Here is a 72,089-nt window from a genome sequence, read left to right as displayed (position 1 = left end):
ACCTTGGAGTACTCGACCCGCTCACCGGCGAACCTGTTCGCAACACCGTTTATACCCTTTTTGCCAGAATTTTTCGTCTTGAGACTACCATTAACGGAACTAGAGAAGATATCCAATCTCTACCCCACACTGATAACCAACCAGGGTTAGTAGAAGAAGTTAAAGAACTCCGAGCTCGAGTGTTAACTTTAGAGAGCACGGTACACAGTTTGCAAGCACCAGCAGTATCACCAACACTCGTCACATCACCAACCTCAGCACCAATGGCACCAGTACCACCGAAAACCCATGTTTCAACAATCCATGCCTCAACATCTCATTCTGTACCTCGAGTATAATTATCGTTACACGAATCATTCTACATCATTTATCTTCGTTCGACATGAGGATTATGTAAACTCTAATGTTTTAGAGATTATGTATCATAGTTCTAATCGTAAATCTGATGAGTTTAATATCACATTGACTCATTAAATCCATAACTACATCTGAAGAAAATATATATATATAAATATATTTTCATAAAGATTGTAATTAAAAATTCTCTTGTACAAACTGTTAATGGTGAAAAAAAAAAAAAAATTTACGGGTAGGTAATACCCGAGGACTATTTAAATTTCACATTAATAAGTTACATTGTACGTTCTTCGAATCTGTTTCAACAGTCATATACTATCCTACTTACATCCACCGATATACAAATCCGTTCACCACCGAATAACCATATTCATCCAAATACATATTTGGATTTTGACCTATCAGAATCCAACAAGTGGCATAATGAAGAAATAATGGACACAATAAAAATTAATTAGAAACAGATTAATTAACAATATAAAATTCTATTAAGAATCCACGCTGACAAAATCCTAGCTAACTGTTCCTAGCTAACTGTTAATTCCGTATTACCATTTAATTATCGCAGTTTATTTATCGCAATTTACATTCTCGCAATTTTATTTATCGTCATTTAATTTCTGTTATTTATTTTAGGCTCTTTAAATATCGGGACATGTATACAAGGTTTTGACATATCATATCAACGCATCTATATATATTACTTGGAATCACCATAGACACTCTATATGCAGTAATGATCGAGTTCTCTATACCGGGTTGAGGTTGATTCTCAAATAATATATATACTTTGAGTTGTGATCGAGTCTGAGACATGTACACGGGTCACGATATTTATTAATCAATTCGAATATTATATATTAAATTATATATGAATTACTGGACTGTTACTGTGGAATAACAACCGTGGACTACCAACACTGGACAATTAAAATGAATTAAAATATTGATTATAACATATGAAACTAAATAATTCTTCAAGTTTGCCACTTGATTTCAACTTAAACATCATTTGTATCTTCACGATTACATTCTGCGTTCAAACCTTTCATGATTCTTGAAAACACCTCAATCGATAGGATGAATCAACCGCACTTCATCTACGGGAGAAAAGATTGATGCATTTAGTTATGCATCTGAAAAACTCTCGGAAACTGAGTAAACGTTTAACACATAGTTGTGTTAAGTCCTTTAGTGTTATTATTACACAAAATAACTTGGTAATTCCTTTCAAAGTAGCAAATTTTGTCACAGCTCCAGCAAATCAACTTCGACTTTTCGTTCGAAACAACCTTATTATCACCTTGATTTATATGTATACTTTTTTATTGTTACCAGGGAACCTTTTATATTCCACCATATTACCGTCAGCGTTTAATCATCTAAAAACACAATTCTCTTGAAATCACCTCAGATCGATAACCAATGATTAAGGTATGGTAGCAGTAAATGTAGAAGAATCGGCAAACAGTACTTTGAAAACTCACAGCATATCTACATCAACAATTATATATATAATAATTATCTCCTAGAATTACGACCTTCAATTCAAAAATTTTGAAAAGGTACCCAGTTTACGGATAGATACTCTGTATGTGAAAAAGCTGAATGAAGCAGCAGAAACTGTAGGCAATCGTAAACGATCTTAGTCGTCAGAAATTTGATGATAAAGAATAGTATGTTGGAAAAGCTCAGAAACATTGGAACTGGAAAACGGATTGAGCTAACCATAAAGGAAACCAAGGAGAAATACGAGTAACATACCCTAAATTCATAGAACCCAGATAAATCCAGATCCGTTGAAATCTTTAGAGAATATCTTGCTCCAAAGTCATGTTAAAATCTTGCGAAAAATCTTTCTTCATCAACCATCAAACTTAGAAATTCCAAAACATCATCATCAATATCTTCGATATTTCTGAGGATATTTTCAAAAATATTCTCGTCCGAAATTATATACCTCTTCGTGATTCCTGTGTATTATTATGTTGGAAACATTCAATAGAATATTTAGTACTGAAAAGCAGATTATGCGAAACTATGAAGAAAGCCGTGGACAAATCACAAAGAATAAGTTTGACTTCAAAGAATCCAAATGATTCAATGTCTGCTAAAGTCTTTAGTGAATATCTTGCTCCTTACTCTAAACCCTTGTAGACAATAGTTTCTATCATCCTCTGATCTTAGATATTCCGAGATATTATCGTATCTTTCATTATAAATATCCTCCATATTTTTGGAGATATTTTTATAACTATTTTTATCTGAAATCATTAATCTTTTCGTGCTATCAGTATTACATCATATAGAAACTGTTAGTTTCTAAATTCTGTAAATTTTCAAGCTTAAAATATGAATGTTATTGAAGTAATGATGGGAACTGATGCATGAGTTAGTATAATATAATGACACTTGATCAACGTGATTATATTACAGTAAGTCATGCTAAGTTTCTAAATGAAACGTGATGATTCACAGATCATAACGTCATCATGTGCCATGTTACATAACTCTTTCATCCTACTTAACTCTGTAACAAATCAAGAAAATGTATTCTTGATGGTTCTATCTTCCGTGATGTTGATAAATTTGAAAATCAAATCGTGCTATCACGTTCCTTCATGCTTAGAACATTATAATCATTCGAAACTCTATATCTATAAATTCTGGACCATTATTCGCTTGACTTGAAGTCGGGAGGAGAAAACAAAAGCATAGAGCTTTGAAATATAAGGGAGAATATAAAGTCCGATAACAACACATAAATTACAAACCGTGTATATCAATGTTTATCGCAACATAAAGACACGGGAGAATTAAAAACATTAGAATCCCGAGGGCGAAGTAGAAGAAAGCAGATTCCTCTGGTGGAAGTTGGAAAAGGAGAATGATTGTTGCGATAGTAAGGATGAGGACAAGGATCAGAACTGGATTAATCATTTTCAGAATCTTTTGGATGTATGAACTAAGAAAGAAAGTATAAGAATGGTGAGAATAATGGAAAGGAAGAGCTTAATTTATACTGGAAATATCAGACGTAGTAATCGAGGCAGATCACCGTATTTAATTAAAGAGATCTTAATTTCCATAAATCCCGAAGAATCAGATTTTATAGATCTTCAAGATTTTCTTTAAATCCCTTAAATTCCGGAATTCAACCAAGGCAATGTCAAAAGTTAAGACGCGCCTTATTTTCTAAATTCAAACCTGACTACGTCAAAAGTTAAAAACAAATCTTTGTTTCTCATTTCATCCTTTTGTGAATAGCTTCATTCGCACTCTTCGAATAATCGAATTATTTTTATCCATATTACTCAATGATGATAAAACTCAAGTTATCAACTCATATTCGTCAGGAAAACATATTTATTGTTAGCTATGACGACCTCACTCAAATTTCGGGACGAAATTTCTTTAACGGGTATGTAACATCCCGCGTTTTTACGTTAAATTTATTTTAACACCGTCTTTTTTTTTTTTTTAAATAATATCTTTCGTCATTTAATTTGGCATCTTTCGTTAACTAACGTTCATAATATTCTCGTTATTTAATTATAACATCACTCGTTTACTCTAACGTTTTAAAATATTTCGTTTGGTTAATTCCCGCACCCGACAACAAACTCGAGGGACTAGTTTCGCCAAGGGAGCAAAGATGTGACTAGCTTTTGACTAGTCAACACCCACCTCCCCATTCCCTTCCATTTTCATTTTCATTTTCTTTTAACACTTTCAAGAATTCTCTCAAATCTTCAAACAAGAAATCATCATCCATTTTAAATCGATCAAGCTTCAATCCAAACAAATTACATATTTGGAATCCTTGCATCTTCCTCTTCGATTTCATACCAACCTCATCTCGTTTGGGTAACTTTCTAAAATCACTAGATTTTTGTGTTCTTGATGTTTTTAACTTATAAAGTTGTTAATTAGTGTCTATGGCTCAAGTCTAACATGAATATATGATTTATATGTTCGATTTCGTTATTTTCGATAACTAGCATGAACTTGAAAGTTTGGTGTGTTTGATTTATGATTTGGATGCTTAAATGTTGTTAATATGTTAAAGTGCAAGTATTAGATGTGTTCCTAGTGTCACTAGCTTCAATTTGATGTGTAGGTTGATTTGTAAAACTTCATAAACTTGATTAGTGATTTTGGTGATTTTGGATTAGGGTTTGATAAGCTTTATATGAACTTTTGGTGCATCAAATGCTATGAATTGTTGTTGATAAGTGTTTAGTTGCAATGTGTGTTTGATTACCTTCAAAACGGCATATCACATGTGTGAATTGGATTCCCGAAACTTAAAATGCATTTGATGAGCTTGAAACTTTGAAAATGGATTCTTAATGATCACTTGATGGAAAATCGGTTATTGAAATTGATGAATTGCTTGATGAAATGTGCTTAGTTGTTTTCCTTGTCAAATTACCTTTCTAATGATATAGGTTATGCGTTTTAAGTGTTTTCGGTGCATGAAATATGTTAAAATGAGTTTTGGTTCGTTACTTAAGTTATTTTTCTGCAATCAGCAATTCCCCAGGTTATGCGCGCCGCGCGTGCACCTGCGCGCCGCGCAAATCAGAAAAACCAAATAAATGGTTCCCTTGGTCGAGTTCTGACCTGGTATTGCACATGGGTGCGCGCCGCGCAACCCATTGCGCACCGCGCAAATGGCCCAGGCCAACTTTCTTGTCTTTAAACGCTCCCAAAATGTTTCCCGCTTAACCGTAACTCCGATTAACATGAAACTTGACTATTATGCTCGTATATGACTTCTCATCATGAGAAAATTGTCGGACACCCGACCCGACCCTGTTGACTTTGACTTTGACCAAGTTTGACTTTTAGTCAAACTTAACCAAACGATTATACAATCGTTCTAACATACTTAACTACTTGTATCGTGCATGAAACTTGACAAATTGATTCACATGCTATATTAATCGAGTCATAACGAGCCATAGGACTAATTGAACATCTTTGACCGTTTGTGTTTACCGTTATTGATACAACCTATATGTTTAGGTCAAGACTAGCATTGTTCTTTGCACGTTTACTTGTTGAAGTACTATTTCACTCTTGCAATCAAAGGTGAGATCATAGTCCCACTTTTACTCTTTTTGAACTTATATTTGGGATGAGAAAACATAAACGATTCTTTTGAACTAAGTGAACACAAGAACGGGAAAACAAACATTCTACATACGAGTTTAGAACAAAAAGCCTCAATTCGATTATCATTAGTTACACTTGACGGGTGTAAGCGAGAACTTATGTTATATGGCCATATGGGTTGACAACCCTCATCTTTGACGGTTCGCTACCGTCTACGGATGAAATATATTTTCGAGAATCAGTGTTTGTTCTAGCACTATGGATGGGGTATACAATGGATGGAATGTTAAGCTTTGATAATTGGGTGCTCGTGAATATTAACTTTTAGAATGTGTTACTATTATTTCAACTTTGCAAACCTTGTGGTTCGACTTACTTACTTTTACTCACTTACTTACTTAAACCTATGATTTCACCAACGTTTTCGTTGACAGATTTCTATGTTTTTCTCAGGTCTTACACGATATGTGAAACATGCTTCCGTTCACTATTTGATACTTGCATTGGATGTCGAGTATACATGCATTACTTGGAGCGTCTTTGACTTTACTTTAAACCGTGTCGCCTAGATTTCAAATGTACTTATAACCTTGTAACTTAACTTTTGGTTGAACAATTCTTGTAAACTTTGGGAACAATCTTTATTTTGAAATGAAGGCGACATATTTTGGTCAAACTTTGTCTTAAAGACTTATGACCATGCAATGGGACCTACGTAGACGACGCCGTCACTTGACGATTTGTCGGGGTTGCTACAAGTGGTATCAGAGCATTGGTTGTAGGGATTTAGAGTTCATTTGTGTCCACCCCGAGTCATAGGGTACATAGGTGAATCTAGACTACAACCGGCATATAGACTAAAGTAGGAATTACTTGACTATTTGTGCATTTATACTCGAACTCTTCTATCATATCTAACTCGTATTCGATCTTGATCTTACGTTGATAAATTTTGTTGATGCGCCACCTTGACTTTATGAAGTAATGTTAAATGCACATGAGAATCAGGGTAATATAATTTCCGGGATTATATTACGGTGATTCACATGGACGTTCCGACACTATGACATAGAGAATTTAAGGCGAGTCAAGGAAAATTTTCTCTTTATCCTTATTCCATACTCCGGTTAGTATTGTTGAAAATACTAACCAACGATATTCTTGTGTCATGAAGGAACAATGGCTCACCAAGGTCAACACAATACTCCTCTCGAAACTCTAGAACAAGCTCTTCAACGAATGATAACCACCGCCGTGGGTACGGCCGTGGCCGATCACTTTTCTAACAACAACAATCATGGAGCCGGTAATTCAATCGAAGGTTGCTCCTACAAGAACTTCATGAAGTACAATCCTCCCACTTTCGATGGAACCGGGGGACCGGTTACTCTCACCCGATGGTTTGAACAAATGGAGACCGTTTTTAACACAAGCGGTTGTCGAGACCAAGATAAGGTCAAGTTTTCCACCCTCACTTTCACCGGTATTGCTCTCTCATGGTGGAACACGTATGTACAATTAGTGGGAAGCGATGAAGCCCACACACTCTCTTGGACCGAATTAAGAGAAAGAATGATCACCGAATACTTCCCGCGCGACGAGACTCGGAGGCTCGAACAGGGTCTAAGGAATTTAAAAACGGTCGGGAATGACCTCGGAACTTATAATCAACAGTTCACCGAACTAGTCTCAATGTGTCCAAATCTCATGACTTCCGAATCCCTAATAGTCGAACTTTACATGGATGGCCTCCCTAAGAGCATTCAACACGGGGTAATGGCATCCCAACCCACTAACCTACAAGAGGCTTTAACCAAGGCCCGCCAAACTTTAGAAACGGCGAATGAAATGGAAGCACCGGCACCAATGGTCGAGAACCACCCGAGTAACAACAAAAGAACATGGGAAGCCCCCCAATCGAGTAACTACAACAACAACTTTGCCAAGGAACCTCTCACCCCCGTCGGCAAGAAAAGTTATGCCGGGACACGACCTTTTTGCAACAAATGCCACAAGCATCATTTTGGTGAATGTGGCAAGCTAATTTGCCATCGGTGCCAAGGTAGTGGTCATATTGCCAAGTATTGTGGAAGTACCGCCCCCGTCACTCAAAAGGGGCCCGACGCACCAAAGCCGAGTATTTGCTACAAATGTGGCCAATCGGGTCATTTTAGGAATGAATGCCCAAAGAATAAAGCAAAAACCAACGCGCGCCGTTGAACTTACAACATCGACACCTAGGATGCCCGAGACGATGATGGACTAGTCACGGGTACGTTTCTTCACAACAAACCGTATATTTCATACTTATTCGATTCGAGTACCGTTAGACGTTTTATAACCAAGGATTTGACTCGTGCTCTTTATATTCCACCTTTTTCCCCTAGACACTACTTAGGCAATTTAAGTGACCAACGGAAAATATTGTGTGCCTATAAATTTTATTGGAGGATATACGTTAAGACTTTTGACTTGACACCTATAGAACTAGGGAGCTATGTTTCCCCATCATCTTGTATAGATTATTGTGAACTGAGTAATTTTCGGTTGGAAACCGATACCCTCTCCCTCGCATCCATGACCTCATGATTTCTTGCATGAATCCCGTGTGTATTCCAAAACGACCTCCGTTCCGGTTATCACCAATTGGGGGTTAAGGGAGACGATGTCTCCTAAGCCATCTTCCGAACTCGCAACGTTAGTTGTAAATCTCTCTTAGTACCGTTTGATTTATTTAGGACTCCGTCCGTATTCATGAACCTCCTAAACCACGTATGCAACTTATCTAGACAAATCTGTTATCGTATTTATGGATGACATCTTAACTTATTTAAGTAAAGAAGGAAAACGAACAACATCACCATCTTACGCTCGAACTTTTGAGAAAAGAGCAACTCTATACCAAATTCTCCGAGTGAGAATTTCTGTTGAACGAAGTCCAATTTTCTAGACCATGATGTTAATGGTCAAGGCATTACAATCAATCTCGAAATCAAGCCACATGTAATCAGGAAACTCTACCAACTCGGACTTGTAAAAAAAAAAAAAAAAAAAAAAAAAAAAAAAAAAAATCTTAGATCTCGTCTGTTATTACCAAAGATTCATTTCTGACTTTTCTCGTGTTACCCGACTTTTAAACTCGTTAACTCACTAAGGGAAAACTTTAAACCTCTCCGTGTTCGAACCTTGAGCGTGATTCTTCACACCAACATTTCTAGTTAAAATCGTATAGCAACAGATGGAACTCAAACATGGAAATATTTCTACATGAACGCCGAAAGGCATACTCTCTCGACTCAAAACTTAACGTAACTAAAATTCGTTATTTTGCACGAAGAATTCGAATACTAAACTGTAGATCCGATCAACTTTCTCGTCATCACGTACCACACACATACCTCTGTTATTTCACCGTTACTGTCTGATATTACTGGAATTTAAGATAACACACAATCCAACGATACTTCACTCTTCTTTGACTTAACGCCCTTGTGTTCCTGATAATCGGTCAACTATTGTTCAACCCCGAACTATACAACTACGTGTACTACCTCGTTTCTCTTTCAGACTTCAACTTTTGACAACTAGAGGCACGTTATGGCAACCTCGAGATGTAAGCTCATCCTATTCTAGGTCCTCATTTCACTCCTATCTTTATCGCTCGCATTTCCGTTTAAGGAAACTCCTTGTAACATTTCTCCATGGATAGAGAAACTCCTTATATTACATTAGTATTCGCCACGAGGGTGAATAGTCCTAACGAACATTTTTCGAACCCTAACTGACTTGTTCAAACATATCTTAAGAGATTCTACACCAACACGGTGTATCTTTGTCATTTATCCTGTATCGAAATACTCGTTTCACTTCTAGTGTTACAAGAAACCTTGGGAACCCGCTTAGACATGAGTACCGCGTACCACCCACAAACTGACGAACCGAGCAAACGAACGATTTACGTCTTGGAAAGACATGTCACAAACTCGTATTGTCACCTTTAGTAGATCACTCTTACAACAGTAGTTACCACTCGTGTGTTCACGCACACTTTCCGAAACCCTATATGACCGCTAATGTCATACCCCTGTTCATTTAACCAAAGCATCAACCACCGAAATCTGAACTCCATCAAGAAACAACAATCGAGATCATTCAAATCCGAGGAGGGCTCGAGACGATCCGTAGTCGCCAAAAGAGTTATACCAAACTTAGATGAAAACCTCACAAATCCCAGTGTGTAACCGCGTAATATTGAGAAACCGCACCTTGGAAAGGTGTAATCCATTTTGGGAAATCGAGAAAGGCTATATCCGCAATATCGAACCTTTTGAAACCTTGGGGCGTATTGGAACCGCTTCCTACCGTTTAGAACTTCCGACTAAATTAAGTTTCCGTTTACCTTACATTTCGTGTAACAAACTTAGAAACGTGTCCTGTGGAACAGGAACGTGCAATCCTGCTAGATACACCAACTATCGATGACAAACTTCTCTTCATAGGAAAACCAGTTGAAACCGGGGATCGTAAAACCAAACCTTAATACAACGTAAAACCCTGACTATCCAAATTCATGAGAACACTCAAGGACGTACCTACACTTATTCATGTCATGAACAACGTAAAGTCTCGAGTAAGAGATATCGACTACTACTTCCAACTAAATTTCGGGACGAAATTTCTTTTGAGGTGTGGATAATGTAACATCCCGAGTTTTTCCGTTAAATTTATTTTAACACCGTCTTTTTTTTTTTTTTTTAAATAATATCTTTCGTCATTTAATTTGGCATCTTTCGTTAACTAACGTTCATAATATTCTCGTTATTTAATTATAACATCACTCGTTTACTCTAACGTTTTAAAATATTTCGTTTGGTTAATTCCCGCACCCGACAACAAACTCGAGGGACTAGTTTCGCCAAGGGAGCAAAGATGTGACTAGCTTTTGACTAGTCAACACCCACCTCCCCATTCCCTTCCATTTTCATTTTCATTTTCTTTTAACACTTTCAAGAATTCTCTCAAATCTTCAAACAAGAAATCATCATCCATTTTAAATCGATCAAGCTTCAATCCAAACAAATTACATATTTGGAATCCTTGCATCTTCCTCTTCGATTTCATACCAACCTCATCTCGTTTGGGTAACTTTCTAAAATCACTAGATTTTTGTGTTCTTGATGTTTTTAACTTATAAAGTTGTTAATTAGTGTCTATGGCTCAAGTCTAACATGAATATATGATTTATATGTTCGATTTCGTTATTTTCGATAACTAGCATAAACTTGAAAGTTTGGTGTGTTTGATTTATGATTTGGATGCTTAAATGTTGTTAATATGTTAAAGTGCAAGTATTAGATGTGTTCCTAGTGTCACTAGCTTCAATTTGATGTGTAGGTTGATTTGTAAAACTTCATAAACTTGATTAGTGATTTTGGTGATTTTGGATTAGGGTTTGATAAGCTTTATATGAACTTTTGGTGCATCAAATGCTATGAATTGTTGTTGATAAGTGTTTAGTTGCAATGTGTGTTTGATTACCTTCAAAACGGCATATCACATGTGTGAATTGGATTCCCGAAACTTAAAATGCATTTGATGAGCTTGAAACTTTGAAAATGGATTCTTAATGATCACTTGACGGAAAATCGGTTATTGAAATTGATGAATTGCTTGATGAAATGTGCTTAGTTGTTTTCCTTGTCAAATTACCTTTCTAATGATATAGGTTATGCGTTTTAAGTGTTTTCGGTGCATGAAATATGTTAAAATGAGTTTTAGTTCGTTACTTAAGTTATTTTTCTGCAATCAGCAATTCCCCAGGTTATGCGCGCCGCGCGTGCACCTGCGCGCCGCGCAAATCAGAAAAACCAAATAAATGGTTCCCTTGGTCGAGTTCTGACCTGGTATTGCACATGGGTGCGCGCCGCGCAACCCATTGCGCACCGCGCAAATGGCCCAGGCCAACTTTCTTGTCTTTAAACGCTACCAAAATGTTTCCCGCTTAACCGTAACTCCGATTAACATGAAACTTGACTATTATGCTCGTATATGACTTCTCATCATGAGAAAATTGTCGGACACCCGACCCGACCCTGTTGACTTTGACTTTGACCAAGTTTGACTTTTAGTCAAACTTAACCAAACGATTATACAATCGTTCTAACATACTTAACTACTTGTATCGTGCATGAAACTTGACAAATTGATTCACATGCTATATTAATCGAGTCGTAACGAGCCATAGGACTAATTGAACATCTTTGACCGTTTGTGTTTACCGTTATTGATACAACCTATATGTTTAGGTCAAGACTAGCATTGTTCTTTGCACGTTTACTTGTTGAAGTACTATTTCACTCTTGCAATCAAAGGTGAGATCATAGTCCCACTTTTACTCTTTTTGAACTTATATTTGGGATGAGAAAACATAAACGATTCTTTTGAACTAAGTGAACACAAGAACGGGAAAACAAACATTCTACATACGAGTTTAGAACAAAAAGCCTCAATTCGATTATCATTAGTTACACTTGACGGGTGTAAGCGAGAACTTATGTTATATGGCCATATGGGTTGACAACCCTCATCTTTGACGGTTCGCTACCGTCTACGGATGAAATATATTTTCGAGAATCAGTGTTTGTTCTAGCACTATGGATGGGGTATACAATGGATGGAATGTTAAGCTTTGATAATTGGGTGCTCGTGAATATTAACTTTTAGAATGTGTTACTATTATTTCAACTTTGCAAACCTTGTGGTTCGACTTACTTACTTTTACTCACTTACTTACTTAAACCTATGATTTCACCAACGTTTTCGTTGACAGATTTCTATGTTTTTCTCAGGTCTTACACGATATGTGAAACATGCTTCCGTTCACTATTTGATACTTGCATTGGATGTCGAGTATACATGCATTACTTGGAGCGTCTTTGACTTTACTTTAAACCATGTCGCCTAGATTTCAAATGTACTTATAACCTTGTAACTTAACTTTTGGTTGAACAATTCTTGTAAACTTTGGGAACAATCTTTATTTTGAAATGAAGGCGACATATTTTGGTCAAACTTTGTCTTAAAGACTTATGACCATGCAATGGGACCTACGTAGATGACGCCGTCACTTGACGAGACGTAGTAATCGGGGCAGATCACCGTATTTAATTAAAGAGGTCTTAATTTCCATAAATCCCGAAGAATCAGATTTTATAGATCTTCAAGATTTTCTTTAAATCCCTTAAATTCCGGAATTCAACCAAGGCAATGTCAAAATTTAAGACGCGCCTTATTTTCTAAATTCAAACCTGACTACGTCAAAAGTTAAAAACAAATCTTTGTTTCTCATTTCATCCTTTTGTGAATAGCTTCATTCGCACTCTTCGAATAATCGAATTATTTTTATCCATATTACTCAATGATGATAAAACTCAAGTTATCAACTCATATTCGTCAGGAAAACATATTTATTGTTAGCTATGACGACCTCACTCAAATTTCGGGACGAAATTTCTTTAACGGATAGGTACTGTGATGACCCGGAAATTTCTGATCAAATTTAAACTTTAATCTTTATATGTTTTCGACACGATAAGCAAAGTTTGTAATGTTGAAGTTTCATACACATTGAACTGTGTTTATGCATACATTTGACCTTTAAACTCATTATATAAATTCAGTAAACCTTTGACTATTCTCGACGATGCACGAACAATTGCTTATAAATAAATATGTACACATATGTAAATGTAATTACATATAATGATTTGAAATTATAAATTATAAGATAATAATTAGAATTAAATACGGAAAATAATATATAAGATAATAAATTTGTAAGTTTAAAATGAATCTGTATATATGTATATATTCAATACATAAATATTATTATATATATATTGTAATTAATAAATATTAAAGATTCAATATATTATAATATAATAAATTGTATTATATAAAAATTTAATTACAAGTTTGGATGTAATTGGTATATTAACATTATTATCAATACTTTCAGTATTATTATTATTTGTAAAATTAGATATGTATAAATTGTTATATTATTAATATTATTATGATTATTGTTATCATTATTTTTAATATCAATATTACTATATTATTATTATTATCCCTATTCTTAAAATTATAATTTTTATTATCATTAACAAGTATTATATTTATCATTACTATAATTAGATTATTTATCAATAATTATTATTAATATTATTATTAATAATTAGTATTAATATTAATAATGTATTTAGTTATATTAATTATTAATTAGATATATTATCAAAATGTATAAACCAGTTACATATATATCTCAAACTCAAACTGTAGGATTTATTTCCTATTGCTAATTGATACCCAGTACCAATCAAATGTACTACGCCAATAATCTGAGAGATATCCCTATCTACCTTTTTATTTTTTTTATTTTTTATTTTTTTTGTCTCTTCTCTTTGTTTGGGCAAAATCCTGTCGACATACTCACTTGTGTATGAATCAATTTTTTTTAATGCCTTCGATATTCTCCATCATTTATATCAAATATAGCTGTAAGAATCCATTCCTCTCTAATTAAATTAATCAGTATTTTTTTTCCAGTTCATCACCCCTGTTCTTCCATATTTTTTTTTTTTGCCTTATCACGAATTTGAATCCAATTTAAAAGTAATAATGCAATTCTGTTAGGATTGATGCGTTTAAACTATCTGCAAAAGCTCTTGTTCCAATTCTTCAAATCAAAATCGAATTTGAGAGTCAAAGTTCTTGAAATAAAAGTCAACCGTGAGTTCTTCGTTAAAATTCGAATCTGTTTTGATGATTCAAGTTCAATTTATGATTCCAATAGTTTCCATATAAGATTTGAAAACTATTTCGTGTTATACATTTCTTCTATAATACAATAAAAATCAAAAATCAAATTTTTTTTTTTTGTGTTTTCATTCGACGAGCAGCAGGAGCTGCTTTTCCATTTTTTTTTTATATATTTTTCTTTTGTTAATCTAATTAACCACTTATAACTAGTTTGGTATTAAATACTAATTCCTAAAATCAATTTATTTAAACGTTATTAAGATTGAAACGAGTTTGGAACGTTTGAGAATTGAAGGAGGAGAGAAAGAGGGATAAAATAAATGCAGGATAAATATAATTTGTTTCTGTATTATTTCGGAAAATGGGCACAGCCCAGCTGGTTAAAGGGAGTGACGGGTTAGCAAGAGGTTCTGGGTGCGAGTCCCTACTTGGGCGTTTTGCTATATTTTGAGCCTTTAAGGTAGTACTCAATTTCTTTTTATTAAAATTATTATTATTATTATCATTGCTAATATAAATTTTATTGTTATTATTATTATTGTTATTATTATTATTATTATTATTATTATTATTATTATTATTATTATTATTATTATTATTATTATTATTATTATTATTATTAGTGTTACAAATATTAGTATTTTTATTATTACTACTAATAAGTAATAGCTACCATTTATCACTATTATTATTACAATTAGAGTTATAACTAAAAAATATTGTTATTACTACTATTATTAATATATTTTATTAACTACTAATAGATGTATTATTATTATTATCATTATGTTAACATATATACTATGACTAACATTATTATCATTTAGATTAAGTAAAGTCATTAAGTATTGTTAACAATACTATTAGTAATCTTCATGTCAAATTAATTGAATACAACTTTTTATATATAGCAAGCATTATTATCTATAAAAAAATATACATATAAGTGTACTACATAAAAGTATAAATTAATTAGATTAACAATCTTTGTATAAATATCCTTATATAATAAATTAAGTATTTTTAATATATATATATATATATATATATATATATATATATATATATATATAACTAAATAGATAATAATCATTATCAAATAAATATACAAATTAATTACATAAAGTTATAATTATTCATTTACGAGTAAATGTTTTAATATATATATGAATGATATAGGTTCGTGAATCCGAGGCCAACCCTGCATTGTTCAGTTGTTCAATATAGTCATATGTATTTTTACTACAAAATACATTAGGTGAGTTTCATTTGCTCCCTTTTTACTCCTTACATTTTTGGGCTGAGAATACATGCAAATGCTTTATTAACTGTTTTACAATATTTATATGCGTGAGTTTCATTTGCCCTTTTTACTCTTTACATTTTTGGGCTGAGAATACATGCAAATGCTTTATTAACTGTTTTACAATAATTATATGCGTGAGTTTCATTAATCCCTTTTTAAATGCTTTTGCAATATATATTTTTGGGACTGAGAATACATGCGCTGCTTTTATAAATGCTTTACGAAATAGACACAAGTAATCGAAACTACATTCTATGGTTGGATTATCTAATCGAATATGCCCTTTTTATTAAGTCTGGTAATCTAAGAATTAGGGAACAGACACCCTAATTGACGCGAATCCTAAAGATAGATCTATCGGGCCCAACAAGCCCCATCCAAAGTACCGGATGTTTTAGTACTTCGAAATTTATATCATGTCTGAAGGAGGATCCCGGAATGATGGGGATATTCTTATATATGCATATTGTTAATGTCGGTTACCAGGTGTTCAATCCATATGAATGATATTTTTGTCTCTATGCATGGGACGTATGTTTATGAGAAATGGAAATCTGAAATCTTGTGGTCTATTAAAATGATGGAAACGATTGTTTAAGTTAAACTAATGAACTCACCAACCTTTTGGTTGACACTTTAAAGCATGTTTATTCTCAGGTACGAAAGAAATCTTCCGCTGTGTATTTGCTCATTTTATAGATATTACTTGGAGTCATTCATGGCATATTTCAAAGGACGTTGCATTCGAGTCATCGAGTTCATCAAGATTATTATCAAGTTAATTATAGTTGGATATATTATGAAATGGTATGCATGCCTGTCAACTTTCGATGTAATGAAAGTTTATCTTTTCAAAAACGAATGCAATGTTTGTAAAATGTATCATATAGAGGTCAAGTACCTCGCGATGTAATCAACTGTTGTGAATCGTTTATAATCGATATGGACTTCGTCCGGATGGATTAGGACGGGTCTTCACAGTAGGTACTACCAGAATTTAAACTTATAAAACACTAATATGAAGAAAAAGATTTTATAAATGAGTTCATATTATGCTACGAGATACTATTGACTACTCTTAATATTCTGTATGATTAACTTGTTTCATTTGACTATTTGAAGGAAATGGCACCGACTACTCGACACACCTTGAATATGAGCGAAGAGGAATTTCGTGCCTTTCTTGCTTCAAACATAGCCGCAGTACAGGCTGCCCTACGTACCAACAATAACCTTGGATCTAGTAGTACAGGAAATCGTGTAGGATACACCTACAAAGAATTCACTGCCTGCAAACCTTTGGAATTTGATGGAACCGAAGGACCGATCGGATTGAAACGGTGGACCGAGAAGGTCGAAGAGGACAAAGTGAAGTACTGAAGAGGACAAAGTGAAGTACGCTACGCATACCTTCACAGGTTCTGTGTTAACATGGTGGAATACCTATCTAGAGCAAGTGGGACAAGATGATGCTTACGCACTACCGTGGTCAGCATTCAAGCACTTGATGAACGAGAAGTACCGTCCCAGAACTGAGGTCAATAAGCTCAAGACAGAACTTAGAGGGTTACAAACCCAAGGATTTGATATTACCACGTACGAAAGACGATTCACAGAATTGTGCCTATTGTGTCCGGGAGCGTTCGAAGATGAGGAAGAGAAGATCGATGTGTTTGTGAAAGGATTACCGGAAAGAATCCAAGAAGATATAAGTTCACACGAGCCCGCCTCCATACAACAGGCATGTAGAATGGCTCACAAACTAGTGAACCAGATTGAAGAAAGAATTAAAGAACAGACTGCTGAAGAGGCCAATGTGAAGCAAGTCAAAAGAAAGTGGGAGGAAAACGGTGATAAGAATCACCAATACAACAACAACAGCAATTACAACAATAATCGCAACAACTATCCCAATAATCGCAACATCAATCGCAACTACAACAAATGGCCCAACAACAACAACAACAACAACAACAACAACAACAGCAACTACAACAATCATCCCAACAACAATAATAACCGCTGTGATGACCCGAAAATTTCTGACCAAATTTAAACTTAATATTATATGGTTTCGACACGATAAGCAAAGTCTGTAATGATGAGTCTCAAAAAGTTTGAACTGTTTCATATATTCAATTGACCTTCGACTGCTCTCGGCGATTCACGAACAATTAAGTGTAAATAGATATGGTGATGATAAATGTTGATGATTGGGTTACATGTTGTACGGTATATGTTACTGATGATAATGATAAGATTAGAATTAAGTTAAGATGATAATGATAAATAGTATACATAAAAGGTGATGATGATGATGATGATGATATAGGATGATGATCATGAAAACATGATGATAATAACATGAATCTATGAAAATAGATGATGATGATGGGAACGATTATGATAATGGTTATAATAATAATTATGATAATGATACGGAGTAATGTTTAAGGTATTGTCGGGTTAGCGGGACGTCGCGGGTTCAAACCCGGAATTGGGCATTTTTTAAGGGCTACTTCATTGAGGTAGTTTACTTATTACTCATTATTATTATTATTATTATTATTATTATTATTATTATTATTATTATTATTATTATTATTATTATTATTATTATTATTATTATTATTATTATTATTATTATTATTATTGTTATTATTAGTTATTATTATTATTAGGTCATTACTAATATGAAGAATATAGTTATTAGAAATGTTAATACAATTAAAATTACTATCATTATTGTTAGTATTAATAATATCATTATTATTGTTATTATTATTATCATTTCTATTAAAAATTATTATCCTTGATATTAAAATGATTAATAAAATTATTGTTATTGTTATTACTAACATTGATATTAGAATTAACATTATTATTATCATTTAGGTTATTGTTATTAGTATCATTAGTGAAATTATTATTAATACCATTTATATTAAAAATTATCATTTTCAAAAGTATCATTTTTATTATCACTATTATTGTTATTATTACAAATAAATATTATTTTACAAAAACATATTACCAATATATTAATATTATATATTACTAAATTTTTATGACATTAAGTAAACTATATATAAAATATATTAATTAACATAAACATATATTCTTATCATATATACACCTTGAAATAAATTTCTATTTGTAATATATTATAATAATAGATAAATATTATTAAACTACTTTAATAAGTATTTACTATATTAATATTAATAAATGTCATATTGAAATAAATATTAACTACCTAAAATACATAGGATAAATATAACTTAATTAGTAATATGATATGTAAATTATTAATATATCAACTCGTCAGTGGTTATTTTTTTTAATATACATAACTGATATAGGTTCGTGAATCCGAGACCAACCCTACACTTGTTCAATGTTGTCATATGTATTTTTACTACAAAATACAGTATGGTGAGTTTCATTATTCCCTTTTTATATACATTTTTGGGCTGAGAATACATGCAAATGCTTTATTAACTGTTTTGCAATATTTATATGCGTGAGTTTCATTTGCCTTTTTACCCTTTATATTTTTGGGCTGAGAATACATGCGCAATTTTTTATAAATGTTTTACGAAATAGACACAAGTAATCGAAACTACATTATATGGTTGAATTATCGAAATCGAATATGCCCCTTTTTATTAAGTCTGGTAATCTAAGAATTAGGGAACAGACCCCCTAATTGATGCGAATCCTAAAGATAGATCTATCGGGCTCAACAAGCCCCATCCAAAGTACCGGATGCTTTAGTACTTCGAAATTTATATCATGTTCGAAGGAGGATCCCGGAATGATGGGGATATTCTTATATGCATATTGTGAATGTCGGTTACCAGGTGTTCAATCCATATGAATGATTATTTTTGTCTCTATGCATGGGACGTATATTTATGAGAAATGGAAATCTTGTGGTCTATTAAAATGATGGAAATGATTATTTATGTTAAACTAATGAACTCACCAACCCTTTGGTTGACACTTGAAAGCATGTTTATTCTCAGGTATGAAAGAAATCTTCCGCTGTGCATTTGCTCATTTTCGAGATATTACTTGGAGTCATTCATGACATATTTCAAAAGACGTTGCATTCGAGTCGTTGAGTTCATCAAAATTATTATTAAGTCAATTATAGTTAGATATATTATAAAATGGTATGCATGCCGTCAACGTTCGATGTAATGAAAGATTGTCTTTTCAAAAACGAATGCAATGTTTGTAAAATATATCATATAGAGGTCAAGTACCTCGCGATGTAATCAACTGTTGTGAATCGTTTATAATCGATATGGACTTCGTCCGGATGGATTAGGACGGGTTTCTATAGTTGGTATCAGAGCGGTGATCTTAGCGAACCAGGTCTTGCATTAGTATGTCTAACTGATAGTTGTTAGGATGCATTAGTGTGTCTGGACTTCGACCGTGTCTGCATGTCAAAAGTTTTGCTTATCATTTTTGTCGAAAATCATCTGCTTATCATCCTTAGGAAATCACTTACTCATTATTCTTAGTCTAGACATGTTTTACTGCATTGACTGCATGAATAGTGTATAGACAAAATTCATACCTTAGCGTATCTGACAATTCATATCTTAGCGTATCTGTTACTGTAGACCTTGCCTGATATCTCTCGTAAATTTCTCCTTAATTTAAGGGATCCTGGTACTATATATATCTATGCAAATTATGCATTGAGAATGCCATCCAACTATCAATTGCTGTCACTCAACTCTTCATACCAAAAATCTTTCCTGAGATCGCGTAAGATGGCCTCTACGAATCGACCAAGTTCCTCTGACTCCGAAGACAGCGTGACAGAAGCACACCAACCAATCAACTACCGTGATTACTGGAGAAAATGGGGGTGGGTTCGCGACATACTCACCCTGTGGAAAATGGAAGAAGGTAATCCATATCATGAACCGAATCTACCACCTAACCTTGGAGTACTCGACCCGCTCACCGGCGAACCTGTTCGCAACACCGTTTATACCTTTTTTGCCAGAACTTTTCGTCTTGAGACTACCATTAACAGAAATAGAGAAGATATCCGATCTCTACCTCACACTGATAACCAACCAGGGTTAGTAGAAGAAGTTAAAGAACTCCGAGCTAGAGTGTTAACTTTAGAGAGCACGGTACACAATTTGCAAGAACCAGCAGTATCACCAACACCAGTAACATTACCAACCTTAGCACCAACAGCATTAGTACCACCAACAACAACATCCGCATCACCAGCTTCGACATCTCATTCTGTACCTCGAGTATAATCATCGTTCTACCTATCGTTCTATCTATTGTATTTTCGTTCGACATGGCGATTATGTAATCTCTAATGTTTTAGAGATTATATATTCTTGTTCTAATGGTAAATCAAATGAGATTAATAGCATATTAACTCATTAAATCCGTGATTATGTCTGAAGAAAATATATATGTATATATGTTTTCATAAAGATTGTAATTAAAAGTTTTATTGTACAAACTGTTAATGGTGAAAATATTTTAACGGGTAGGTAACACCCGAGGAATATTCAGATTTCACATTAATAAGTTACAATGTACATTCTTCGAAGCTGATTCAACAGTCGTTTACTATCCTACTTACATCCACAGATATACGAATCTGTTCACCACAGAATAACCATTTTCATCCAATTTCATATTTGGACTTTGACCTATCAGAATCCGACAAGTGGCATAATGAAGAAAACATTGGACAAAATAAAAATTGTTAGAAACAAACAAATTAACTATGAGAAATTTTGTTAAGAATCCACGCTAACTGTTCCTAGCTAATTGTTCCTAGCTAACTGATTACATTTTATATTATCGCAATTTACATTCTCGCAATTTTATTTATCGTCATTTAATTTCTGCTATTTACTTTTTGCACTTTATTTATCGTTATTTAATTCCTGTTATTTATTTTACGCACTTTAAATATCGGGACACGTATACAAGGTTTTGACATATCATATCGACGCATTTATATATATTATTTGGAATAACCATAGACACTCTATATGCAGTAATGATCGAGTTCTCTATACAGGGTTGAGGTTGATTCTACAATAATATATATACTTTGAGTTGTGATCGAGTCTGAGACATGTGCACTGGTCACGATACATATTAATTAATTCGAATATTATATATTAAACTATATATGAATGATTGGACGGTTAACTGTGGACTATCGACTGTGGACGAATAATATTGGAAAATTAAAATGAATTAAAATACTGATTATAACATATGAAACTAAATAGTTCTTCAAGTTTGCCACTGGACTTCATCTTAAACCTCATTTGTATATTGACGATTTCAATCTGCGTTTAAACCTTTCACGATTCTTGAAAACATCTCAATCGAGAGGATGAACCAACCGCACTTCATCTACGGAAGAAAAGATTGATGCATATAGTATGCACCTGAAAAACTCTCGGAACCTGAGTAAACGTTTAACACGTATCTGTGCTAGCTCCTTTGGCGTTGCTATTACCAAAAATAACTTTGCAATTCCTTTTCAAATTAGCCAATTTTGTCACAGCTCCAGCAAGTCAACTTCGACTTTTCACTCAGATTAGGTTATTATAACCCTGATATATAAGTTGTCTTTCGTCAGCGATACCGGGAAACCGTTTATATCTCATCACATTAGCAGTAAATTTACCAACAACTCCGTTGATCTTTGACTTTCCGAAAAATCACTATATTCAGTGAAACCCTATCATTTACTCATTTACATCTTATAACGAGAATTACTATACCAACTATCGGGAATTAGCAATCAGTATTTTGAAATCTCACAGCATGTCTACATCAACAGTTATAAGTATACATATAATCCTTATCTCTTAGAATTATGATCTTCCACTCTGAAATTTTGAAAAGCACCCAGTCTACAAATCAATACTCCAAATACTGAAAAAGCTTAATACAGCAGCAAAAACTGTACAAGCTGAATACAACAGCAAAAACTGTACAAGCTGAATACAGCAGCATAAACTGTACACGACTTAACTGTCGAAGGTATAAAGATAAAGAATAGTATGTTGGCAAAGCTCAGAAAAGTTGGAACTGAAAACCGGATTGAGCAAACCATGAAGGAGACTCTGAACAAATCACAAGGACTTAACTTGTACATAAAGAATCCTGATGATTCTGTTTTTGATGAAATCTTTAGCGAATACCTTACTCCTTAACCACTCTAAATCATCGTGAATGAATTTCTTCATCACAATTTGATTCTGAAATCCTAAGATATCATCGTACTTTTCTTTATTAATATCCTCAATATTTCTGAAGATATCTTCATAAATATTCTCGTCCGATATTAATTATCTCTCCGCGCTATCTGTGATATATCATAAAAGGAAACTATTTTAGTTTCTAAATTCTGAAAAAAAAATTCTATCTTAAAATAAGAATGCTTTCGAAGTAGTGTTGGGAACTGAAGCATGAGTTAGTATAATATAATGACACTTGATCAGCGTGATTATATTACAGTAGGTCATGCTGAGTTTCTAATGGAACGTGATGATTCACAGACTAAAACATCATCATGTGCCATGTTACATGACTCTTACATTCTATTTAATCTCCAAACATGTCAAGAATATATCTTTTTGATAGTTCTATCTTTTCTCTTGAATTCTGGTAAGTTAACCAATCAAGATCGTGCTATTACAATCTCTCTCTTAGAATGTTAGTCATGTTCATTCGAAACCCCATACTTACGAATTCTGGACCATTACTCGTTTTACTAGAGGTCGAGAGGAGAATAAAAAGGCAAAGAGCTCCAAAATATAAGAGAAAATATAAAGCCCAATACCAACACGGAGGTTACAAACCGTAGATATTAATACGAATAGCAATATAAAGACACGGTATAATTAAGAATAGTATCACCCCAAGGTAATAGTAGAAGTAAACAGATTTTTCTGGTGGAAGATTGAAAAGAAGTATGATAGAAGTGATAATTAGAAAAGTATCAAGGATTAGAACGAAATTAAGCATTTTCACAATCTTTTGGATGTAGGAACTAAGAAAGAAAGTATAAGAATGGTGTGAATAAGAGAACGGAAGAGATTAATTTATAATGGAAATATCAGACAAAGTAATCAAGGCAGATCACCGTATTTAATTATAGAGATCTTAATTCCCTTACTCGCCGAAGAATCAAATCTTTTAGATTTCGAAGATTTTCTTTAAATCCCTTGAATTCCGAAATTCAACCCTGACTACGTCAAAAGTTAAGATGCACCTCATTTTCTAAATTCAACAATGACTACGTCAAAAGATAAGACGAATCTCTATTTCTTTATTTCACTATTCAGTGATAGCTTCATTCGTACTCTTCTCATAGACAAATTGTTTTATCCATATTACTCAATGATAATAAAACTCTATTTATCAACTCATATTCGTCATGAAAACATTTTTATTGTTAGCCATGACCACCTCACTCAAATTTCGGGACGAAATTTCTTTAACGGGTAGGTACTGTGATGACCCGGAAATTTCCGACCAAATTTAAACTTAATATTATATGGTTCCGACACGATAAGCAAAGTCTGTAATGATGAGTCTCAAAAAGTTTGAACTGTTTCATATATTCAATTGACCTTCGACTGCTCTCGACGATTCACGAACAATTAAGTGTAAATAGATATGTGTGTATGTATATATAAATAATAATTCGAAATATAATTTGAAGTATTATATGTTGTTGTTATTAAAAAATTAATAAAATAAAAATAGGATATTATAATAATTATTATTTAAAATATATTTTTATATATAAATAAAATATATTAAAAAAATTAAATATTAAATGATTGTAATACTCGTTTGACGTTTCGATTGATATTAAGCAAGTTAAATTCGAACTTAAGTAATTTTAAAATAAACGGTGATACGAAAATGAGTTATATAAGTTGTAGGCTTATTAAAAGTATATTTAGGATCTAATTAATTAATTTTAACATTTTTTTTATATTTTACCCTTAAATGAGAGGGACAATTGATGTAATTTTTATTTATTAAATTAATGAACAAATTTTATACCATAATGACCGAAATAAATAAATATAGTTAACTTAAAAATATGGGATTTTTCTGAACACTTTTATCCGCCGTTGATTTCGCACGGTATAACAATCCGTATATGAATCCAAAAGAGGTGCGGCTCACTGTGATTACACGTTTATTAATTTCTGTAATCTAAGATTTATATTAAATATTATATTATTAAATATTACTTTATTATATTCTAATCTATAGAATTCACATGCACTTGTATGCATTCGGAAAAATTCACCACAACTTGATTGAGTGTTTATTTCTTTCACATGAGTTATTATTAAATTGTAATTGTAATTATGATTATTATGTGAGTGGGATTAACTGTTGCTTATTATCTATCTAATACACGTGTTACATATACACTTATAGGCATTACATTACATGTTAACTCTAAACATCACTAAAATAGTTCATCACTTCCTCATTTATTTTGATCGGCAATCACCACTGAACACCATCAACCACCATGTCTTCCTTGGCCAACACCTCGTCTCCACACCACTTGTTATTCGCAAGCTACTACCATCGATTTCCACTACAACTTATCTTTAATCACCACCATCATCATCGTTATATATTATTCTGTTCAAGAACACCTCACAACCCACATCAAATCACCACCTTCCATCACCACAAGCCACTATCTTCGTTACTTACTTGTTGCTACGTTACTATTATGTTTATTGTTTCTATTATCGTAACCATAGTGAATTGAAGCAACCCTCTTCATGTTCGATGGTAAACAAAAACCACTTGTATTTTTTTTGGTCGACTGCCACTGTTCTAGTTTCAAACAAAACCCCATAACTAACACTTGTAACTAATATGCCTACAAGGCTATTGTGTTATTCATCTATTTCTGTTACCATATTGAAGTCAAGACCACCCAATCATCGAACCATCTTGTAAGTTCCTATCTCCTGGTTCATTGTAGATCACCATCTCACTCATTTTATATCTCTCTATATCTCCCTCTATTTACTGTAAACTGCCACCCATCGAACCACCAACAATTATCCACCACCATCGCCAACCTTTCTGCTATTCCTACAACCTACAACCCGTCACCCACCCTCACACCTCCTTCTTGTTTCCTACGAGGACCATCACAATCAACTGCTGCAGTTTCTGTTAGATACTAGCCTGCTGCAAAAACCATAACCGTCGACTTTGGTTCACCACCACATTATTTTCTTTCTGTTTTATTCGACTAAAAAGAGAACAATAACCATTTCTGTTTTATGCTCCTGTTTAGCGAAAATTAATGAGGATAATAATGATAAACCGGTAATGGATGATGAGTTGTAAAGAAAAAAAAAAGTGAGGTATACATGATAAGTGATGTTATTGTTCCTGCCTAAACCGAACCCCACCTACACAAACAAATAATTCTGACTTCTTCAAATACAACTTGGAATATTTAACTTGGGCAAATCGTGGGCTTTTAATTCAATAAACGAATTAGGGAAAGTTTGTTTAGTATTTGGATTACTTTGATTGGGCTACAGATTTTTGGACTAGTTGATTAGGCCAACATCACGAAACCATTTCATACAGCTGCTTTCGTAAATTTTTTTATTTTTATTTTGTTTCGGTTTAACTATAAAGATTAAGATGATTGATGAAGTGGTTATATTTATGGTGATGATAAATGTTGATGATTGGGTTACATGATGTACGGTATATGTTACTGATGATAATGATAAGATTAGAATTAATTTAAGATGATAATGATAAATAGTATACATAAAAGGTGATGATGATGATGATGATGATGATGATGATGATGATATAGGATGATGATCATGAAAACATGATGATAATAACATGAATCTATGAAGATAGATGATGATGATGGGAACGATTATGATAATGGTTATAATAATAATTATGATAATGATACGGAGTAATGGTTAAGGTATTGTCGGGTTAGCGGGACGTCGCGGGTTCAAACCCGGAATTGGGCATTTTTTAAGGGCTACTTCATTGAGGTAGTTTACTTATTACTCATTATTATTATTATTATTATTATTATAGTTATTATTAGTTATTATTATTATTAGGTCATTACTAATATGAAGAATATAGTTATTAGAAATGTTAATACAATTAAAATTACTATCATTATTGTTAGTATTAATAATATCATTATTATTGTTATTATTATTATTATCATTTCTATTAAAAATTATTATCCTTGATATTAAAATGATTAATAAAATTATTGTTATTGTTATTACTAACATTGATATTAGAATTAACATTATTATTATCATTTAGGTTATTGTTATTAGTATCATTAATGAAATTATTATTAATACCATTTATATTAAAAATTATCATTTTCAAAAGTATCATTTTTATTATCACTATTATTGTTATTATTACAAATAAATATTATTTTACAAAAACATATTACCAATATATTAATATTATATATTACTAAGTTTTTATGACATTAAGTAAACTATATATAAAATATATTAATTGACATAAACATATATTCGTATCATATATACACCTTGAAATAAATTTCTATTTGTAATATATTATAATAATAGATAAATATTATTAAACTACTTTAATAAGTATTTACTATATTAATATTAATAAATGTCATATTGAAATAAATATTAACTACCTAAAATACATAGGATAAATATAACTTAATTAGTAATATAATATGTAAATTATTAATATATCAACTCGTTAGTGGTTATTTTTTTAATATATATAACTGATATAGGTTCGTGAATCCGAGACCAACCCTACACTTGTTCAATGTCGTCATATGTATTTTTACTACAAAATACAGTATGGTGAGTTTCATTATTCCCTTTTTATATATATTTTTGGGCTGAGAATACATGCAAATGCTTTATTAACTATTTTGCAATATTTATATGCGTGTGTTTCATTTGCCTTTTTACCCTTTATATTTTTGGGCTGAGAATACATGCGCAATTTTTTATAAATGTTTTACGAAATAGACACAAGTAATCGAAACTACATTATATGGTTGAATTATCGAAATCGAATATGCCCCTTTTTATTAAGTCTGGTAATCTAAGAATTATGGAACAGACCCCCTAATTGACGCGAATCCTAAAGATAGATCTATCGGGCTCAACAAGCCCCATCCAAAGTACTGGATGCTTTAGTACTTCGAAATTTATATCATGGCCGAAGGAGGATCCCGGAAAGATGGGGATATTCTTATATGCATATTGTGAATGTCGGTTACCAGGTGTTCAATCCATATGAATGATTATTTTTGTCTCTATGCATGGGACGTATATTTATGAGAAATGGAAATCTTGTGGTCTATTAAAATGATGGAAATGATTATTTATGTTAAACTAATGAACTCACCAACCCTTTGGTTGACACTTGAAAGCATGTTTATTCTCAGGTATGAAAGAAATCTTCCGTTGTGCATTTGCTCATTTTCGAGATATTACTTGGAGTCATTCATGACATATTTCAAAAGACGTTGCATTCGAGTCGTTGAGTTCATCAAGATTATTATTAAGTCAATTATAGTTAAATATATTATAAAATGGTATGCATGCCATCAACGTTCGATGTAATGAAAGATTGTCTTTTCAAAAACGAATGCAATGTTTGTAAAATGTATCATATAGAGGTCAAGTACCTCGCGATGTAATCAACTGTTGTGAATCGTTTATAATCGATATGGACTTCGTCCGGATGGATTAGGACGGGTTTCTACAACCGCAACAACAACAACAACAATCAGAAGCAGTTATGCCAAAGGTGTGAAAAGTATCACTCGGGGTTCTGCACCAAATTTTGCAACAAGTGTAAAAGAAATGGTCATAGCGCGGTGAAGTGTGAGGTCTACGGACCAGGGGTTAACAGAACGAAAGGAACAAATAGTGTCAGAACAAGTAATGGCGGAGCAAGTAGTGTCGGAGCAAGTTATGCCAATGTAGTTTGTTATAAATGTGTAAAATCGGGCCACATTATTAGAAATTGCCCGAACCAGGAGAACACGAATGGACAAGGTCGTGGAAGAGTTTTCAATATTAATGTGGCAGAGGCACAGGAAGACTCGGTGCTTGTTACGGGTACGTTTCTTATTGACAATAAATCTGCTTACGTTTTATTTGATTCGGGTGCGGATAGAAGCTATATGAGTAGAGATTTTTGTACTAAATTAAGTTGTCCATTGACGCCTTTGGATAGTAAATTTTTACTCGAATTAGCAAATGGTAAATTTATTTCAGCAGATAATATATGTCGGAATCGAGAAATTAAACTGGTTAGCGAAACATTTAAGATTGACTTGATACCAGTAGAGTTAGGGAGTTTTGATGTGATAATCGGTATGGACCGGTAGAAAGAAGTGAAAGCATAGATCGTTTGTTACAAAAATGCAATTCGCATTATACGAGAAAAAGGAAAACCCTTAATGGTGTACGGAGAAAAGGGTAACACGAAGCTACATCTTATTAGTAATTTGAAGGCACAAAAACTAATAAGAAAAGGTTGCTATGCTGTTCTAGCACACATCAATAAAGTACAAACTGAAGAAAAGAGCATCAATGATGTTCCCGTCGTAAAAGAATTTCCCGATGTATTTCCGAAAGAATTACCCAGATTACCCCCACATCGATCCGTTGAATTTCAAATAGATCTTGTACCAGGAGCTGCACCAATAGCTCGTGCTCCTTACAGACTCGCACCCAGCGAGATGAAAGAACTGCAAAGCCAATTACAAGAACTTTTAGAGCGTGGTTTCATTCGACCAAGCACATCACCGTGGGGAGCTCCTGTTTTGTTTGTCAAGAAGAAAGATGGTACATTCAGGTTGTGTATCGACTACTGAGAGTTGAACAAACTTACCATCAAGAACCGCTACCCACTACCGAGAATCGACGACCTATTTGATCAACTACAAGCCTCGTCTATTTATTCAAAGATTGACTTACGTTTCGGGTATCATCAAATGCGGGTGAAAGAAGATGATATTCCAAAGACTGCTTTCAGAACACGTTACGGTCATTATGAGTTTATGGTCATGCCGTTTGGTTTAACTAATACACCAGCTGTGTTCATGGACCTTATGAACCGAGTGTGTGGACCATACCTTGACAAGTTTGTCATTGTTTTCATTGATGACATACTTATTTACTCAAAGAATGACCAAGAACACGGTGAACATTTAAGAAAGGTGTTAGAAGTATTGAAGAAGGAAGAATTGTACGCTAAGTTTTCAAAGTGTGCATTTTAGTTGGAAGAAGTTCAATTCCTCGGTCACATAGTGAACAAAGAAGGTATTAAGGTGGATCCGGCAAAGATAGAAACTGTTGAAAAGTGGGAAACCCCGAAAACTCCGAAACACATACGCCAGTTTTTAGGACTAGCTGGTTACTACAGAAGGTTCATCCAAGACTTTTCCAGAATAGCAAAACCCTTGACTGCATTAACGCATAAAGGGAAGAAATTTGAATGGAAGGATGAACAAGAGAAAGCGTTCCAGTTATTGGAGAAAAAGCTAACTACGGCACCTATATTGTCATTGCCTGAAGGGAATGATGATTTTGTGATTTATTGTGATGCATCAAAGCAAGGTCTCGGTTGTGTATTAATGCAACGAACGAAGGTGATTGCTTATGCGTCTAGACAATTGAAGATTCACGAACAAAATTATACGATGCATGATTTGGAATTAGGCACAGTTGTTTTTGCATTAAAGACTTGGAGGCACTACTTATATGGGGTCAAAAGTATTATATATACCGACCACAAAAGTCTTCAACACATATTTAATCAGAAACAACTGAATATGAGGCAGCGTAGGTGGATTGAATTATTGAATGATTACGACTTTGAGATTCGTTACCACCCGGGGAAGGCAAATGTGGTAGCCGACGCCTTGAGCAGGAAGGACAGAGAACCCATTCGAGTAAAATCTATGAATATAATGATTCACAATAACCTTACTACTCAAATAAAGGAGGTGCAACAAAGAGTTTTAAAAGAGGGAAATTTAAAGGATGAAATACCCAAAGGATCAGAGAAGCATCTTAATATTCGGGAAGACGGAACCCGGTATAGGGCTGAAAGGATTTGGGTACCAAAATTTGGGGATATGAGAGAAATGGTACTTAGAGAAGCTCATAAAACCAGATACTCAATACATCCTTGAACGGGGAAGATGTACAAGGATCTTAAGAAACATTTTTGATGGCCAGGTATGAAAGCCGATATTGCTAAATATGTAGGAGAATGTTTGATGTGTTCTAAGGTCAAAGCTGAACATCAGAAACCATCAGGTCTACTACAACAACCTGAAATCCCGGAATGGAAATGGGAAAACATTACCATGGATTTCATCACTAAATTGCCAAGGACTGCAAGTGGTTTTGATACTATTTGGGTAATAGTTGATCGTCTCACCAAATCAGCACACTTCCTGCCAATAAGAGAAGATGACAAGATGGAGAAGTTAGCACGACTGTATTTGAAGGAAGTCGTCTCCAGACATGGAATACCAATCTCTATTATCTCTGATAGGGATGGCAGATTTATTTCAAGATTCTGGCAGACATTACAGCAAGCATTAGGAACTCGTCTAGACATGAGTACTGCCTATCATCCACAAACTGATGGGCAGAGTGAAAGGACGATACAAACGCTTGAAGACATGCTACGAGCATGTGTTATTGATTTCAGAAACAGTTGGGATCGACATCTACCGTTAGCAGAATTTTCCTACAACAACAGCTATCATTCAAGCATTTAGATGGCGTCGTTTGAAGCACTTTATGGTAGAAAGTGCAGGTCTCCGATTTGTTGGAGTGAAGTGGGGGATAGACAGATTACGGGTCCGGAGATAATACAAGAAACTACCGAGAAGATCATCCAAATTCAACAACGGTTGAAAACCGCCCAAAGTCGACAAAAGAGCTACGCCGACATTAAAAGAAAAGATATAGAATTTGAAATTAGAGAGATGGTCATGCTTAAGGTTGCACCTTGGAAAGGCGTTGTTCGATTTGGTAAACGAGGTAAATTAAATCCAAGGTATATTGGACCATTCAAGATTATTGATCGTGTCAGACCAGTAGCTTACCGACTTGAGTTACCTCAACAACTCGTAGCTGTACATAACACTTTCCACGTCTCGAATTTGAAGAAATGTTTTGCTAAAGAAGATCTCACTATTCCGTTAGACGAAATCCAAATCAACGAAAAACTTCAATTCATTGAAGAACCCGTCGAAATAATGGATCGTGAGGTTAAAAGACTTAAACAAAAAAAGATACCAATTGTTAAGGTTCGATGGAATGCTCGTAGAGGACCCGAGTTCACCTGGGAACGAGAAGATCAGATGAAGAAGAAATACCCGCACTTATTTCTAGAAGATACGTCAACACCTCCAACTGCTTAAAATTTCGGGACGAAATTTATTTAACGGGTAGGTACTGTAGTGACCCGGACTTTTCCATGTTTATATATATTAAATGAAATTGTTATTTACATGATTAAGTGTTTCCAACATGTTAAGCAATCAAACTTGTTAAGACTTGATTAATTGAAATAGGTTTCATATAGACAATTGACCACCCAAGTTGACCGGTGATTCACGAACGTTAAAACTTGTAAAAACTATATGATGACATATATATGGATATATATATATATATATATATATATATATATATATATATATATATATATATATATATATATATATATATATATATATATATATATATATATATATATATAGTTAACATGATATTATGATAAGTAAACATATCATTAGGTATATTAACAATGAACTACATATGTAAAAGCAAGACTACTAACTTAATGATTTTGAAACGAGACATATATGTAACGATTATCGTTGTAACGACATTTAATGTATATATATCATATTAAGAGATATTCATACATCATATTATCATGATAATATAATAATTTAAAATCTCATTTGATATTATAAACATTGGGTTAACAACATTTAACAAGATCGTTAACCTAAAGGTTTCAAAACAACACTTACATGTAACGACTAACGATGACTTAACGACTCAGTTAAAATGTATATACATGTAGTGTTTTAATATGTATTCATACACTTTTGAAAGACTTCAAGACACTTATCAAAATACTTCTACTTAACAAAAATGCTTACAATTACATCCTCGTTCAGTTTCATCAACAATTCTACTCGTATGCACCCGTATTCGTACTCGTACAATACACAGCTTTTAGATGTATGTACTATTGGTATATACACTCCAATGATCAGCTCTTAGCAGCCCATGTGAGTCACCTAACACATGTGGGAACCATCATTTGGCAACTAGTATGAAATATCTCATAAAATTACAAAAATATGAGTAATCATTCATGACTTATTTACATGAAAACAAAATTACATATCCTTTATATCTAATCCATACACCAACGACCAAAAACACCTACAAATACTTTCATTCTTCAATTTTCTTCATCTAATTGATCTCTTTCAAGTTCTATCTTCAAGTTCTAAGTGTTCTTCAAAAATTCTATAAGTTCTAGTTTCATAAAATCAAGAATACTTCCAAGTTTGCTAGCTTACTTCTAATCTTGTAGAGTGATCATCCAACCTCAAGAAATCTTTCTTATTTACAGTAATATATCTTTCTAATACAAGGTAATACTCATATTCAAACTTTGATTCAATTTCTATAACTATAACAATCTTATTTCGAGTGGAAATCTTACTTGAACTTGTTTTCGTGTCATGATTCTGCTTCAAGAACTTTCAAGTCATCCAAGGATCCTTTGAAGCTAGATCCATTTTTCTCATTTCCAGTAGCTTTATCCAGAAAACTTGAGGTAGTAATGATGTTCATAACATCATTCGATTCATACATATAAAGCTATCTTATTCGAAGGTTTAAACTTGTAATCACTAGAACATAGTTTAGTTAATTCTAAACTTGTTCGCAAACAAAAGTTAATCCTTATAACTTGACTTTTAAAATCAACTAAACACATGTTCTATATCTATATGATATGCTAACTTAATGATTTAAAACCTGGAAACACGAAGAACACTGTAAAACCGGACATACGCCGTCGTAGTAACACAGCGGGCTGTTTTGGGTTAGTTAATTAAAAACTATGATAAACTTTGATTTAAAAGTTGTTCTTCTGGGAAAATGATTTTTCTTATGAACATGAAACTATATCCAAAAATCATGATTAAACTCAAAGTGGAAGTATGTTTTCTAAAATGGTCATCTAGACGTCGTTCTTTCGACTGAAATGACTACCTTTACAAAAACGACTTTTAACTTATATTTCAGACTATAAACCTATACTTTTTCTGTTTAGATTCATAAAATAGAGTTCAATATGAAACCATAGCAATTTGATTCACTCAAAACGGATTTAAAATGAAGAAGTTATGGGTAAAACAAGATTGGATAATTTTTCTTGTTGTAGCAACGTGAAATTTGGTAACAAATCTATATTAATCATATCCTAGCTAACTTATATTGTATTATACATGTATTTTAATATATTATGTAATCTTGGGATACCATAGACACGTATGCAAATGTTTTGACATATCATATCGACCCATGTGTATATATTATTTGGAACAACCATAGACACTCTATATGCAGTAATGTGGGAGTTAGCTATACAGGGTTGAGGTTGATTTCAAAAATATATATACTTTGAGTTGTGATCTAGCCTGAGACGTGTATACACTGGGTCGTGGATTGATTCAAGATAATATATATCAATTTTTTCTGTACATCTAACGTTGGACAACTAGTTGTAGGTTACTAACGAGGACAGCTGACTTAATAAACTTAAAACATCAAAATATATTAAAAGTGTTGTAAATATATTTTGAATATACTTTGATATATATGTACATATTTGTTATAGGTTCGTGAATCGACCAGTGGCCAAGTCTTACTTCCCGACGAAGTAAAAATCTGTGAAAGTGAGTTATAGTCCCACTTTTAAAATCTAATATTTTTGGGATGAGAATACATGCAGGTTTTATAAATGATTTACAAAATAGACACAAGTACGTGAAACTACATTCTATGGTTGAATTATCAAAATCGAATATGCCCCTTTTTATTAAGTCTGGTAATCTAAGAATTAGGGAACAGACACCCTAATTGACGCGAATCCTAAAGATAGATCTATTGGGCCTAACAAACCCCATCCAAAGTACCGGATGCTTTAGTACTTCGAAATTTATATCATATTCGAAGGGTGTCCCGGAATGATGGGGATATTCATATATATATGCATCTTGTTAATGTCGGTTACCAGGTGTTCACCATTTGAATGAATTTTTATCTCTATGTATGAGATGTGTATTGAAATATGAAATCTTGTGGTCTATTGTTACAATTTGATATATATAGGTTAAACCTATAACTCACCAACATTTTTGTTGACGTTTAAAGCATGTTTATTCTCAGGTGAATACTAAGAGCTTCCGATGTTGCATACTAAAATAAGGACAAGATTTGGAGTCCATGTTTGTATGATATTGTGTAAAAACTGCATTCAAGAAACATATGTCGATGTAATATATTTCTATTGTAAACCATTATGTAATGGTCGTGTGTAAACAATATATTTTAGATTATCATTATTTGATAATCTACGTAATGTTTTTAAAACCTTTATTGATAAAATAAAGGTTATGGTTGTTTTAAAAATGAATGCAGTCTTTGAAAAACGTCTCATATAGAGGTCAAAACCTCGCAACGAAATCAATTAATATGGAACGTTTATAATCAATATGAACGGGACATTTCAGTAATAAGTCTTATGACATGTTATCTTTGTAAAACGTTATCTTTTTAATGAATGCAAATCAGTTTTCAAACAGCATATAGTGTTTGACCTTGTGATGATCCCGTTGTTGATGATCCGTATACGATGGTTTTGTACGGGGCGTCATACTATTTACCTTACCCAATATTTAACACAAAAAACTGACACACACGGTTATAAAATGTCAGAAATTGACATTGTCAAATTACAGTCAGATTGCACTTTTTAACCAAAAAGTGTCAAAGCCTGTGACGTCACAGTCACGGTTGGGAATGGTCTAACTAAGATCTATTACATATGCTACTATGCTAGGTTCTAGCTTCACTGGAAATTTTCAGATTCTTTATATGCTTTAGCCTTTAAAGATATATTTTACTACTATTTTATACGAGACATTTTCAAAAAGAAAAAATGTTTAGTAGTCTTCCTTAGTAGTTTTCCTCGTTATTTCTTCTCGTTGTTTCGTGCACCCTCATCGGTCGTCCATCTTCTCGAGAATATGCGCCGTAAGTTTTTTTGGGGCGGGTCGGGGATTGATACTAAACTTTCTTGGGTGAAATGGGATACTATACTATTACCTTACAACGAGGGCGGGCTTAATATTTGTTCTCTCAAATCCAAAAATTGGGCACTTTTGGGGAAATGGTGGTGGCGTTTCCGCACCGAAAGCAACTCACTTTGGGTCAATGTTATTAAGAGTATTTACGGGAGGGACGGGGGGCTGGGTACTTCTAATCAGAATATTGTTTCGAGACAGGTCACAACATGGAGAAACATCATCAATCTGGGTCACGATTTCCTCAAGAACGGCATCAACCTTGAAGACATCTTTACACATGATATTGGGTCAGGCGATGACATTAGTTTCTGGGATGAGCAATGGGTCGGTAACAGCTTACTTAGGCTACGGTTCCCTCGACTATTCAGACTTGATTCCAATCAAACGTGTACCGTAGCTGACAGGGTTTCAAAAACAGACGGGATTTGGGCCTTTCGATGGTCGTGGTGCAGACAACTCACGGGCAGACTAAACGAGGAAGTAGAAGCAATCACAAATCTGATCTCTCAACATGGTTCGATTGGTTCGGGTCAATCCTCATGGAAGTGTTCTCTCGACAGTCGCAACGTGTACTCCTCAAAGGCTATGGCAAACAAAATCGACAGCATCATTCTTCCAAGAACAAACGTGGGCGATGCAACAATTCGCAACAATTTGATCCCACAAAAAGTTGGAATCTTTGTATGGCGGGTCCTAAAAGGTAGAATAGCGGTGAAAGTGGAACTAGCAAAGCGGGGTATTGATTAGGGTTCATTACTTTGTCCAATCTGTAAGGACACCCCCGAATCAATTGACCACGCCTTATTATCGTGTAAACTTTCCAATGAAGTTTGGACAGGAATTCACAAATGGTGGAAGATCAACATTCCACCTGGGTTCGATTTGAAAATGGCACTTGCAAGCACAAACTACAGCAGCCTACCAACGCGATCCTGGAAAACCTGGCAAGCAATCATGTGGACGACATCATATATGCTATGGAAAAATAGGAACCAAAAAGTGTTCAACGATGACTCCTGGTGTTCGGCAAAAATCATAAGCGAGATCCAAGTCAAAACCTTCGAGTGGATCGGTAACCGTTCGAGAAAACTTCACAAAGATTGGCTCACATGGCTTCTTGACCCAATCAATCTTGTATCACCTCTTAACTTCGATCCGGGGTAAACGCTGGGCCAACATGCCAAACTAGATTTGCAAACGAGTTTGTAGTATAAGTAGACAACCTTGATTTCACTTGTATATATCGTGGTAGGTTTCGTGAACTATATTGTAACTATATATAATTCGTATATAATATATATTGCTTTTCAAAAAAAAAAAAAAAAAAAAAATGTTTGTACTTAAGTTTGAATACATAAATGCAAAAACAACTTAGCCAAAAAAATTGTTTTGTCTGGAGTTTTTGTACGCATGAATCCTTTCAAAATAGTCTTTATAAGTGTTCTTGTTTCACTCGTACCTTATAATAATCTCCGATACCTGATGAATTCACATCCAATTTGTTAGTGTAGTAATCCAATTTGAACAATGAAGAAAGCTAGATGAACAAAAGTTTAATTTCTATGCCAGAGAAACTAATAGCGTTACACTTTCAAAATTTTGGTGGATCGATTAGTGTTACCAGTTATTAATGTTTTGTAAAAAAAATAACTCTATGAATATCGATTGAGCCAAAGGTTCAAATGAAAATTACGAAAAGTTTAAAATTGCAATTTTTTTAGAAAATTTATAATTATTGAGATTTTTACATGATATTAACAAATTCAAATTTGAATGTCGGTGTAGATTACAAAATCAGTGTAGTTTTGGAAAATAGGTATAGAATGCTATTTATATTTTATATTTACATGTACACATTCATTAATTAAAGATATAAACATTTTTGGGGGATGATTCTAACGCACTCTTTTTTGATCCTCACACACCTATTTTAACGTTTTACTCTTCTAATAATACCTCATTTTTTTAAATTGGTGTGTGAGGATAAAAAAAGTGTGTGTTAAAATCATCCCCTTTTATAAAATGTACACACCTTAGCATATATTTTCTGGTTTTTAACTTTTGTGAGTCAATATTATACATATTACATTACATTTGAGCAAATTTTAAGCACTGTTCAACGACAGTAACTCCTCAACAGTAACAGTAACTAGGCCTTTTAATTCCAGTCAACTACATCTGCCAATTTTATAACCAAAAAAGGTTATTTTCCCCACAATTCCTGAATCTTCTTCCCATCTGCTCCGACTTCCCTTGAGGCCTTGACGCTACACCGTCACCTCTCTTCCCGCTTTCATCTTCTAATTTATAATATTGCACCACCCTACTTATTTACTCCATCAGATCATCCCAGAAGCTTCTCCATCACCAAGCTTCGTCGTCAGGTAATTAGGTTTTGATGATTATCCTTTGTAGTTCGATTGATCACCTGATTAATTTTTCGAATAATTAGGAGTCTTAATTAGGAGCGTCTTTATTTGATAATAACTTTTATCACGAGTTATTGATCAGTTAAAATTACTTTTATATTGTTAGTATATGCATAAAACAAAAAAAATTTATACTGTTTATATTTTGCTTTGCAAGTTTTTATCTTTATTTTTTATTTTTGCTGTTAAGGGTTGTCCTCGAGTTAGGTAAAGTGGTTGCTTCAGAATTTTTACTTATGGTGAATCTATTGAGTCTAAATTTTGAAGATTCACATATAGCAATTGAAAAAGAGTCAATTTTCATGTATTTAATTGAGTAATTCTCGACGTCAGTGTCACCGCCACAACCACCATCGCCTAGGTCTCAGGTGGCATTCTTCGCCGCCGTCATCCCCCGCGTAACCACCGTCGTGTTCGTCTCTTGCTATCCACTCCGTCGCAACCACCACACCCAAATATTAGGGTTTAATTTCCTTTACCCTTTTCAATTCAGAGTAATCGTCGGTGACAGAGTAGAGCAGAACAGAGCATCGGTGGTCAAAAACGGAAGGGCGGTAACTCTGAGCTGTAAATCTTCAAACTTTGCTTATACTAGCAGTGAAAATAATTGGTTAACACTTTTTTCCTTTCACTTTTAATTTTAATTACTATTACTACTACTGTAATATTTTATCTTATGATAATTTAAAAAAAGTGCTAATTTGTAAGTCTGTGCTATGCAATTTTTTATAATAATTTGATCAACAATTTTGATTTTTAACTTAGCAAAGTGTGGTTATTGATATTGATGATATGTACGATTCCATCTTAATGTGGTTTTACTTTACTATCTGCCAAGTATCTACATCATTTTTCTAAGGTTTTGGAGGCTGAGGTGTGTGAAGGCTGTTGAGGTGCACCATGGAGCATGAGGAGGTTTTTGGGGCTTAATTTGCTCTGGCTGTGAATGTTTACCATGGGGAGGTTATTAGGGTTCTTAGGGCGGGTGAGGTGCATTATGTGGAGGTATTTGAGGTGTTAATCTGTTAAGGTCGTGGAGGCTAAGGCGTGTGGAGACCAAATCGTGTCAACAAGCTATTGCTGAGGTATAAACTACAAAGTTCGTTCTGTTTGAAATTTATTTTACATGTTTATATATAATGTAGTATCCTTGGAATAACATCACAAGAACCCTCATAATGGTATGTGTTAGTACTATTTTATTTACATGGCTATTTCAACCCATTTTTCTAAGAGCAACGGGCTATAACTAAATAACAAGCAACTATTTGGTAAATGGGAATGATTTCAACAAGTATAGTTATTAAGTTATTCTCATGTTTTATCATTGATCATTGATGCTTTGGATTTTGTAGAGTTTTGGTTACTTTGAATGGATATTATAAATCATTCAGATAATTTTGAGTGTAGTTGTGTTTTTTGTGTGTTTGTGTACGTTGGTGGTCATGACTTGCGTTGTGCTATGAATTTCATTCATTTTATACCCGTGCGTTGTCTGCACGAAATGTGATTGTTTTGTATACTTTTGGTATCTTTTTTAATAGCTTTGTTTTCTGATATCTAAAGGTCTAACAAACAGCTGCTGTTCCGTTTCGCCCAAAGACATACTGGGCACCACCACGGGTGAAAGTCAGCGCCTGTTATCCGAGGTTGCAAGGTGTCTTCCCGTCCTCAGCTTGAAGGTATACACCATTTTTTGTCAATTCAAAGCAGTACATGTTGTGTATCGTGCTTGTATACTCTTTTATATTGTGCAACATAATCTTTTTGTGACCATATATTTTTTAGGGTCTGTTCCGTTTATATGGCCATATTAGTAGGGCATTTTAATTTAGTTGGTAATATCATATAGGTTTTAATCTTATAAATTTATACAGCACGTTTGATATAATTCCTTAATAAAATTTGTTGCTTTTCTTGATCAGGTTATACATAAGTGGAATTCAACGAGTAGGACATGGTATGCATTATATGTGCAAATGGATATGTATAGTACTCTTCACATGATAAATAGGACAAGTGAGAATTGATATAATAAGAACATATAATGCATACCACGTACATGATAAATATATAAGTGTGAATTGATAATAAGAACTGTTCGTATTTCATTTGTGGCCAACTTAATATTAACATCTTTTGTCTAAGTTAGCTATGTGTTAATATTACATTTTTAATTTGTTAAGCAAAAGCATTGTGTGTCCCTACATTTGCAGCTACTTACGATCAGTAATTTGATAGTAGCGCTGTTATATTTGGAGTTAGCTATATGTCGGTACGGGACATTCATTTCCGAAGCTACGCCTTGGTTGATGTTCTTTAATATATACCATTTTTGTTGTATGTTTAATGTTAGTTTATAATTTATGATGGTTGTTCCTTTTTGTTCTTCACCGGTGGCTGCCTTTCATAAATAGTTGAATAATTACTTTTGTTAACATATAACGCGTTTGACGATAAGATTTGTAGCTTGAAGCAACAGGATGGATGGACGTACGGAGTCAGCTGATAGAACAAAACTATAAGATGTCAACTATTTTTTTAACCTTATTTACCAAAGAGTTTGCATTCAGTTACATATTTTATGTTTCTATGTTTTTTGGTTTATATTGTTATGTAAACATTTTGTAAAGTACCATTGGAGACTAATATAATAGTAGATATGATAATCGTATTTTAGTCTTCATATAATTTTAGTGTTCATAGTGTATTGTTTTGTAGTCGTGAAAGGATTCCAGTACCATCATGATCCAGGCAGGTGGTCGCGGCAACGCCCGATTGACCACATGCTTGTTATAAACATTGAGTAGCATTTAGACTATTCCTAATTCTTACTGTGGTGTAGTCAAATTATGTACTTTTTGATGATAAAGTGGATTTTTGATTTGACTTTATTTGACATTCATTAACCCAAAAAAGTCAAGTTCTTGTGTCAAATATTGGTAAGGTGATGTGGTAAAATCTGATTGAAAATTGAAAGGAAAATAATAAATTAATTACAAAAATATATTAATATTAAATTAAAAAAATCATCCATTGGCTACTTTTGGCTTGACCCGTCCGTTACTTTTATAACTGACGGAGGCGTTAGTCAATTTCTGACGCTGCTTTAAAGTCGTCACCTTTCGTCAACTTCCACTTCCCCAGCTCATCTGACGAAGGCTTTTTGACGCTGCGATATAACCAGCCTTATACGTAATATGTTGCGTTTTAGTGTATATGTATATGTATATAAAATCATTAAATTAAAATTTATCGTAGTTATGTACATTTCGTTTCTAACTCCACTAATATCAACAATGTATGTCATTAGTTGTACTCGTTATTGTAACAACCCAAATCAATAACCAACCGATTACGCGAAACAATTTTTTTTTTTATAACAGTGGAGTGCGCCACGCACACCACCACAGGGTGCGCGGCGCGCACAGACCCCAAATCAGTTCTGTCCGGTTTTGCAAATTTTCAAATAATGATCTCTCACTTCCCGACATAATTAGACGAAACGCTTTTCACAACATGTTCTAATATGAAAAACTCATACGATTCAAACATAAAATGAGTTTTACAAAACGGGGTCCACATCAACCGTTTTACGAGTTTCGTACAAATCATGATTTTCGACCACATTAGTTTAATTTTCAAACGACACTATGAGCATGGTGTTTGAGGTTAAACTACCCAAGTCTCGGTCAAACTCCAAAAGCTATCACATCCCAAAAGCGTCCCCTAAACAACAAGCAGGATCTCTAATCCAATCGAATGCCCTTACCCTTGTCAACGCCGGAGCCTATAAAAAGATAAACAACGAGAGGGTAAGCAAAGCTTAGTGAATGCAATAATTATACATATACATATATAATATACCTACTTGCATGCACTTACATACACCGTAATATTCGCTAGTAACAACAATTAGCATACAAACTCCGAGTACAAGCTAAATACCTCCAAATACCGCAACTAGCATAATCATTAGCATATTCACCAAAATAATATATTATGCTATACAACAACACATACACAAGCTATATGGTTAACCATACACACGTCATGGTGCTACCGGCTCCGTGGTTCACACCATACGTAATGCTATGACGCTACCGGCTCCGTGGTTCACGTCACTACGCATTCGAGTCATACTCTTTTATAGTGCTACCGGCTCCGTGGTTCACACTTCGGTGCTACCGGCTCCGTGGTTCACACCTAATTTTTATAGTGCTACCGGCTCCGTGGTTCACACTTTGATGCTACCGGCTCCGTGGTTCACATCTCATTTTTATAGTGCTACCGACTCCGTGGTTCACACTTTGATGCTACCGGCTCCGTAGTTCACATCATAGTACACTCACACATACTACGGCACTCCCGGCTCCGTGGGTCATACCATAGCATACAAATAAATACACCATATACATACATGTATAATTACTCCACTCACCTTAACAATTTGGTGACGATTTTATAACTCCGCAAGCAAAGTACCTAATATAATAAGTACTCCATTAACACACAAACTAGTTGGACTAAATGCCAACAATTTAGACATGTACATTCAATGACTTAATTGCCTTAAATGCCCCATTTACCAAAACCGTCATTTAAGGTCAAGACCCGTCATCAATCACTAAAAGCTAGTGATTAAGGTCTAACAACACCGTCTTACACAAACTTATGACATTTCACACCCATCTTGCCCAACTAGGTCAACAATTACTCATTTAATCACTTTAATGTCAACACACCCATTTCGGGTCTTCCACAAACCCTCCTAACACCCATTTACTAAACATTTAGATGTGCTAGTAATTTGCTAACCAATTTATGTTCATACACCCCAATTAATACTTTAAAACCCTAGGTTAGTTACTATTGAGTCTACATGACTCAATCTTACCCAAGAACACCCAAAATCGCCAAACATGGGTTTTATGTTCACCATTTACCCAAACCCTAACCCTTACACAAAATCAAAGTAAGGAAATTAAAGTTAGAACATACCACTACAACCAAAACGTAGCTAGAGAGGAGATGAACAACTTTATAACTCGAGCTAAGACTCAAAACTAGCTCCTTCTTCCTTTGCTTGAGCTTTCTCACACAAGAATCTCACACTCTCTCTCTCTAAAATTGAAATGGATAGGATGAGGTTGTTGGAAATGGAGTGAATGACACCCCAAGATCTGACCTACTGGCCTCCAACTCGTCCACAAGTGAAATTACCAAAAAGCCCATCAAAATATCTAATTAAAACAAGCAGAACCCGGCTACAGTGAGGAGTGCGCCACGCGCACCCCTATGTGTGCGCTGAGCCCACCCAGCCCAGATCACTCTCTGACCTCTGTTTTAATATACAAAGTCACCCACACTTCATGTACCATAATTACACTGCTGTACAATTATTATTAGGGTCTTACAACTCTCCCCCACTTGAATCGGAGCGCGTCCTCGCGATCCAAGCCGCATGACAAGAGGGAAGATAAACTAACACAAACTCTTCGGGCTCCCAAGTAAACTCAGAACCTATACTACGACGCCATTAAACTTTATAAGTTCTCACCTCGTTATTCCTCAACCGTTTGACCTTCTCATCGAGTATAGCAATCGGCTCATCAATATACTTGATGTCAAAGCTAAGGGGTATAAAATACTATTAAATTTTAGCAGGAAATACTATTAAATACGATACAATTTTACACAAGATATTTATTTATTTATAGAACGGATATACTTAAACCTTGCTACAACACTTATAGGCAGTGTACCTAATCGTACAGTAGTGTAGTTTTTAGTAAGTCCGGTTCGTTCCACAGGGAATCTTTTTTAAACAAAGCTCAACGCTATATTGGTTTACTTTTATAAAAATACAAATATATATATATATATAAGTAATATTATTATTATAAAGGGGGTTTTTACCGTTTAATGACCGGTTTGTCGATTTTAAAACTTTAGTCGCAGTTAAAACCTAATGTAAAATATTAAATAAATAAAAGACTTAATTTAAAGCGTAAAATAAATAACGATAATGAAATTGCAATAAATAAAAGTGCGATAAAATAAAATTGCGATAATTAAAAAGTACGATAATTAAAAGTGCGATTAAATAACAATAAATAAAAGTGCGATAATTAGAAGTGCAATTAAATATAAAATAAAGGAAATTAAATATGAAATAAAAGAATTATGCTTATTTAAACTTCCGTAATCATGATGTTTGACGTGTTGATTTTAGTTTTATGCCCATGGGTTAATTGTCCTTTGTCCTGGATTATTTAATATGTCCATACGGATTTGTCCATAATAGTCCATCAGTCATAAATATAAAGAGCGAAAGCCTTCGTCAAATTATTCTTATTCCCGAAGTCAAATATTCCAACTAATTGGGGATTCGAATTGTAACAAGGTTTTAATACTTTGTTTAATGAATACACCAGGTTATCGACTGCGTGTAAACCAAGGTTTTACTACTTTGTTAACAATTACACCAATTACCCTTGAATGTAATTCACCCCTGTTTCAACAAGTCTATTAACTATTAATCCAGTTCCGTATCCGGTAAAATGAATAATTATTGGTATTTATAGATATCCCGCCCACCGTACCCAGTCAAGCGTATGTGGTTATATATAAATACGTCGAATTATAAGTTTGTATATTAAATTAACAAGGTATTGTTTAGTTAATATAAAACCCATTAATAGCCCATAGTCTAATTTCCACAAGTGTCGTTCTTTTGTCCAAACCCCAATTATGGTACAAAGCCCAATTACCCAATTTTAGTAATTAGCCCAACATCATGATTACTTCGGATTAAATAAGCATAATAATAACTTAGCTACGAGACATTAATGTAAAAAGGTTGAACATAACTTACAATGATTAAAAATAGCGTAGCGTTACACGGACAGAATTTCGACTTACACCCTTACAACATTCGCTAACATACCCTTATTATTAGAATTATAATTAAAATTAAAATATAAATTATAAATATATATATATATATTTTTTACGTATGAATGAGGAGAAAAAAGATGATGAAAAATGCTCAGAATTCGGTTGGCTTTATACGCAGTTTCTCGTTTTGGGGGTCCGCGACTCGCGGCCAATTTTGCCTTCAAACTCCGCGAGTCGCGGAGTTTGAAATTACAGCTCAGAGGAGTTTGACTCTTTGTTTACCGACGGTTTTAAATAAATATAATATATTAAATAATTATAAGAATTATTTAAATATTATATTATATTTATGTGCATAGTTGATTTGTAATTTTTAGTCCGTTGCGTCGAGCGTTGAGAGTTGACTCATGTCCCGGTTCCGGATTTTCGAACGTCCTTGCGTACAATTTTATATTTTGTACTTTGCGTTTTGAATCTTGTACTCTTGTAATTTCGAGACGTTTCTTATCAATAATTGGAACCTCTTTGATTGTCTTTTGTACTTTTGAGCTTTTTGGTCGTTTGCGTCTTCAATTCGTCGAATCTGTCTTTTGTCTTCACCTTTTATTATTTAAACGAATATCACTTTTAAATAGAACAATTGCAACTAAAAGCTTGTCTTTCTTGAGAAATAATGCTATGAAATATATGTTCGTTTTTAGCATTATCAAATATTCCCACACTTGAGCGTTGCTTGTCCTCAAGCAATATCGTCTTGAAATACTAGAATCACTTCTTTATTCTTCACACTTTGTACATCAGTGATTTCTATATGGCGGTATAAACAATGGTAGTAACGATATGGTTTACAGTCCCACATGACTATAAAAATTTAGATCCATTAAGGAAATTGGATCTTTATGAAAACATTTGATCTTTTAAAAATTAAATCTAGTTTTTACCCTAGATAAGTTTTCCGGAATAACCCTTTACCGGTGTTTGCAAAATATTTTTGTGGGTTTGGTGGGTTTCAGATTTGAAAACTTTAGCTCAAAACTTATGGTTTTGTGTCACCCACTTGCTAACCTTGTATTTGGAAAGCAACACATCCAGTTTACTTGTCCCGTATATTACCTATCGGCAAACTACCGTCCGGTTGTAAAGGAAAGCGTTGAACAAGCAACTGTTAAGGCAATGTCCCCTGACTTGCTCTTTAATTATGGTCTATAACGTGTCGGACGCAATTACTATCCTTTGTAGGAGTAATAGTAAAGCTCACCCTTATAATTTTTCGGTCTGGCAAAAGGTCCTGTCTTTGACCATGCTATGCAACCACCGTTCTTACGGTTGACACCCGATTTGGTTCAGATGACCTAATGAATTCCAGGTGAATTCCTAGGATTTTACGTTCAATGGTAATGAACGCATTGAAAATAGGGTTTTCAGAAAACAAATCGGTTTGTAATTTTTGATCAAAATATTTTCTCGTTCAAGCTCGAGTTTAGATATCATTGAATTCCTTGAGTTTGTAATTCTCAATCTTTAAGGTCAATCTCAAGGATTGAGTAATATCAGGCTTAAAAGCTGATTTTTGATCTTTTAAGGAGATTATCCTTTCTGGGGATCTGATTCATTAGTCTTATCAAGCTAATTTGCATGGTGCCCCCCCCATTGTACGAGATAAATCCTTCTCATGGTTAGGATAAATCTGACCACTTGGCGACCCTGTTTAATGCTGAGGTCCGTGGATTTCCTGCTGATTTTAGTGATGACTTTTCTGGATTTTTCGTCAACCTACAGCTGGTCTGGACGACAACTTCATGACCTAAATCAAGAAGCACGTGTCTTTTTCGGAAGACTTTACTTCCTTTTAATGATGGAATTGATTCATCGTGTAGATCCATCTTTCTTTTCTTTCATCGGGTAAAACAGTTTAGTTTAGTCCAAAGCAAAAGTATTTTCAGTTATTTGTTATAGATATATGTGACATATGTTTAAGATAACTTGGTAAATTTTCCCACACTTGGCTTTTATTTTCCTTTTTATCGTCCTCTATTCCATTTTAAATGAATTTTAACATTTTGGTTTGTTTCTCAATTTATGTCCTTTTTGAGGTAACAATAATTTCGGTGTTAAAACCTAGTTTTATCGTTCATAAATATGTATAAACATGATTTTGAGTTCATTTAATTGAAAATTTTGAAAAATTTTACTAGATTTGGGTAGTCCGTATATAAGACTAGGGCTGTTCTTTATTATCAGAGAGCACTAGATTCTAATACAACTACTACTTTACTAGTATTTTTAATGGTAACCAAGTGTATAAAGTAAAAATTTTAAAATCCGAAAGAATTTAACCCCTTCCCACACTTAAGATCTTGCAATGCCCTCATTTGCAAGAAATCAGTAACAATTTAAATTATTGAGGGTGATTTTTGTGAAAATGATTAAATTTTTACCAAAGTTTCCAAATATATTGGCGTTTGTTTGCTGAATGATAAATGGTGCACATCATTTGTTCATTCCGTCTTGTTGTTATTTCACATATATTTTGCATCTTGTCGTCAAAATTAGTTACTTTTGCTGAACTTAATGCCAGTCTTTGAAAATGCGTTGTTTTACCCTGTTGTGTACATAAGATAAACTGCAAACATATATACATATTTTTGAAGTTTGGTATATTACCCCACATTCAAAAATTATTAAAATCTAAGAATAAAAGTTAGACAATTATAAAAACTATTACAATATTAACAAAAGTATTAAACGTATCAATCATTACAAATTACAAAATAAAAAAAAATATAATAAGTAAACTAGGGATGATATTGATACCAATAGGGGTTCCAGGCATAACCATAGGTGCTATAGAATGCTTCGGCAGGGTTATACGTAGGATACGGTGGTTGCATCTCTATAGACCAGGGAGGGAAGATGGGTTTCGGTGTAGGAATATAGTTTCTACCTATATGTTGGCAATGAGCTATGATTTGGTTCTGATGAACTTGCCAATCTTCAAATGCTCTCTGTCTAGCATTTTCGTACTCCTGAGAAGCTATAAACCTTTGCATTTCTTGCATCTCATTCCCCCCTCCTACATTACCTTGCTGTTGGTTTCTCTCAACCTGTGGATGTCTACCATGGTATGGTACTGCGGCGTTATTTCGCCTCTTCAAAACTTTCGCACCATGGTATACATTTAAACCTATAGTATCTCGGGGTTCTGGTTCTTCTACTAATAATCTCCCCCGACTTATATCCACACCGAGATATTCACCAATCAAAGTAATAAAAATACCACCTCCTATTATGCTATGCGGTCTCATCCCCCGAACCATAGCTGATAAATAATAACCCACACAATACGGTATACTTACAGCGCTTTGTGGGTCTCGAATACACATATGGTAAAACAAATCCTGTTCATTTACCTTTTCCTTGTTTTTACCCCTTTGTGTAATCGAATTAGCTAAAAACCTATGAATCACTCTTAATTCGGCTCTATCTATATCCAAATAAGAGTAATTTCCCCCTTTGAAACGGTGATGGCTTGTCATTTGACTCCACACATCGTGTGTATCAAAATTTTCATCTATCTTTCTACCGTTTAGTATCAACCCTCTACAATCGGCAGATGCTAACTCCTCAGGCGTATATATACGTAAAGCCTGAGCCATGTCTAGTAAATACATGTGGCGCATCGAACCGCCTAACAAAAATCTAATAAAAGAACGATCGGTTAAACTAGCTACCCGATCATTCAACTCTATACTACACAACAATTCTTCACACCATACTTTATATACAGGTCTACGCATGGTGAATAAACTTACCCAGTCATTAAAAGTAGAATTACCATACCTCTGTACAAGTAATTCCCTAATTGGCCCGGCCAATTCTACAGCTTCTAAGGGTCCCCATTCTATGACCCTCGGTACCTCAATAACCTTAGAATGAAGAGTATGCAAACCCCTTTGATATTTTGGATAATCTATCCAAAGTCTGTCAAATCTCAGGTTCGGGTGCAACTCTTCCAAGTGCATATCAGAAAAGGTCATGACTGGATGCGGTATATCCTGCTTGTAGTAGTTATCCACCTCCTGTTGTTCCGCATTCTCAGCAGGAGCATTGCGAGCTTGGGATGAAGATTCACCCCTTTCAGTCTGCAAAACACATCAAACACAATTTTTGTGCATCCAAATATGCATTAGTGTCAGCAAAATCATCAATTAAAATAATTACAATGACATGATCAATTTATATCAAACTTAAGCTTATTTTCACATTTTTATCAAATCTACACTTTTTCAAATAAGCATATACGAAAATGTTCGCCAAGTTCATAAGCATTCAACTCAAATAACATGTCAAAATAATCATTACTAGCAATTAAACAAGTCTCAAATGGCATTATCTTTCAAAAATCAAGTTCATGAATTTTTAGACTTGAAAAAGTCCACTTTAATTCTCAAAATCATGTTTAGGCTCAAAGTTTGGATCATTTAACTACCTAAACATGTTACACTACTTAATTTAGCAACAATTCATGACAAAAATCGGCCATAACCTGTTTATATCAAAAAGCCCCAAATTTGCTCAAGAACACAAACCCTAGATTACTCAAAATTTGAAGTTTAAGGCTTCTAATCATGTTAAACAGCATCAATCTAGGTTATACAAGCATAATACATAAACAATTTAAGCCTAATTACACTAAAAAGCATCAAAATCAAATTGGGGAAAAAATTGCTCAAGAACACTAATTTCGGATTAAATGGTGTTTAGGTGTAGAAATTTACCGTTTTTCTTGAGTAATTCCTTGATAGCATCCTTCTCAACATGATTTTAGTAAAAGATTTGGTGATTAACGGTTAAAAATTGTGATTTTGGGGGTTTTTTTTCGTTTATTTTCGGCAGTATTTTCGCAGGTTTTTAGTTTTTGTGGGTTGGGGACTGATCTGTTCTGCGGTTATATTTTTTTCTGATTTTTAGTCCCTCCGCGACTCGCGGTGTTTTCCCCTTCAAACTCCGCGAGTCGCGGAGTTTGGTTTTTTTTTTTTATTATATATAATCTTTAACTTATAAAATAATTAAGTAATTAATTTTTAAAATTTTGTTTCCCTTGTTATTTAGGACGAGGTCATTTCGGATTGATGTCCTAGTCCGTCCCTCGACAAAATTTTAAAATTTTTCTTTTTGTAGCGATTGTTTTAAAAGCTAAGATTTTTGGGTTTTTTTAATGTTTTTGGCATACTTTAATTCAATAAGATTAAAAATAATGATAATAAAAGTTCTCGTCCCTCCCTCGAGTAAAGCAATTTCGGTTCAAAGACCTAGTCTTCAACTTACGACGAATTTTAAAAATCATATTTTTAACTTAATGAGATAAAGTAAATTTTTGTTTTTAAATTCACACAACTTAAATATAATATTCAAAATTAATATTAAAAATTCACACCAAACTTAAAATTTGAAATGCATAAAATTAAAATTTCATATTTTAAAAATTAAAAATTCACACCAAACTTAATTTAAAAATTCATATTATAAATTCATACCAAACTTATATTAATTTTTCAAATATTTACAATTTTACAAATATTATTTTTACAAAGTTTACAATATTAATTTAAGATTTAAATATTAATTTTAAAAACATGGTAAAAATAAAATTAAAAATCTTTTTGTCTTTTTATCCCACTTTAATCAATCAAATATTATCAAAAATATGCGCCCCTCTTTTCGGTAAAGTAATTTCGGTTCCAAGACCTAATTTAACTCATGACGAATTTTTGAAATATTTTGGGTTGATTGTTTAAAGATATTTATACCTTAAGAATAAACGTTAAATTTCGCAGTGATGTAATAAATTTTTGAATGATATCAATAATTTCGGTCGCCAAACCTAATTTTATTCAATACCAATTTAATACTTTTTAGCGAACAAATTAGCGTTTATTATCAAAAGGTTAAAAATAAAAATAAAAATAAAAACTGTACAGACATACCTGTGAAATAGATTTCTTAGTTATATGATCTATCCCATTCATAAGATAGTCGGTTTAATTGGTTTTCCATGGCTACATAGGCGTAACCTCGAGCATTTAGTGTCTTTTCTTCTAAACATATGAACGGTCCGTCTCTGCATAAAGTAACAAATTCGGTGTTTGAATAGGTTTGATTATTTGAACATTTACCTCCATGTGACCATTTTCCGCATTTGTGACATCTTTCTAGGTGTCGTGCTCTTCTTTTCGCTGCGGATTTTGATTTTCCTTTACCAAATTGTAACTTATTATCTTCGCATCTGGATTATTTTCTAACTCCGTCCATTCTTTCTCTGATTACTGATACTAATTCACTCGGTAGTTGGTCATTATTTCGTTTAGTGATCAAAGCGTGTAGCATTAGACCATGGTTTAGTTCACAGGCAGTCTTCATTTTGTAAAAACTTAAAAAAAATAAAAATTCAGAATGGGGGGAGAAGACTAGTTCTTTAGGGTCTGCTAGGGAAAGACCATTCGGGTTCCATTTTCGAGAACTACATGAAAACAGACAATCTAACTCTAACAGAAATACATAAACCCCTTTGATTCTCCCCACACTTAGTTGGCTGTGGTATCGAAATTGTGATTAACTTCGTTGTCGACTTCCATCGGACCATGTATGTAATGTTTAACTCTGTGACCATTAACTTTAAATTCAATCCCATTTGAATTTATTAATTCTATCGTTCCGTATGGGAAAACTCTTTTGACTATGAATGGTCCAGACCATCTTGATTTTAATTTTCCAGGAAATAGCTTGAATCGTGAATTGAAAAGAAGAACTCTGTTTCCTTCTTTAAATTCTTTTGAACTTCTGATTCTTTTATCATGCCATTTCTTCGTTCTTTCTTTATAGATTAACGAATTATCGTATGCTTCATGTCTTAATTCTTCTAATTCGTTTAGTTGACTTAATCGTAGACGTCCGGCTTCATGTAAATCAAGATTACATGTCTTCAAAGCCCAAAATGCTTTGTGTTCAATTTCTACTGGAAGATGACATGCTTTTCCATAAACAAGTCTAAAAGGTGTGGTTCCAATTGGAGTTTTGTAGGCTGTTCTAAAAGCCCAGAGTGCATCCTCCAATTTAATGGACCATTCCTTCGAATTTGATCCTACGGTTTTCTCTAGAATACGTTTTAAGGCTCGGTTGGTATTTTCAACTTGTCCACTTGTTTGTGGATGATATGCGGTGGAGATTTTATGAGTTACTCCATATCTTTTAAGAACTTTCTCAAGTTGATTATTACAGAAATGAGTACCCCGATCACTTATTAAAGCTTTCGGTGTTCCAAACCTTGCAAAAAGACGTTATAAAAAGTTGACTACAACTCGTGCATCATTAGTTGGGAGAGCTTGTGCTTCCGCCCATTTAGATACATAATCAATGGCTACGAGTATATATAGATTATTATGAGATTTTGGAAATGGACCCATAAAGTCAATACCCCAAATGTCAAATACTTCACATACTTGGATGACATTTTGTGGCATTTCATCACGTTGACTTATTTTTCCGGCCTTTTGACAAGCATCACAGGATTTGCAAAGAAGGTGTGCGTCTTTGTAAATTGTATGCCAATAGAATCCAGCATCATAAACTTTTCTTGCTGTTAGTTGAGGCCCATAATGCCCTCCTGTTGGTCCTGTGTGACAATGGTTTAAAATTTTACTAGCTTCATCTCCAAATACACATCGGCGTATTATTCCATCGGGACAACTTTTAAACAGATGTGGATCTTCCCAAAAATAGTGTTTTATATCACTGAAGAATTTCTTTCGTCTTTGGTACGATAATCCTTTTTCAAGGAATCCACATACTAAATAGTTTGCATAGTCTACAAACCATGGAATTTCTTTATAATCTATCTTCAATAGATATTCATCAGGAAAGTTGTCTTGTATGGCCGATTCATTTAGAACTTCTAATTCGGGATTTTCAAGACGAGAAAGATGATCAGCGGCGAGATTTTCTGCTCCTTTTTTTATCTCGGATTTCAATATCAAACTCTTGTAAGAGTAAGATCCAATGGATTAATCTTGGTTTAGCATCTTGTTTCGAAAATAGGTATCTAAGAGCAGAATGGTCGGTATAGACCACCGTTTTTGCTAGAACGAGATATGATCGAAATTTGTCAAAAGCAAATACAATAGCAAGGAGTTCTTTTTCAGTAGTTGTATAGTTCGTTTGTGCTCCTTGTAACGTCTTACTAGCATAATATATAGGTTGAAATCGTTTTTCAATCCTTTGTCCTAAAACAGCTCCCATTGCAAAATCACTTGCATCGCACATTAGTTCAAATGGTAGATTCCAATTTGGTGTTATCATGATCGGCGCATTAGTGAGTTTCTCTTTAAGAATATTAAAAGATTTGATACACTCATCTGAAAAGATAAATGGAGCATCCTTTTCTAGGAGTTTATTCATAGGAGTGGCAATTTTAGAAAAATCTTTTATGAAACGTCGGTAAAAACCGGCATGCCCTAGAAAACTCCTAACTCCTCTAACATTGGTGGGATGTGGAAGTTTAGCAATTACATCTACTTTAGCTCTATCCACTTCAATTCCTTCTTTTAAAATTTTATGTCCAAGAACGATGCCTTCTTTAACCATGAAATGGCATTTCTCCCAATTAAGAACTAGATTTGATTTTTCGCATCTAATTAGCATTCGTTCAAGATTAACTAGACATGATTCAAATGTATCACCGAAGACTGAAAAGTCATCCATGAATACTTCCATGCATTCTTCTATCATGTCGTGAAAAATCGCCATCATACACCTTTGAAAGGTTGCAGGAGCGTTACAAAGTCCAAATGGCATGCGTTTGTAAGCAAAAGTACCATAAGGGCACGTGAATGTGGTTTTCTCTTGATCTTCTGGTGCTATTGGAATTTGAAAATATCCGGAAAATCCATCAAGAAAACAATAGTAACTATTTCCGGCTAATCTTTCCAACATTTGATCTATGAAAGGTAAGGGAAAGTGATCTTTTCTGTGGCGTCATTTAATTTTCTATAATCAATACACACACGCCATCCTGTTACAGTCCTAGTAGGAATAAGCTCATTTTTCTCATTTGTAATGACAGTCATGCCACCCTTCTTAGGTACGCATTGAACTGGGCTTACCCATGGACTATCAGAGATTGGATAAATTAGACCTGCATCTAGCAGTTTAATAATCTCTTTCTTAACTACATCTTTCATATTAGGATTTAGTCTTCGTTGGCGTTGCACATACGTTTTATGACCTTCTTCCATAAGGATTTTATGTGTGCAATACGAAGGACTTATTCCTTTAATATCATGAATCTTCCATGCAATGGCTGGTTTATGAGCTTTCAACACAGAAATGAGTTATGATTTCTCATTTTCAGTAAGAGAAGAAAATATTATTACAGGTAATTCAGATTCACCATGTAAATAAGCGTATTCCAAATGGTTTGGAAGTGGCTTTAACTCTAATTTCGGAGGTTCTTCTATCGATGATTTGTATCGATATCTATCTTCTTCTTTTAGCATTTGAATTTCTTCTGTTGTTGGTTCATATCCATTAGCTATAAGTGTAGCTAACATTTCAGCTTCATCAATTGGTTCATTACCTTCTCCTAAAGAACATTCTCCTGTTCCTTGTAATTCTGGAAATTCTTCTAATAATTCTGCATGTGCATCTATAGTTTGAATATAATAACATGTATCATCTGCAGATTGTGGTTGTTGCATTGCTCTATCAACTGAAAAGGTAACACTCTCATCCTCTATACTTAGGGTCAATTTCTTACCGAACACGTCTATCATTGCTTTAGCCGTGTTTAAGAATGGTCTTCCTAATATGAGAGGAACTTGAGAATCTTCTTCCATGTCCAGAACAACAAAATCTACTGGAAATACTAAAGTACCAACTTTAACTAGCATGTTCTCCATTATCCCTCTAGGATATTTTATTGATCTATCGGCTAGTTGTATGCTTATTCTGGTTGGTTTCAATTCTCCAAGGTCTAGTTTAGCGTATAGTGAATACGGCATTAGATTTATACTAGCACCTAAGTCTGCCAATGCTTCTATTGAACTAAGACTACCCAGAAAACATGGAATTGTGAAACTTCCTGGATCAGATAGTTTTTCTGGTATCTTATTCAACAGTACTGCTGAACAATTAGCATTCATAGTAACAGCCGAGAGTTCTTCCATTTTCTTTCTATTTGAGATTAGATCTTTCAAGAATTTAGCATATCTAGGCATTCCTGAAATCACATCAATGAAAGGAAGATTTACATTTATCTGTTTAAACATATCCAAGAATTTGGATTGCTCGGCTTCAAGTTTCTTTTTCTTCATTTTACTCGGGTAAGGAAGTGGTGGTTGGTATGGTTTAACATAAGGTTTAGCCTTAACTGTGTTATCTTCATTAACCTTTTCAACTACCGGTTCTGTTTCCTTATCTTGATCAGGTTGTGGTTCTTGTGGAGTAGGAATAGCTTCATCAGAAGTTACAGGTATTTCCGGTGGTTTAAGTGTTGTACCACTTCTTGTGGTAATAGCTTTAGCTGTTTCATTCCGGGGGTTAGCATTTGTATCACTAGGTAGACTTCCCGGTTTTCTTTCACCTATTAACCTTGCTAGGTTACTTACTTCTTGTTCTAGATTTTGAATAGAAGCTTGTTGATTTCTAAATGCTTGAGCATTTTGTTCATTGGTTTGTTTCTGAGATGTGAAAAACTGCGTTTGAGTTTCAACTAGCTTCGTCATCATATCTTCTAAATTCGGCTTTTTATCATCGGTTTGTTGTGGTGGCTTGTTTTGAAAATTAGGTCTTTACTGATTGTAAGTATTATTGGATACTTGTTGATTGCTAGGACCTTGTTGGTTGTTGTATGGAATATTTCGGTTATAATTCTGGTTTTGATTGTAAATTGGTCTTGGCGGTTGATAATTATTCTGATAATTATTTCCAGGCCTTTGGTTTATGTATGAAATATTCTCTCTTTGTTCCATTGTTAATTCAATACTGAGACAATCTTTTGTCAAATGTGGTCCTCCACACTGCTCACAACTAATTCGTATTGAGTGAATATCTTTAGTCATCTTTTCCATTCGTCTCTCCACAGCATCTATCTTTGCGGAAATGGAATCTAAGTCATGGCTAGAATCGGCTCTAGCTGCTTTAGATGATCTAACGATATCTTTTTCTTGGTGCCACTCATGTGAGTGGGAAGCAGTGTTATCAATAATTTTGTAAGCATCAGTTTCGGTTTTCTTCATAATAGAACCACCAGCTGCTATATCTATGTCTTTCCTTGTAGTGATGTCGCATCCTTGGTAGAATATTTGTACTATTTGACAGGTGTCTAAACCATGTTGCGGACATCCTCTTAACAACTTTCCATATCTAGTCCATGCCTCATATAGAGTTTCATTCGGTTTCTGTGTAAACGTAACAATTTTTGCTTGAAGTCTTACGGCTTTAGATTCAGGAAAGAATTGTTTAAGAAATTTTTCAACTAAAACGTCCCATGTATCGATCGTTCCTTCAGGTAACGATTCCAACCAATCTTTGGCTTCTCCCTTTAAAGTCCAGGGAAATAACATGAGATATATCTGTTCATCCTCCACTTCTCGGATTTTAAATAGTGTGCAGATCCTATTAAAGGTACGTAAATGTTCATTTGGATCTTCCTTCGGCGCACCACTAAATTGGCATTGATTAGTTACCATGTGTAGAATTTGTCCTTTGATTTCATAATCTGGCGCATTAATGTCTGGATGAGTAATTGCGTGACCTTGGCCAGTGCGTTTAGCTTTCATTCGGTCTTCCATACTTAAAGGTTCCAGATTCTCCATAATTGAATTTGTTGAATCGGAATCACTAGAGGATTCTGATTTAATGGTTCGTTCCTCAACAATCTCTGTTTGAATGATTGGTGGTTCCGGAGGAAAGTTTAGTGGTTCAGGATCTACGAATCGTTCCTGAATATTCTCAGGATTCTCAATTGTGAGGTCGGGTTCAAAAAATGGATTATCGGAAATTTGAACTGAAGTACTTGGTCGACTGGATGACGATTCTAAAGAAAAATCAACGGTGGTAATATTTGCTAAATGTCTTGATCTAGTTACAGGTGGTGAACGTACAAAAGGTGGTGAACGTCTTGCTCGGTGCATTCACTGAATATCCTATTAGTTTTTAAAAGGAAAGAAAAATTATAATAAGTTATCCAATTAATAGACTTTTCTGATTTTGCCCACGTTTCGAATAGCCAAAAGATGCAGCAGAGGGGCAGGATTCGTTTGGTCTCAATATAATTGAGGACTGTTTGGCTCCAATAACCCGGTCCACGTACAAATCTAACTATTACTACGAACCAGAAAATTTTTATGTCTATCAATTTAACCACTTAAAATAAATTTTCGTAATTTTAAGAAAATTAGATAAGAAGTAGAATAAAAATCTATGTCCTAAAAACTAGAATAGCGAGAAATAAGAAAGAAAAAGAGTTCGTCGAAAAAGATCGAAAAAGAAAAATGGTTGAAAAATAAAAGGCGACGAAAAAAAAATTAAAGAAACTTATAAAAACTTAAAAATACTTGACTAACCTAACCTTATTACTACAACTAACTTAAAATTATAATCGCAAATTGAAATTACTAATTGGAATGATAATTGATACATAGGTAAAAGTCGTCTAAAAATATTAAAGCTTACAAGTAAAACTATATCCCAAATGGAAATAACTTAAAAAGAAACTAAAACTTAAAAAGGCGTCGCAAAATTCTAAAGTACCTAAATCTTAGTCTAAAGAAAAAGCACTTAAGGAATTCTACGGCAAAGACTAAAAATCTAGGAGTAAAAATAACTATGGCAAAATCTAAGTTTAAAACTAAATATGAGCTAAAAATACAAATATTACGCTAAAACGATTAAAAAGGGACAAAATATAAAAATATACAAAAAGTTGTACAAATTACAATTTTTATAAAAATATTATTTTTATATTATTTATTTTATTAAACTATTAATTTTACAATTTAATTAAACTTAATAAACTAAAATATAAATTAAATAAAACTTAAATTAAAATAAAACTAATTATAATAATAATAATAATTAGGGTTAATAATAATTTTAATAATTAATTACCCCGTAATTAATTCAGTTTAGGGTTTCTGTCAGCGTGTCAGGATTACTCCGCGAGTCGCGGTTCTCAAAGCTGCAAACCCCGCAAGTCGCGGGGTTCCAGTTTTCAACTCTGGAACAGGAAATTTACGCGTTTTTTTTTATATGTTTTTTAATTTTCTGTTTTAATATAAATAAAAGATATTTAAATAAAACTTATATTTTTATAAACTAAAATAAAAATAAAGAAACTTATAAAACTTTTAACAAACTCTTAAAAATATATAAATTTTTGTTTTTCTTTTTATATTTTTGAATATTTAAAACGTATTTTTATAAAAACAAATTTTAATAAAAGTAAACTAAAAATCTTTTTTTTTTTTTATGTAGCGTTGCGCTTCCGGCTTTTAAGAAGATCTCCCCGGCAGCGGCGCCAAAAATACTTGATGTCAAAGCTAAGGGGTATAAAATACTATTAAATTTTAGCAGGAAATACTATTAAATACGATACAATTTTACACAAGATATTTATTTATTTATAGAACAGATATACTTAAACCTTGCTACAACACTTATAGGCAGTGTACCTAATCGTACAGTAGTGTAGTTTTTAGTAAGTCCGGTTCGTTCCACAGAGAATCTTTTTTAAACAAAGCTCAACGCTATATTGGTTTACTTTTATAAAAATACAAATATATATATATATATATATATAAGTAATATTATTATTATAAAGGGGGTTTTTACCGTTTAATGACCGGTTTGTCGATTTTAAAACTTTAGTCGCAGTTAAAACCTAATGTAAAATATTAAATAAATAAAAGACTTAATTTAAAGCGTAAAATAAATAACGATAATGAAATTGCAATAAATAAAAGTGCGATAAAATAAAATTGCGATAATTAAAAAGTACGATAATTAAAAGTGCGATTAAATAACAATAAATAAAAGTGCGATAATTAGAAGTGCAATTAAATATAAAATAAAGGAAATTAAATATGAAATAAAAGAATTATGCTTATTTAAACTTCCGTAATCATGATGTTTGACGTGTTGATTTTAGTTTTATGCCCATGGGTTAATTGTCCTTTGTCCTGGATTATTTAATATGTCCATACGGATTTGTCCATAATAGTCCATCAGTCATAAATATAAAGAGCGAAAGCCTTCGTCAAATTATTCTTATTCCCGAAGTCAAATATTCCAACTAATTGGGGATTCGAATTGTAACAAGGTTTTAATACTTTGTTTATTATATTATATTTATGTGCATAGTTGATTTGTAATTTTTAGTCCGTTGCGTCGAGCGTTGAGAGTTGACTCATGTCCCAGTTCCGGATTTTCGAACGTCCTTGCGTACAATTTTATATTTTGTACTTTACGTTTTGAATCTTGTATTCTTGTAATTTCGAGACGTTTCTTATCAATAATTGGAACCTCTTTGATTGTCTTTTGTACTTTTGAGCTTTTTGGTCGTTTGCGTCTTCAATTCGTCGAATCTGTCTTTTGTCTTCACCTTTTATTATTTAAACGAATATCACTTTTAAATAGAACAATTGCAACTAAAAGCTTGTCTTTCTTGAGGAATAATGCTATGAAATATATGTTCGTTTTTAGCATTATCAATACTCTAACTTATTGTTTAGCTCAATCTCGTCTAATGGCACCCATGATGAATCATCCGCAAGATACTTACGGAGATGGGAAACATGAAATGTATTATGGATCCCCGCAAGCTCTTTGGGTAATTTCAAACGATACGCGACTTCACCAACACGAGCTAAAATTTTAAAAGGACCAATAAACCGAGGAGCTAACTTTCCCCGTTTTTGAAACCGAATAATACCTTTCCATGGCGAAACCTTAAGCATCACCATGTCACCTTCTTGAAATTCGATCGTTCGTCTACGCTTGTCGGCATACGACTTTTGTCTATCTTGCGCCTTTTTCAAATGATCCCGAATCATATCAATCTTGCTATTCATTTCTAAGACCAAATCGGTACTCCGAATTTCTTTTTGACCAACTTCACCCCAACAAATCGGAGTTCGGCACCTCCGCCCATAAAGCATCTCGTAAGGTGGCATCCCGATACTAGTATGATAACTATTATTGTACGAAAATTCCACCAAAGGTAAGTGCTCATCCCAACTACCACTGAAATCAATAATACACGCCCGTAACATATCCTCCAAAGTTTGATTCGTACGTTCGGTTTGACCGTCCGTTTGAGGATGATACGCCGTGCTCAATTTCAATTGTGTGCCCATATCTTCATGAAACTTTTCCCAAAACCAAGATGTGAAACGGGTATCTCGATCCGAAATAATAGATATAGGAACCCCGTGTCTCGCTATCACCTCCTTGATAAACAACTTAGCCAAAGTCTCCGATGATATCGCTTCCCGAATGGGAAGAAACAAGGCACTCTTCGTCAATCGATCAACTATTACCCAAATCGAGTCAAATTGGGTTCTAGCCGTCTTTGGTAATTTTGTAATGAAATCCATGGTAATGTGCTCCCATTTCCATTTCGGAATTTCCAACGGTTGTAACTTACCATACGGCTTTTGGTGTTCGGATTTCACTTGCAAACACGTGACGCATTGTTCAACATACTTAACAACATCACGTTTCATGCCCGGCCACCAATACTCTTTCCTCAAATCAAGATACATTTTCGTCGCGCCCGGGTGAATGGAATACTTTGACTTATGTGCTTCATCAAGTAGCACTCATCTATGATCACCCATTTTAGGCACCTACACTCTTCCTTGAAAAGATAACAAACCATGTGGACCTAAGGTAATAAACTCCGTTTGTCCCACGATTCGTTCCTCATGCTTATTGTTAACAAAAGCTTCGATTTGAGTCTCACCAAGCTTTACAAGGAAATCGTTAGTAATAATCATGCGCAACGATCCCACTCGTATCGCCGGATGTTGACCCTTTCGACTTAATGCATCCACGACCACATTCGCCTTACCCGGATGATAAAGTATTTCACAATCATAGTCTTTCACCACATCCATCCATCCATCTACGTTGACGATAATTCAAATCTCTTTGATCAAAAGGTGTTTCAAACTCTTGTGATCCGAATAAATCGTACACTTGACACCATACAAGTAATGGCGCCAAATTTTCAACGCATGCACAACCGCCGCCAACTCAAGATCATGAGTCGGATATCTCGTTTCGTGTTCCTTTAATTGTCGAGAGGCATAAGCGATGACTTTACCCCTTTGCATTAGAACACAACCGATCCCATTTAAAGATGCATCACAATAAACCGTCATGTCTTCTACACCTTCCGGTAAAACTAACACCGGAGCTTGACTTAACTTCTCTTTTAACAATTGAAAAGAAATCTCTTGCTCGTTTTCCCAATTAAATCTAGCGTTCTTTCTCGTCAATTTCGTCAATGGAGAAGCAATTTTAGAAAAATCTTGGATAAACCGACGATAATAACCGGCCAATCCGAGAAAACTTCGGATTTCCGTAGGCGTAGTCGGTCGTCCCCAACTCTTTACCGTCTCAACCTTCCCCAGATCTAGTTGAATACCATTTTCGTTCACAATATGGCCAAGGAATTAAACTTCCCTTAGCCAAAATTCACATTTGGAGAATTTAGCATACAACTTCTCCTTCCGCAACATCTTTAACACACCCCGCAAATGATGTTCATGTTCCTTCATACTCTTCGAGTAGACAAGTATGTCGTCGATGAACACAATTACCGAATTGTCTAACATAGGTTGGCACACTCGGTTCATAATATCCATGAATGCCGCCGGTGCATTCGTAAGACCAAAAGGCATTACCACAAACTCAAAATGCCCATAACGCGTTCGAAAAGTCGTTTTCTTGATATCTTCCTCACGGACCCGCATTTGGTGATAGCCGGACCGTAGGTCGATTTTAGAGAAATACGTTGCACCTTGGAGTTGGTCAAACAAATCGTCAATCTTAGGCAAAGGATAACGATTCTTGATCGTCACTTTGTTCAACTCCTGATAATCGATGCACATCCGCATACTACCATCCTTCTTCTTCACGAATAAAACCGGAGCGCCCCATGGCGAAGCACTCGGTCGAATGAAACCCTTTTCAAGCAACTCTTGGGTTTGATTTAACAACTCTTGCATTTTCGTTGGTGCTAAACGATAAGGAGTTTTAGCAATGGGGGTAGCCCCCGGAACCAACTCAATGCGAAATTCAACTTGTCTTTCTGCCGAAACACCCGGTAACTCATTCGGAAAAACGTCTTCAAATTCATTCACCACCGGAATTTCACGAATGGGTGGTGGCTCATCTCGAGTATCAACAACATGGGTAAGAAAAGTCATGCAACCACTAACAAGGAAACGACGTGCCCGTACAAAAGTGCATATCGGCACAAGTCTTCTTCGTTTATCACCGTGAATAATCAACTCTCCCCCACTTGGGGTCTTTACCCGAATAAACTTATCATGGCATGCAATATCGGCTCTATTATGATCGAGCCAATCCATACCAACAACGATATCAAAATCACCCAAAGTCATCGGAATGAGATCGATTTTAAAACTTTCGGCACCAAACACAACATTACAATTTTTACACACATCAACCGCTAGCACCGTCTTGCCATCCGCTATTTCAACTTCTATCGGACGACTTAACTTAGCTAACGGTTTATTAAGTTTAGGCACAAATTTTGGTGACACAAACGACAAGTTTGCACCACTATCAAAGAGTATCCTTGCCGGATTAGAATTAACCATGAAAGTACCTGAAACAACTTCGTTAGATTGCTTGGCTTCCTCATTGGTCATCAAATAATTGCGACCCCTAGCGGTACCCACCGCCTTCTCTAACTTCTTAACATGATCATTATTCAAATCGGGACATTCCGTTCTCTTGTGCCCTTCTTTACCACAATTATAACAAGTGAGCTTGGGTGTAGATGATGCATTTGTACAATCACGAGCCATGTGTCCTTGTCATCCACAATTATAACATTTGAGTCCAAAGCCCCCGGACGCACCCTTCTTCACACTACCAACGCTTTTGGAGCCCTTCTTACTATTCTTGTTTGAAAAGTTCGAATGGCTCGAACCCTCAAACTTTCTTTTGCCGAAAGTAAAGCTACTCTTTCTCAAAACGAGCGCCTCAAAACCCTTTGCCATGTTGAACAATTCATCAAAGCTTTTTACCACATTTACACTAATCTTTTCTTGATAGTTATCGTTCAAGATTCGGTAAAAATCTTCTTTCAACATTTTATCATTCCCGACATACTCCGGGCAAAATTGGGTCTTTGACAAGAAAACAGATTTGAGAGTGTTCAAATCCATCGACCCTTGCCTCAAGGAACGTAACTCGTCCTTAAGCCTTGTAAGATCGGGCGAAGTTCGGTATTCATTGAAAAACTCCTTCTTGAATTCATCCCAAGTGAATTCCATGCATTGTTCTTCGCCATAAAGTTGGATCTTCGCGTCCCACCACAATTTAGCATCACCTCTTAACATGCTACAACCATATCTCGTCTTTTTATCAAGAGGGCATTCACATGTACGAAAAGCCCCCTCCATATCGGAGATCCAACGGGCACTCTTAAGTGGGTCCCGTTCACCATCGAAGGTGGGAGGTTGAGAGTCCTTGAAATTCTTATAGAAGAAGTCCCGTCTCCCCACATTATCCTCTTGAAGAACGGCATTAACTTGCTCCTTTACCACATTGACTAGTTGCTCGTCAATCGTATCTAGGAACATCTTCTTAACATCTTCGAGAAACTCCGCTTTTTGACGTTTAAAGATGGCCTCAACTTTGGCCGTGAACTCAACGTCCTCACTCGTACTTCCGTCATTGGTGTCGTGTCCATTTCTCATCTTCATTATATAAAACGGAAAAGATTAAACAACGAAACGAAAGGACTTAACACACATGTATATACATATACACCACACTACCCCATCTTACTCAACAATCGTAGTACATCGCTTGTTTGACACGATTTGAACCCGTAACAATGGTAGCTAATCATTGTTACGCGAGCACGTCGCATTAACTTGCTAGTATAACGTCTATCTCGCTTGATGATTTCTAACACAACACAAAACAATTAGCGCAAGGTTAGTTCACATAAACCTAAGCACTAATCAACACCCGGTCCGACCCATCTCCTATAAGTCCCGCATAAAGCGCATACACAATTAAGTCTAAGTCTAGGCACCTATCTCAAGTCGCCTAAATCCCTTAGACCATGCTCTGATACCACTTGTAACAACCCAAACCAATAACCAACCGATTACGCGAAACAATTTTTTATTTTTTTTATAACAGTGGAGTGCGCCACGCGCACCACCACAGGGTGCGCTGCGCGCACAGGCCCCAAATCAGTTCTGTCCGGTTTTGTAAATTTTCAAATAAAGATCTCCCACTTCCCGACATAATTAGACGAAACGCTTTTCACAACATGTTCTAATATGAAAAACTCATACGATTCAAACATAAAATGAGTTTTACAAAACGGGACCCACATCGGCCATTTTACGAGTTTCGTACAAATCATGAGTTTCGACCACATTAGTTTAATTTCCAAACGACACTATGAGCATGGTGTTTGGGGTTAAACTACCCAAGTCTCGGTCAAACTCCAAAAGCTATCACATCCCAAAAGCGTCCCCTAAACAACAAGCAGGATCTCTAATCCAATCGAATGCCCTTACCCTTGTCAACGCCAGAGCCTATAAAAAGATAAACAACGAGAGGGTAAGCAAAACTTAGTGAATGCAATAATTATACATATACATATATAATATACCTACTTGCATGCACTTACATACACCGTAATATTCGCTAGTAACAACAATTAGCATACAAACTCCGAGTACAAGCTAAATACCTCCAAATACCGCAACTAGCATAATCATTAGCATATTCACCAAAATAATATATTATGCTATACAACAACACATACACAAGCTATATGGTTAACCATACACACGACATGGTGCTACCGGATCCGTGGTTCACACCATACGTAATGCTATGACGCTACCGGCTCCGTGGTTCACGTCACTACGCATTCGAGTCATACTCTTTTATAGTGCTACCGGCTCCGTGGTTCACACTTCGGTGCTACCGGCTCCGTGGTTCACACCTAATTTTTATAGTGCTACCGGCTCCGTGGTTCACATCTCATTTTTATAGTGCTACCGGCTCCGTGGTTCACACTTTGATGCTACCGGCTCCGTGGTTCAGATCATAGTACACTCACACATACTACGGCACTCCCGGCTACGTGGGTCATACCATAGCATACAAATAAATGCACCATATACATACATGTATAATTACTCCACTCACCTTAACAATTTGGTGACGATTTTATAACTCCGCAAGCTTTAAAGCAAAGTACCTAATATAATAAGTACTCTATTAACACACAAACTAGTTAGACTAAATGCCAACAATTTACACATGTGCATTCAATGACTTAATTGCCTTAAATGCCCCATTTACCAAAACCGTCATTTAAGGTCAAAACCCATCATCAATCATTAAAAGCTAGTGATTAAGGTCTAACAACACCGTCTTACACAAACTTATGACATTTCACACCCATCTTGCCCAACTAGGTCAACAATTACTCATTTAATCACTTTAATGTCAACACACCCATTTCGGGTCTTCCACAAACCCTCCTAACACCCATTTACTAAACATTTAGGTGTGCTAGTAATTTGCTAACCAATTTATGTTCATACACCCCAATTAATACTTTAAAACCCTAGGTTAGTTACTATTGAGTCTACATGACTCAATCTTACCCAAGAACACCCAAAATCGCCAAACATGGGTTTTATGTTCACCATTTACCCAAACCCTAACCCTTACACAAAATCAAAGTAAGAAAATTAAAGTTAGAACATACTACTACAACCAAAACGTAGCTAGAGAGGAGATGAACAACTTTATAACTCGAGCTAAGACTCAAAACTAGCTCCTTCTTCCTTTGCTTGAGCTTTCTCACACAAGAATCTCACTATCTCTCTCTAAAATTGAAGTGGATAGGATGAGGTTGTTGGAAATGGAGTGAATGACACCCCAAGATCTGACCTACTGGCCTCAAACTCGTCCACAAGTGAAATTACCAAAAAGCCCATCAAAATATCTAATTAAAACAAGCAGAACCCGGCTACAGTGAGGAGTGCGCCACGCGCACCCCTATGTGTGCGCTATGCGCACCCAGCCCAGATCACTCTCTGACCTCTTTTTTAATATACAAAGTCACCCACACTTCATGTATCATAATTACACTGCTGTACAATTATTATTAGGGTCTTACAGTTATGTAGTAAAAAGTCTTTGACATAGCAATATCGAGGTCAATATTCATGATGGGCTATTTATAATTAAGTGTGTCTCGTGCGGTTAATAAAAATTGTACCTCATATATATATCACCACTAGTTAAAACTCAACAATACCAAATAGTGATTACAACTGAAAATCCAAACTACTGATTAACTTTCGAAATATTTATTATTAATATTAATATTAATATTAATATTAATATTAATTAAGTTAATATTAATAACGTAATGAATAATGATTTTTATTCTATTTTAACATATTTGGATGGGCCGTTGATGAAATACAAGCCCAACAGAAAATGCAGGCCCAAAGTAACGTTACAAACTAGGGCACGCTGTACACATATATATAATATCCTTATCATTCTTCTATATTCCTTCTTCTCCAGCCTCTATTCAATAACATTGAATCAGTCGAGAGATTGAGAGTAAAAATGGTGCAACGATTGACGTACCGTAAACGCCACAGTTATGCCACCAAATCAAACCAACATCGGGTTGTTAAAACCCCTGGTAATTTAATTCTATCTGTGATTTTGCATTTTATAAATTAGGGTTTATGATTTGTTGATTTGTTACAGGAAGCTAGTTAATTGAATGTATGTGTGTTTGATTTGATAGGTGGTAAGTTGGTGTATCAGACTACAAAGAAGAGGGCAAGTGGACCTAAATGTCCAGTTACTGGCAAGAGAATCCAAGGGGTATGATTACTGTTTTTGTATGTATATTTATATAAATGTATGTATTTGTGTATATATGTACTGTTATAATATACATATAAGCTTTACTGGATTGAAACAATGATAGGATTGGCTAATTGTTGTTTGTTAGATTTGCATAGAAATTGTACTTATCTGTTAATGATTTGAGGTTATGAGGTTTTTGTAATTATTAAAATTGTACTACTTTTGAAGTGTTTATTTGTAGAAAAATGTACATTATTATTGATTAGGTTATGTTTATAAAAGTAAATTGATACATAAGAATAGTAATAGTATGATGCATTTTTTCATAGAATATAACTGTAAGTTACTACCTCCGTCTCATTCCAATAGGCTAGTATTCCATTTTGGGTTGTCCCATTCTGATAGTCCACTTCCATAAATAGAAAGGAAAGATGATATTTCATTGGTGGATTTGGAGAGAGAAGATATTTCATTGGTGGAGAAATGAAGTTAGTGGGATTTTCTAAAACTGCGTGTTTTTTGTCCGTGGACTATTGGAATGAGACGGAGGTAGTAATTAATTACGGAGTAGTATTGAATGTGTGATGAAAATGATTCGTATATGAGATAATTGGATATGAGATCATCTGATAAGAGTCAAGTGATTTGAATTTAATCATTTATGCTATTGTAAATTATACAGTAGTTTTTAATACGATTAAATTATGCCGTAGTTATTGATAGTAATGATATTATACTTGTAGTATGATTCACAATTGTTATCCTATATATTGATTTGTCAACTATTTGGTCTCTTCTCCAAACAACCTTAAGTGCAAGTGATTATATTCAGAGTTGGAATTTTATATCTTTATTTTTGTGTTTATGCTCTTATAAACTCAACTGTTTCGACTATGCTCTATTATGCCTACTTATGTCAAATTTTCAATCATTTTATATCATATAGGATCTATATTTATCAACATCTTCTCCAGGTTGCGCTCTGTTTATAGATCAATTTTCACATGGAAAAATGAAAGTTCATGTTAAATATATTATCATTTTCAAACAGCTTCTTTAGATGATATTCATATGAAAGAAGTGGTTTTTTTATATCATTAAGCGTCTGTTATTCTTTAGATGATATTCTTTTGCACTTAGTTGCATGAATATTTGTACTTAAACTAGTGCCATCATATTTTTAAGGTCTCTCATATATTATGTTTTGTGATTTGTGCAGATTCCTCACTTGAGACCTGCTGAATACAGGAGGTCAAGATTATCACGTAACAGGAGAACTGTTAATCGTGCTTATGGTGGTGTCCTTTCTGCAGGTGCCGTAAGGGAAAGGTATGCTATATTTATTTTGCATAAATATGTACTTTTTCTTGTTGGCTTTGATTTATTTTTCGGGTCGTATATTTAGCAAACTGTTTGTTGGGTTTCTGATTAGGATCATAAGGGCCTTTTTGGTTGAAGAACAAAAGATTGTGAAGAAGGTCTTGAAGATCCAAAAGGCAAAAGAAAAGACCAAGGCTTAGATATAATCTGCAACTCACTCATTTTGTTGTCAAGATTTTGAATCTGCGTTAGCGTAAGTGGACTGTTTTATGTTTTGGTACCTCTACTACTTTGTCGACAATTAAACTTTGTTACCTTTATCGGTTTTTGTTTGCCTATGTTTTATTGAACTTACTTTCAGATTCATGTTGTATTTAATTTGAAAGTAGCTTTTTTATAAATTCCAATCTCCTACTTATTATCTACAATTCAACACATTATCGTATGTGCTGATTTGGGTTATGTAACAGGGTCGTCTTATTAATTAATAAGTCCCAGATATTACGATTGGCTTCGTTAAAGTTTCGTTTTTTAATACATGTAGAATGATAATACTGCTAAAATTCTGTATAATTATAAGTATCGAAACAACTTATCATTGTTTCCGAATCTCTAGCGAAAGAAAATATAATACCTTTTTTAGAATTGTGTGCTTACATGGCACCTTTTTCATTAGTCTGCCTCCCTTTCTTTCTTTTCTGCTAAATTTTGAAATAAAACAAAACTTGTGATAACATCTTACGTTAGTTATAAACCATCCAAGGATAGGTTGAGTTGTTCAATTATTTTTGAGATAGGAGGGAGTAGGTCTTGCTTCAAATTTGTTAAAAATTTCACTAATAGCATATTTTGGGTGTCTAGCGAAAGTGTCGTCACTTCTGGTGTTGGCGTTGACATCGGTTGTGATTGACGGTCGGTTGACACCTCCCTGGCGTCGGTTCAGCTGTGACGACCCGGGAATTTCCGACCAAATTTAAACTTAAACTTTATATGATTCCGACACGATAAGCAAAGTCTGTTAAACTGAATCTCAAAAACTTTGAACTATTTTTCATGAATGCATTTGACTTTCGACTGCTCCCGACGATTCACGAGCAATTATTGTAAATAAGTGTGAATATATATAAATACCTATATAAATATAAATATAAGTATATATATTAAATTAAATTAATAAAATACAATTTAATCATATGAATTGAAAATGTAATATAAAATACAAATAATTAAGCTATTATTATAATGAATCTATATATGTACATATATGACTTCTATACATAATTAATATTATATATAATATTAAATATTCAAATATGTTATTATATAAAATAAGTGTTACAGAATTAATAATATGAAGGATTAATATATCAAATTTTATTACGAGATAAATTATAGTTGTCATATTAATATTTTTATTACTTGCATTATAAATATTTATATTTATATTAGTATTATTAATGTTGCTATATATATGAAATATATAGATTGAAATATGATACATTTAAATTATAATATTATTACTGATATCAATGTCACCGTTATTAATATCCTTATTATTAGTTTTATCATGATTATTTTATTATTATTATAAAAATTAAGATTCTAATAACTTACTAAAGATATTAGTTATAGTTTTTCACTTCTTTTTATATCATTATTAATGATATCATTATTATTATTAATATTATATTATTTTAATGTTATTATTAAGATCATTATTATTATTATTATAAATATTAATATCTTTATTTTTAGTAATATTAATAAATTAACAGTATTTTATTTAAACATATCATATTAATAACTGTATTACCAAGATATAATAATTCAGATATAAATCAGAATCAGAATTGTTATATATATCAAATAACGTACGAATCAATTACCCATCGTGATCACACTTTACCTTTTTCATTTTTTCCTCACCTGCTCGAATATATTGCTGTCCTCCTTGTCTGATATCGTTACCAATTGAAATCAGAATCTCAAAACAATCCAAATTCAGTTGAAGGTCTATATCATTTCCCTTGTCGAGTTTAATTGCTATAAAGTAATGCAGTTACTCACGGTATTAGAAAAGCCCTGGAAAATATTCACCAACAATATCATTCACAATCACAATTAAACCTCCTTTACCTGCTGTATAAAACAGAAAAGAAAGAAAGACATAAAACGGTACCTCTGTTATTGCTATCCTTTATACATTAACTCGATTTCGTAAACATTTTCAAAAACTAAAAATGCAATTTTGTTAGGATTATTTTACTCCATCTTTCTGCAAAATAGCAAGTTCCAATTCGTTTTTATTGATTGAGAATTTCGAAGTCAAAGTTTTGAGTTTAAAAAGTCAACCATTGTTCTTCAATGAAATTCGAATTCGTATTTATGATTTAAGTTAAATTAATGGTGGATAAAGTTTCTAGGAAGTGTTTTCAACTTAATTCGTGTAGAAATTTAAATCCAAAACAATCTAAAAATCGATGTTGATGTTTGAGTTTGTATAGTGTTCATCGAAACTGCTGTTGTTACTTTAATTAATTTCTGTTAAATTCAAAACATCCCAAACCATTTCTGTTTTGTTATAAATCCTAAATCAAGTTTATTATTTATTGTTATAACCATGGGGAATGTTTTCTGTCGAGTGATGAAGAAGATGGAAGGATTAGACAGAACTATAATTAAGTTTAAATATAAACGGGGTAGAAGATTAATCAGGAAAGACAGCGTAACTTGAATGGTTTAGTGTTGTGTCGGGTATGCGAGGGGTCTCGGGTTCGAGCCCGGGCGGGGTCTTCTTTTTGGGAGAGCATTTAAAGGTAGATTTTTATTGTTATTATTATTATTATTATTATTATTATTATTATTATTATTATTATTATTATTATTATTATTATTATTATTATTATTATTATTATCATTTTTAATATTATTATTAATAATATTATTATTGTTATTGTTATTGTTATGGTTATTGTTATTGTTATTGTATTATTATTGTTATATTTATTAGTTATTGGTATTATTAGGTTAACATTAACAATATGATTTATATTATCATCACTTTCGTTATTAAGCAACATCATTAAGTATTATTAGTGTTATTATTTGTAATATTAAAATTTATATAGGT

General features: G+C 33.9%; 1 protein-coding gene and 1 long non-coding RNA gene across 5 annotated transcripts; both read left to right on the top strand.

The window, feature by feature from the left end:
* The first annotated feature begins 38,303 nt into the window (after positions 1-38,303).
* Positions 38,304-40,944, top strand: LOC139897705 (uncharacterized). Of its 4 annotated transcripts, none has more exons than XR_011776748.1 (4): positions 38,304-38,506; positions 39,045-39,161; positions 39,411-39,636; positions 40,118-40,944. It is a non-coding gene; the product is annotated as an uncharacterized lncRNA (long non-coding RNA). The 4 variants fall into 4 exon arrangements; XR_011776749.1 differs by having other exon boundaries at positions 39,390-39,636; XR_011776747.1 differs by having other exon boundaries at positions 39,045-39,636; positions 40,118-40,233; positions 40,477-40,944.
* Positions 40,945-67,344: 26,400 nt separating this feature from the next.
* On the top strand, positions 67,345-69,317 carry LOC139897704 (large ribosomal subunit protein eL34-like). The gene is made up of 4 exons (XM_071880398.1): positions 67,345-67,466; positions 67,575-67,654; positions 68,859-68,968; positions 69,072-69,317. Exons 1-4 carry the CDS (start codon positions 67,388-67,390, stop codon positions 69,157-69,159), a joined length of 357 nt encoding a protein of 118 aa, XP_071736499.1. The 5' UTR covers positions 67,345-67,387; the 3' UTR covers positions 69,160-69,317.
* Positions 69,318-72,089: the final 2,772 nt, after the last annotated feature.

The sequence above is a fragment of the Rutidosis leptorrhynchoides genome, chromosome 3 (genome assembly GCF_046630445.1).
Source record: "Rutidosis leptorrhynchoides isolate AG116_Rl617_1_P2 chromosome 3, CSIRO_AGI_Rlap_v1, whole genome shotgun sequence".
Classification (NCBI taxonomy): domain Eukaryota; kingdom Viridiplantae; phylum Streptophyta; class Magnoliopsida; order Asterales; family Asteraceae; genus Rutidosis; species Rutidosis leptorrhynchoides.
The sequence above is the reverse complement of the archived record's forward strand: the minus strand, read 5'-3'. Positions and strand labels throughout refer to the sequence as shown.

Bases quoted from the DNA above. Each gene is read 5' to 3' on its own strand.
- LOC139897704 (XM_071880398.1), top strand. From the start codon at position 67,388: ATGGTGCAACGATTGACGTACCGTAAACGCCACAGTTATGCCACCAAA. The intron at 67,655-68,858 runs GTATGATTACTG...TGATTTGTGCAG, and splicing joins CTGGCAAGAGAATCCAAGGG to ATTCCTCACTTGAGACCTGC. The intron at 68,969-69,071 runs GTATGCTATATT...GTTTCTGATTAG, and splicing joins GCAGGTGCCGTAAGGGAAAG to GATCATAAGGGCCTTTTTGG.